This window comes from Pseudopipra pipra, chromosome 3 (genome assembly GCF_036250125.1).
Source record: "Pseudopipra pipra isolate bDixPip1 chromosome 3, bDixPip1.hap1, whole genome shotgun sequence".
Classification (NCBI taxonomy): domain Eukaryota; kingdom Metazoa; phylum Chordata; class Aves; order Passeriformes; family Pipridae; genus Pseudopipra; species Pseudopipra pipra.
This window is the reverse complement of record NC_087551.1, coordinates 14,649,717-14,721,805: the sequence shown is the minus strand read 5'-3', so window position 1 is coordinate 14,721,805 and position 72,089 is coordinate 14,649,717. Positions and strand designations below refer to the sequence as shown.

At 39.2% G+C, this 72,089-nt stretch overlaps 1 long non-coding RNA gene across 1 annotated transcript; it reads left to right on the top strand.

Annotated features, from left to right (window-relative positions):
* The first annotated feature begins 35,536 nt into the window (after positions 1–35,536).
* Positions 35,537–38,917, top strand: LOC135412481 (uncharacterized). The gene is made up of 3 exons (XR_010429674.1): positions 35,537–35,645; positions 37,999–38,101; positions 38,699–38,917. It is a non-coding gene; the product is annotated as an uncharacterized LOC135412481 (long non-coding RNA).
* The last annotated feature ends 33,172 nt before the right edge of the window (positions 38,918–72,089 follow it).

The window sequence follows — 72,089 nt, the reverse complement described above, 5'->3', positions numbered from 1 at the left end:
CAGCTGTCATCTCTTTTTTTTTATATTATCCTTAAAACTTTTCTAATGGTAAGTACACATGCAGTGAGGAATAATAGCCCTTTGTGTAACAAGCGATACACACGCTTTGTCCAATTCATTTTTACAGTGTTTTTCTCCATTTCTGAGGTTATTATCACCGAAGAGATTGAAAGGTGAGCCATCATACCACATCTTATATGTAGCAGCGAAATGTTTCCTCTTTTTCTCTCCCTCCCTCCCCCCCACCTTTTTTTATTTTTCAAACAAAAAATGTGCAGGATGTTAATGGCTACCAAAGTATTAATATTTCTAAAGAAACTCAGTCTAATTCCATCCTAACTGGCTGCTCTGCTCTCAGGTCTGCGTGACCCTTTCAGGCTTCAACCAGCCCCCAAAACAGCACTCATTGCCTGCCATGGATTTCTGCTAATGCCACAGGTTAATTAACACAGGGAAGGAGTCAGACCCTGCATAAACAAGAAATAAGACAGTGTCTGCCATTCATTTTTGATGGCAGGTTGAGTGCTGTGGGTCTAAGACAAGCAAAAAGCCTGCAGACTGAGACAGCTGGAAGGATTGGAAAGAGAGGCTCATTTTGACACAACACAATTGATGTGCAGAGTGTTCATCCTCAATAATTTCTACTTGGTTAAATTAGGAGCAGGCAGGGACAGACTGTATATGGCAGGGAAGAGGGATCCTTGAGATCTTAGTTTCAGGATTTATCTCTGACTTACTATGAAATCCCAGCTGACACCAGAACTCTCACTGTGATGCGTTTTCCTGGAAGTGCCCAACCTGGGGTGTTATAGTAAAAGTAATTAAAAAAAACAAAAAAAAAAAAACAAAAAAAAACCAAAAACACAACAACAACAACAAACCAAAAAACAAACCATTGAGAAGCTGTTTTTAGTTCCAACATTCTCCAGAGTGAACCCCCAGTGTTCAGGATGGGAAATGCTTGAGGCTAACTGAACACAGACTCAATCCCCATACAAAGACTGTGAAAAACAACATTGAATTCAAAATGTGTCACAGATATCAACTCTAAATTCAGGGAGTGCCTGATCCATGCATAGTGCTTGTCTCATTTGTTATTACTTTTTTCTCCTTTTTTTCCTCAAACTTCTTTTATAATGCCTTATTGATGAAAAACACTAACAAAATCATGAGCAAACAACTGCCTCAGGTATATGATCCTGGCTTAACTCTCAGGATCTGTCTCCTTTTCTACAACCTACTCTGGCAGCAAAGGTTGGCACCTATCTTCTTCTGCCTGAATGTCCTTCCTCCCTGGGAAAATACAATCTGCTTCCTGGCAGAAATGTTATTTCAAATTCAGCAAGTAGTGTTTAAAGCAAAGGTCACCATTAGTTCTGGATGTGCTAATGTATTGTACTTATAATAGTTCTATGTCAACATTATATTTCAGAAGATGAGGCCATTATACTTATTCCACCTAGGATTCTTAGGAGGCATTTAAAGCATTTTTTCATTAACCTGTAGTAGCCTCTATGCATTTTAACAAAATGCTCAAAATATTTCATCTTGGAGTTTTCAAAACAGGAGGTTTTATGGTTTTACCTTCAGCCTATTATTTGAAATTCAAAATTTTGAGTCTCATCAGTATATTTGTTTCAGTGACTGAAAGAAATTAAAAATGTAAGTCCCAGCACATGCTGTTGTAAGAAAAATCAAAGGTTAGATAAGATTTGGGCAGCCAGAGCTACAAATGACTAAAGAGTGGTAGGTAACATAGCTCCAGTCTGTGGCATGTGACTGTATGCTGGAGCTTGAACAACAGAAATCTCTCTGCAGTGCACAAAGGAAAGTAACTACTTGTCATATATTAAGGTTAGGGTAATGTAGGATATGTGTGTATACTCACTTGCAGTTGACAGTCACATTACACAATTTATCAGCTGGGAATTTTTGTAGTAATTTTAAAACAGTGAAGTAGTTTATAAGGTATTCCTTTTACTCAATATGTTCTCATCAGAAAAGTAGATAACAGAATAACTTGCAACAGAAATCTAGTCTAGGATTTCAAAGCCCTGGAGACCCTGATTAGACCATTGCTCTGTCTGTAGATAATCTCTTACTAAACTAAATGTACGGTGCTTTGTCCACATAAAAATAGCACTAAGACTGTATCTGGAAAAAGCAAGACTCTGAGCTCCCTGATGTGCATAAAAGAAAAAATAATAATAATAAAACTTATTTAAGTAACAAAAGAATGAGATAGAGATGAAAAATGTGAATGCTAAAGCAGTCTAAAAATTTATTGGCACAAAATTTTTACTCTAGTTGTAGATACCCTGAGTAGATTGCACTCTCTGGCCAGATGACTAATTACATGCTTCTCACTCTGAAGTCTTTGGGCCAAATGCAGCTCTCAGTTACCCAAATATAAATCTCAAGTAAATCTATTGATGTTACCGTAGAGTTATGCCAGGTTCACTGAGAGCAGAATATGATGCCTTGTTTACAAAATTAAGCTCTGAAAGGTACTTCTGTGCGTGCGTTTTGATTTGCCAATAAAATAATTTTATGGAGCTAAATTTATGCAAATACTTAGAATTTAAATCCAAAGGAGACCTTTATTCTTGTATTCATTAAAGATTATGCACCATTTTACAAGAAGGTACTCAAAAATACAATATGGAATACAATTAAGAGGAATAAATTCACAGAGGTTTCATATTTTACCAAGTATTTTTGCCCTGCATGTGTATAACCGACTACTCCCCTAGGAGAAAAGAATATATATGTGCCCCAGTCATTGTATTTGTCTGCCTTACAAATATCAATAAATTTCTTCTCACAATAGCTGAGGGAAGAAGAGAGGCGGCATTACTGCTCTAACTCTAATCAAGAACAGAGTCAGGAGAAATCATGAGACTGGCCAAAGACCAGACTGGGAGTGTGACGCATAGACAGGGAGAGAAAAGCAGGTCTCCTGCACTAGTCCTTTAGTAGCACTCGATCCCTTCATGGGGGGATTGGGAAAATATGTTTGTGCTAACTCCCACATCAATACACAAAAAAATGAAGTCAGAGGAACTGTTGTCTTAAGCATGTAGGGATTTGTTTACATTTTTAGGTACACCATACTTGAGTGTATGGGGCTTCTTGTAGTTTATTTCAAATCATTAAAGGCAGAACAATTTATAAAGGACTGCTGCTCATTTTTCCCTGCATGGAAAAACTCAGCACTGCAGGTGAGGTATTTGGGAAGTGCATTCCAGAATATAAAAATCACATCAGTCTTTCAATATGAGGATCACCTGCAGGCTTTCACGCAATTTTTATGCTTACAACAACTCTGTTTAAAAGAAAACTTAAGAGATGTCTGGCAATGAAGGAATTAATTTTTAAACTAGGCATTTGGAAAAAGCAGTGAAGGAAGAAACACCATTTGTTTTTCTCAAAGAAACAAGACACCAATTCCACAATGAATATATCTATAAATTATCATTTATTACCTTTAAAGAAAAGTTTTTCTAACCTGCTTTGGCAACCCTATAGTAATTCTCCTGCTGACTGCATAATCAGGTTCTTACTAATGGAAGGAACTAGCCAGTTATCAAGAAGCCTGCTTTGCTAAAGTGTTTGGATAATAAAGGTATAACACAGACTACGTGTATTTGCTGGTGGTGTCAACACTCATGCTACTGAGCTCTGAAGAATCTCTGCTTGGTTTAAATTAAAGAGTCTGCTGGAGTCTGGCATAGTGGATGAGTCTACTGATGCACACACAGCTCTTACAGCTTCAACGATACTGGCCAGTGCAAGGAGACAATTGCCAAGATCATTTCAAACCAGCCAGCAGAGAGCCACTGCTACATGAACTAGAGCAAGCCTCAAAAGAAGCACTACTAGCCAAATTGATTTTGATAGGGCAGAGAATACAGTAACAGTTTAGGCTGACTGCAGGCAGTGAGCAAGCCATAAATTCACCAGCAGCACCATGCAGAGATCAGTAAGTGAAACAGCAGTACCCAGAGTGTGGCTTGTCGGGACAGACAACTTTTCACTGCACCATCAAAGGCACAACCGTGCTCCCCTATCAGATGAAAGCTGGACCCATCATTTGAAAAGATATCCATTTTTCTGAGACATTTGTCAACCTTCCTTCAAAAACACTGAGAGAGGCTAAAAAACCCCACAGATTTGAATGCTGCTGCCCGTGGTGTAGTCTGTCACTATCTCCTCACACTCAGCTTTCAACTAGCTTTACAGATTGACATTTGTGCACCTGAGGGATGTGTGAGCTGACACTGTGTACTTTTTCAGGTGGTTCCATGTCCTCCTGGTTTAATAACAAAAACATTGCCAAGCTGCACTGTCCACAGAGCCCATCAATGTAGATCACTAAAGTAATTCTTTAATTTTATGTACCAAACAGCCATATGACTGGGTGTCTGCTACACTGAACAGTATTTTTTGTTCATTTAAAGGATGAACTTTCATAGGGAAATGCATAATGTGATCAGAATTTTTCTAATACAATGAACAGCAGTCAGAGTGGAAGCTGCTCTTCATATACTGAATAACAAACACATCCTTCCGTACCTCCTCGCAATGTTTCCCCAATTCCCACTCAACATCTTTCCTCACAACACCATTCTGCACTGAATACTCCTAAGTGGAACACACGTAAGGGAAGCCAGTATTTTGTGTTTGCTTGAGAAAAGATGAACTCATGAGCTATGGATATAAAAGAAAGAATGAGCAGATGCCTACTTAAACTGAAAGACATATGGAAAACAATCACACTCAGAGCAGTGGATCCCTGATCTCTCCATTTCAACAATGAAAATCATCCCCACTATGTATTTGTGCAATGATACAACAAGCAGTGCTTCTATAATGGTAGGCTGTCAGCATTCCAGGGAAATTCTTCAGCAAGACTTTTTACATCAGGATTGGAAAGGGAAAATCTGTAAGAATGACAAGACAAAACCAACCCAACCCCCCCAAAAGAAAAACTATGTCCTAGGGAACTACTGTTTTACTTCAGAAGGGAGTATAAACCCTTTCTAATTCTGAACATGACTGAATTTTTCATTTTCAAATTATTATGCAAGAAGTAATTAAGTCATCTTTACAGAATGCTTTTGAAGAAAAATGATATAAATAGTTTCTCAATCCTGCTTCTCAGATGAAGAATCACACAGTGTATTCAGGCAAAGGAAGGTTTTCAGGCTTCAGTTCAGTGCTTCTCCCTCAGCACAGTGCTGTCTTTACTGAGAATTGATCAGCTGAAAACAAATGCAATTCAATACCCTTGATATTTATAAAATACAAAAGGTGAAAACCTCTGATCCTCAGACTGTGAAACTTGCTTCGTGCAGACACCTCAGAGCAGAAGATACTTTCGCCACGTCACTGCACCGTGAAACAACCTGACGTATTTGTGGAAAACAGTTTATATGGATATCAGGCTCCCAGGTGCTTCATAGTATTTTTATAACTTACATCATCACCAAGCTGTAACATGGCAAATTTGCTTCATTGGATTTCAGTGGCTGCCCCTGCTCAGCTTCCTGTGCTGTTGTATTAGGAGTCAGCTAGATGGTGCTCATGGGGTGGCAGCCGATGTGCAAAGTTAGCACTGGGATTTCGCTCCGGGCCTCTTCCCCCACCTCCGGCATCCCACACAATCTAAGCACGTTGTCACAAATGAAAAACCAGGACCCGGAGGAAAGGGATGAAGGAGGGAGGTGAAAGTAAACTGCATCTCAGATGCTGTATGAGCACAGCTACTTACACAACTGCGCTGGCTTTCGAGGGCTGGGATGCAAGTATGAAACGGGCTGGTTTTGTGCATATGAGCCAGCTCATTTGCTCCTACCTGGCAGCCTGAAAAGAGCACAGTTCTGACAATTTAGGAAGAAACCGTGTTGTTGGAGAGACGTGACAATTTGGAAGTTGTTTTTGCTCTGACAAATAGCAATCCTAGCTGTAAGATTCATCGTGGTCAGATGTAGCGTGTCTTTACGGATGTTTGAAGTTAGAATTAATTAGTAGCTTTTAGCAGTCTGTGAAGTTGCCTAGTTTTGTTGGATTAATTGCATTGCAGATAGTACTGTGTAAAGACACACTGTGCTAACTCTCAGTAAATATGAAAAACTCAAAGTGCACAGGGATGGTTTGGTGTGGACATACTGTTCAGAGAACCATTGAGTGGCAGAATACTTATAAATTGTTAAATCTGAAGATCCCACTTGGTCCCTTGGGCTGCAAGTTTGTATGAAAATTTCATTTCAAAATGACAAGCCTATATATGCACAGGAATAGTTTTCTAAATAAAACCCTAGATCATTTCTTATTCATCTTATGTCTAAAATGCCCAGAGGTATAGCTCCATAAAAATTTAAAACTTTAAACAAAAGATCCTTTTGAGTTGCAGGAAGTCAAAACATTCTGAAAGCAACAGTTTATATTATTTATTGTGATGTTTACTTAGCAAGAGAAGCTGATGAATTAATTCTCAGTGGAAGTGCTGAATTACTTTAGGAACAGAAGCCTAATTAATTAAGGATCATTTCCTATTGATTTCACTGTCCAGACTCAGCATACCTGCTATACTCCTATACAAGGTACACATCATAAATAATAATATACTTAGATCGGTTACTGCTGTCCTGATGACCTGTAATTCTCACTGGGGAAACACTCCTAAGACTTTGATGTGAACACAATAAAAGCCAGAAAGTCTCTTGAAAGAAAGAGAACAGGAAAACCACAGAAGAGGCACTGTACACACTCCAGATGAAAGACAATAGCCAAATGGAGAGACAGGTTTAAAAAGTAGACAAAAGTGGAAATAAATACATTTGTATAGGAAATATCAATAGGAAAATGCCAAATTTAATGCCTAAAGCTGGGAAGTTCTTAATTTATAAAGCACAAAACCTAAGTACATTTGGAACATACACTATGGCTAGACTTCAAGCCCAGATTCACCTCACAACTCTGTTATGAGCACAGAAATCAAGCCCTGGAAATTTCCTCCCTATGATCAGCTTGGCTGCATGGCCAAGAAGAATCAAGGCATAGTTTTTCTCTCTAGGTATGTGTCCTGGTTCCAGCCAGGACAGGGTTAACTTTTGCAGCAGCCAGGAAGGGTGGGGACAGGATCCTGGGGTTATTCCCACCTCATGCCATGTGCAGGGGGGATGGAGAGTGCTGGCATTTGTCCTGTTTTCCAGGGTGTGAGATCTGGTAGCACCATGTTCTGCGTGGGGAAGCAATCGTGTGTCAATCATTCACCTGCCATACACTCTGATATTAGTATTGTTGTTATTACTCTTCATTTTCTTATCTCACTGCTGTCCAGTAAATTATTCTTATCTCAACCCATATTGTCACCTTTTTGTGCTTGTAATTCTCCTCTCCATCCTACCACAGGTGAAGGTGGGGGGAAGGGAGGATGTGAACGAGCAGCACATGGTCTGGGGTGTTTCACTGGGAACACTAAATTTGGGAATATCATTCCTAAACCACAAGAGTGTGCTTATCCATCCTGGAGACCAGATGGAGACCCATGTGGCCCCACTATCAACAGCCTTTCCACACAAAGCCTGTTCTCCAGGCTCTTACAAGAACATAACAAAACTTAGGATCAAGCTTTGGCTCAGCTCACAGGCAAGTTTCACCACACGATTACTGCAGAAAGACAGATGTGTTCGACTCAGTCTGGAAAATTTAGCAACTATTACATGAATTGCCAGAATGCTCTATGAAGAAATTTGGAAAGTTCAGCATTCCTTTAGTACAACTGTGTATATTTGTAGACAGTGTACACAAAATGGTGTTGTCTGAGAGATAATTACAGAAGCAAGTTGTCTGACTACAGTTTTCAGATTTACCTTTACTGAGTCCAGCACCTGGAGGTATGCTCCTTCTGATGCCTCTTACAGCTAAGCTTCGTCTCAGTCTGCTGCATCTCTCTAATTCCTGACTGCTTTCTGCCCCAAAGCCCACACAGCAGCATCAAGCCTGTGACCTAACTTTTGTGTTTATACCAAGTCACTAAAAAGACCACTGGGCCATAAGATTCAATTTTTGCTAAATGTTGCCAGGCTAACTACTAATTACTGTCTTGTGCAGCAGCTTCTCTTTCAGCTCCCACTGCTTGCACTGCCTTACATCTTATTTTCACTTAGCCTAAAGAAATTATAGAAAGCACACCCATGAAGTTCAGCCATATTCACACCTCATGGTGTCCACCAATATTTCACAGAACAGTAACAACATAGAAAATAAAATACTCATCTTTACTAGGACTGTAAGATTGAGAAGGTGATTTGAACTGAGGCCTGACGGTTATGAAAAATAATGCATAAAGATACAAACTTTTAAAAGATCTCTAAGTACCTTTATTATCTAAAGAAGGTGAAATCCAATCCTGTAGTTATGCCAAGGAGAAAAGGAATCTGGGAGCAGTGCTTGGTATGTCTGGAGCCAGCAGGCATCCAGGGCAGGAGGAGTGCAGAATGGCTAAAACCAGTTCACTGACTCACCAGGCAAGCATCCTCCAAGGCCTGAGGTCAGGCTCCTCAAGAAGCAGCAGATGAATTAGCAAAGCTCCTAGATCTTCACAGCTGGGTGTCACTACTCCCAGGCAGGGCTGCAGGGAGTGGGTCTGGCAGAAACAATCTTTGAAAGCCTGTAGAAAGGTGAAAAAGAAGGGGAGAAAAAGGAAGCTATTGGAACCTTGACTTCTACCCATTAAGCTCAGTCTCTTTAAGCTTAGACTCAGCAGGAGGATGAGTTAACTACAGAAAATGGCCTTTACATTCCTTCTCCTGGTTACATTCCAGGTTTGCTTAGACAGGGAGCCATGAGGATAGATTTGACTGAGTGAGGCCATTCTTCGGCCTCAGGAACAAAAGGACTCAAGGAAGTGATCAAATCCAATTAAAATAAAGAGCATTTTAAATGCTCACCAATTACTTAAAATTAGACATTATGTAAAAATAATTATTCCAGATTTGAGAGCACTGAAAGAATGAGAGGTTAATGACTGCACTGGAGCAGGGCCTGCTATAAGTGGATGCAAAGAAAAACATTCTTCACTGTGAAGCTGGTCCACCACTGAAGCAAATGCCCTCAGAGGTTGGAGAATCTCTGTCCTTGGAGACTTTTGAAAAGCTTAACCTTTACTACAATGTGAGTCTCATAAGTCAAAATAAAAACTCAAATTGAAGTGGAAATAATTTATGGAAGAAGGCTGTAGATGTGTCCTGTCTCTGCTGCCACCAACTTATTTGTCCCCTATTCTTCCCTGCTTTTTTTTACCATACTTAAGGGTGCCATGGGTGCATCAATGCAACTGCAAATGCAGATACTTCTCAATCCAGTTACCTGAATTAAATGTTTTGCATGTTTTAGCCTATTTTTGGGCTTCCATGTATGCTGAAAGGGTAACACAAAGCTGGGCAAAGTACATTTCTAGTGCCCTGGTTAAGAGAGTGTAGGGTACCTGACCTCTGGGGCATAAACACAGTTCTAGGACCAACTAGATTCAGGGAGACAGACTGTTGCAGTTTTGGGGTTTTTTTGCTATTGCTCTTTCCTAGCAATAAATAAAAATCTCGAAAGGTATCATTTTGGATAGACACAGCAGGAGCTCACTTCGCTGAAAGCAAGACTGGAACATTACCCACTGACATGCAATTATTTAACTCACTCCCTTCTTCAGTCTTTGCAAGCAAAAACATCATGGGCATAAAGTCCAGGTCAGGAATGCAAGTAAAAGTGGGAGAAGGAAAAAAAAAGATAAAGTTAGCTTCTGCACAGTGTAAACTCATAGTGATAATTATTTTTATTATTATTATCTTATTAACTGTGTTAATAAATAACTTAAATACAATAATCACAACAGTCTATAAATTCAATGCATAAATAGCAGTTACTTAAGGTTGCTTAATCATTCATTTTACTCAGTTTCAGTATAACTTCCAAAAGAAATAAATAACAAAAGACCGTGAAAAAAACCCAAACCCCAGAACACCACTATGTGTGCTGTGAACTCCTGTTCCTGTGGAGTCTTTAATGTTTTGGAACATGCTATACAGCAGACACAGTAATTTAAGAGGTTTTCCAAAGTTTTGCTTTGTTTTACATGTGTTCCTGTCCAACTGAATTTTTGTCAAAACAAGTCTCAAGTTTTTGTGATGAAAAATGCTCTTGGTAGCAAACAAGGACAATGTGACTGCAGAGAAGTTGGCATGTGCAGGATATACCACACCCAGGACACATCCAGGCTGCTGGGCATTCATGCCTTCTGAGACTGGGGACTGAAATGGTGGTTTCAAACCCTGGGCATAGGAAACCCCTCTGCAAACTCCAGCTGCACTTAATCAATCTATGGACAAACCCAGCAAATTCACTCCAGAGCGTGCTCACCTCAGACCTCATTTGTGACACCACCAACTGCACAAATGCCCTCAGCCTCAATATTTCTTTTTCTTTTCAAAATTGTACAATTGTCCATGTCCTGGAAAATAAGGTAAGGACACAAATAAGGAAAGTCTGATGTGTTTTTTTCTTAAATACTCACCACGACCACCCCCTTAACCTCACAGCAAATCACAATACAGTCAGAGTTTGCCATTTCGATGAAAAAAGATGCAAATTTTCAATGATTTGAAATTGTTTCAACTTTTCCAACAGTACCTTCTAAGTGCAAAGTAAGTGTACAGTATCACATAATTTATGTGATGGTGTACGATATCCTGCAGTGCTCATTTGGAAGAAGCATAGATTACTACCCAAAGACAAGGTGAAATAAATAAGAAACGAAAGGAAAATTAATAATAGTGTGAGGTGTTGGTTCTCTTACTTCTTAGAGTTCAATTTAGGCGCAGTGGTTATTGATTTAATTTCACAGCACAGGCCCAAATTGATAAAAGATAGTACAGGATAATATACACATAACAAGGGAAATAATGGAAAAATAAAAAAGTAGTTTTCTTAAACTAATTTTATTTTGTTACTATATTGTTGCTCACATTGATCCTGTTTACTTATTAACAAATAGTAGAGCAAATTTTTGTAAGATGGAGGAAAAGAAAAATTTGGAAATTTTTACACTGTGGATGATTGAAAAGTTTCTTTTGAAACTTCACAAGAAACTATTGAACTAACTCTTTCTCTTACAAGTTTTTACTTTCTGTGGAAGAGAGTGGATTTTATTCTAAACTGAAAAAATATAAAGGTGGGAAGATGAAAAAAGATTAGGCAAAAAAAACGCAAAAAGGATTTTTGAAACATAAGTTATTGCAACACCTTATAAAAGTTGTATTTCAGATAGTTCCTATTTCTTTTCCATCTATGCCCATCCACTGAGCTTCCCAGCTGGCCATTATATCCCATCGCACATGGAGCCTGTGGTAGCTCCCTGGGCTGCAAGAACTCCAGTCAGAGTCCTGTGACTCAGGGGAAAATAATAAGCCACACATCAGAACTATCACACTTTAAAGTATTATGGAAAACTTTCAAGGCTTGAATTTTGCTTAAATCTACTTCATTTTTTCCTTAAATAAAGAGACCAATTGCAAAAAGAAGCATTTTCTAACCATAGCAGGCCTACTGAGCCTGAGTCAGTCCTGGTCATTTTTTTTCTACTTCTTGGGTAGTGTAGAGCCCTGCACCAACAAGTGGGGAGATAGGATCCACACCTGGAAAAGACACAAAAATTCACAAACTGAAAACCTGCCACAGACTAGTCCCCCATTCAGTCTGTTATGGATCAGCAGTTTCCTAGTGTTTACCTGTCTGCTCAGCAGCAACTTCCACATACGATTCCAGGAGGAAGATGAACCACTGAGGTAGGTGAAGCATTATGGCAGCAGGATTGCCTTCCTGGTACCTACTCAGACACTTGGGCTTTGGCTTGGATCCTAAGGTTTTACATCAACATCAATTCCCAGGTTTTGAAAGACATGCTCTTTCAAGAACATGTGCAAAAAAAGACATTTTAAAAATTCACTGCCATGCCTCAATGTAGAATATTTTACAAGGTAACAAGTTTAATTTAGGGTATGTTCCATGTTTTACAGCTTTTATTTAAATTGTCCATAAACCCTCTCCCTAGAAAAGAAGGACCAATGGTATTTTCTACAAACCATTTAAAGCATGATTTGACAACTGTCAAAACTCTGGACTCAGTGTAAACACTGCCATATATTTGGAATTTTTTCCATTCAAATTCAGTACTACAACATGAACTTGCCTCAAATAACAACAACACGGAGCAGCTCCCCCAGGGTGTAGATAATACACGTAATCACCACAGTCTCTGCCTATTCAAGTTAACACTTCTTAACAACAGATGTAATCTTCAGTGAGACCAAGCTTTACAAATTGCTGCTAATATGAATCACGCTTAACTTGTCCAAGTATCTCTTCTAAAGAGCTTATGTTTTCCCTAGAGGTATTTAAATTAGGAATCCTTAACCGCTAATTGAATATGAACTTGGATAACTGAGCAGGTCATCTCTGTGTCTGAAATAGAGGATAAAGTGTCCAGGCTAAGTGAGGCGAACATTTCTGATTTACGTTGCATAAAAGGTTCATGATGCAGTAGAGTTTTGAGGGACAGTGTTTCAACAGGTCTTAGGGTGAGGAGTGTCCGGTGATGCTTTCAGACCTCCCCCAACAGCTCAAGGTGACTGCCACATAATGAGTTCAGTCACTGCATACATTTTCATTGCTCCAGCATGTGACAAATTAGGAAGGACTTCAGTTCAAGAGTGTTTTTTAAATGCACTAAGTATATGCTACATTCAAACATCATTAAGACAGGAAAACAATCTGACAAAAGACAGGAATTTGCACAAGCTTTCAGAACAGAGAAAAGCAGGCTTATTGTTTTTAGTTCACCAGATCATTGTCATGTGTCAGTGCAGGTATTGGATTTGGTCTAATATTTTAGAAGTCTTGCAAAGCAACAGGCCTTTTCATCTTCTAAGGATTTTGCAGACAGTTCAAAATTGTACTTCAGTGGTTTTATATAATGATAATGGTTCAAAAAGTCATTTTGCGCTGTTAATTGCATTCTATTTTGGTGTAGTAAATTTAGAAATATACATATTTAACCTGACAAAATGCTGTCAGAAAACTACTTAATCAGCCTTTGAACGTACATTGAAACAAGGGCTCTGAGTACACTTATCCAGTTGGTTATGAATATTGTCGTAATGGTTCAAATACAGGGTGGGGTATATGGGGCAGCAAGGAAGAGAAATCATACAAACCATCACTAATCCCATAAATGCAGAAAAAGGAAAGATAACAAGCACAATATTAACATAAAACTTATAATGTTCTACTTTTGTGTTTGTGTTAAATGATAGCTTTGCTACAAAAGGCAAGTTTCTCTTCTTTGAATGCAGAGATAACTGTGAATGCACACTGGGGAATACTGAGGGTACACTTCCAGCTAGAGATAGACTTTCAGCACAGTATTCATCCAGTTTCCATCCAATTCAAACTAAAACTCAGCCTCTTCCTCCCATCACCACCAGTTTTTCCTTAATAGAGAAACTTGATTTTTTTTTCAATACATTTCAGTTTTATCTTTCTGTAACACAGTATGTGATGTACACTTACATGGTAATTGTAGAATTTCTGGATATCTTTTTAGGTTCCACCTTGTCTTGTAGCAAGACACGACAGTCAAGAGTAGTAAATATGGGATTTGCCCATGTATTTAAGACAAGGGGAAGACTGCACACAAGCTATACATGTGGTCGTTTCACAAACCCTTACCAAAAGATGACCTTCTGGCACCTGTGATGGAAAAGGGCAGGTTTGGCAGAGGGACAATTACCAGGATTCAAAGATACAGAAGGGAGAGAAATAGACAAGCAGTGCTTGGTTTTTCAACTCCAGCACCTCAACAGCAGCCAGAGCAGAGACTCTCGCAAAGATAAGCTCTTGCAGGTGGAAATGGGGCACCTTTTACTAAGGGCTTGAATGCCCTCTGACAGTGGTTTTCCAAGGTGCACTCTGTTCAACCAGCTTTATTACAAGATGGGCAAAAAGGATTCGCCTTGCAAGAGGTAAAGTAAAAAGAAAAACATAAAAATAGATCTGTTCCCAGAAGGACTATCTTTGCTTTTAAAGCTTTGTTCTCTTTTGAGATTTCGTAAAGCAAAACCTAAAAAATGCAAATACTTCCAGTATTGCTTCCTCCAAGGGATAGTGTTTAGGCAACAGAACGTTTGTCGCAATGCCCTGGCTTTTCAGGACTGCCCCTGCCTCAGGATCTCACTCTGCTGGTCCTTTATACCTCCTGGCTCAGTCAGCAATTGGAACTGGGCAGCGCAGGGAGAAAATGGCTTTGGGAAACTGAAGAAAGCCTAAAAGAGGGATCAAGTGAAAGCTGTGAGCTCCCAGTGCCACATGCCTTCGGTTCGGTGCGGGACTCTCCTAAGGCCTACACCCAACCAGGCCATGAGGGACCGGACAGACAGCTACAGGGAACAAGTCAGGATTTCTGTCTTGCAGACAAGAGGCAAAATGAAAATATGTTTTATAAACCCATAGAATACCAGGTTGGAAGAAACCTCAAGGAATGACAAGATGGCCCAGCACCCTGTCCAGCCACTTACATGTTCAATATTGAGGAACCCACCACTTTCCTGGAGAGATTATTCCAACAGCTGATAGTTCTCATTGTGAAAAGTTTTCCTCACACTTCCAATCAGAATCTGCTCAGGAGTAACTTGTACCCATTACCCCTTATCTTTTCCATGTGACTCCCTGTAAAAAGGTAGCCTCCCCTTTCTCTGTAGCCACAATGTAAATACTGGAACATGTTGATACTGGAACATTCGGCTTCTATGAACTTCTCTATCAAAAAAGTCAGCCTCTTGTTAGAAGGTCTCTTTGTGTTGCAGAATTCAGTGTGAAATACACAAATTCAAGAATAGACATATGCATAACACATGTACCCATCCCCAGAGGAAGACAGTCATGAAGGGCAGCACACATGCAACAGCTTGGCAAAAGTGGAAGAACAGAAAGGGAAAAAACTTATAAAAATTTATTTCCACAATTTCCTCACAGGAGTCACTTTCTTGTATCTCCCCAGTGGCTAGTTGAAAAAGCCAGACTACCTCTTTTTCCCTGATACAGAAAATACAGAGTCTCATGATGCAGATTTTCCTCACCTTCACAGAAGACTTTTTTCTTCATAGACTTATCATTTAACCAGGAGATGATGAGACACTGTGGCAACATTTTTTTTTTAAATCCAGATGTATCTGTAACAAAAAAATATTTTGTATTACTGATTTCCTCCTCATTAACAGTTAAAAATCATGAAGTTTCCAGAAACTGGGGAAATCTGCAACCTTCATGTCACCTGTAACAACAGAGCATAATCCTTCCACGTTTGATAACTTTGCAGACACGGAGAACTGTAGCAATTTCACTGAGCAAAAAATTTTCTGACTCTGCATAACCCACAGTCATACATATTCTGGAATGCTTTTTCCAGTCACTCTATTAATAAATTATTTACTACAGGCATGACTGTTAATTCTGCATAATACTAAGGTTGCCCAACACTTTCCATTTTGGATGTGTTTTCAGCTGCCAATGGCTTTGCCAAACCTGTGTTCTGTGCCACTGTCTGCCTCAAGTTAATTAGCTCTGAAGAACATATAATAAAAATACAATAAAAATACAACACCCCATGCACCTAGATCTGCCCAGATCAGAAGAAATTGTAAATGATGAATTGAAAAAATTTCAGTTATCCATGTCATGCTTTGATGAGGGGATCTGAAATACAGCAGGAGGTAGTTTTTGTGTTAAAAATGCACTCATTGCTATTGTTGCAAAACTCTGTACCACATCAACCACCTGAAAAGATTTTGTATATTTTTCCTTACCCTCCCTATCAACATGCTTATTCTTAGGAAAAGCTACTTACAGTTTATCACCTCAAGTCCCAGAGGTGGGATATTGCATCTTAGCCTGTGGGCATGAAATTGGCAGGGGAGATTTTATCTTGAGCTCTTCTGTTCAGATTTCTGCTGGACTGGGGCAGTGGAGAGGAGGACAACAGGAAGAACTCAATATCAGCTGTGACAAAACAGATGGGTAGGGGCTGACATTGAGGACACAGGAAAAAATTTGGGAAGTAGAACCTTTCAACTGTCAACTGGGAAGAGAGAGGAACTAGGAGAGTGGAGGAGAGGTGTGACAAGTTGTTCAGTGGACATCAAGAGACAGATTGGGAAAGAAATGGAAAACGGGAAAAAGCATAGCTGGAAGCAAATGACTGATGGATAAATTGAAACGAGGAAGGGGATAGAGCCCAGGAGAGAGTGCTCTGTTGGTAGGATTGAGAACAAAGGCATCGGCACATTTGAAGTATGTTTTGCATGGGCCTCCACAGCAAAGAGATCCTCTAGTGAGCAGCGTGCAAGTTGTGAACTGAGAGACAGAAGTAGAAAAAACCCCAGGATTTAATTGTGCATTGCAATTGTACCACAGCTGTTAGTGACCCTGATAAGGTGGCACAGCCAGGAGGCTGGAGTCTATGTGAAATGCACACAGCTTCTTGGTGGTAGCTGCTTCCAGGCCCTAGTGTTTGATCTCGGGGACAGAAGCTTGCTTCTGCCATCCAGCTCTCCTACATCTTCCCTCTCTGCCCAGACGCTTATCTTAGATGGATTCCTGTGGAAATCACTTGCATTTTGGAAGCTTTTATGTTGCTCAGATGCTGGAGGTGGATTATAAAGAGGGAAGGACTGGTTAAAGTGTTTTGAGGTGTGGGAAGAAGGAAGTTGCTAAGAGAAAAGACTAATTTGGGCTCCTAAATGTCTCATTACTTGCTCATGCATATTCCTAGTCCAAGGTTGCAAAAGAAATCACTGCATATCCAGCCCTGACAGCAACTTAAAACCTGGATTCTACATTATTTCTTTCTTTCTCAGTGAGGAGGCAGGAGACCTTAGGCTGTGACTTCAGTTATGCATGCACATGTTGGGAAAGATTCTTCTACATGTGCTCACATTTCTGGTTATGGATGCACAGGAATAAACTGGTTCTTCTTATGTTCTTTATTCTCTCAGGACAAATGAGCACAGCTAAAAACTGTCAGAGCCTTGAGTGCAATCATTTAGTATTTAGACAGCATATCTAAAAGAATATGATAAATAGGGAAAGAGAAAAGATATAGCTTGCTCCAAAGAAATAACATTCTTCCTTTTCTTCCCACCCCCCCATCAGTCATCCACTTCATGGAGCAAGTGAGTAAAAAATCATGATCCAGAGGGCCACGGCTGGCTAAGAGAGGCTCCCAGGTCCACTGCAGGCACGCTATGGTTCGAACCATAGCTCTTGCTCAGCGCTGACAGCTGAAACCTCATCTTTGTAATCTGTGTCCTGGTTGTGGAGTTCTCTGCTCTAATTATTCTGCATGTGTCTTTCCTTGCAGCCTGGAACAGGCTTCCTAAGGGCTGAGACCACTGGAATGGGGAAGATTTATGGAGTCAGTCAACGCTGGTTGCATTCTGCAGAATTTTGAATAAGAAATAAAAGACTTTGAATCTTAGGAGGGATGTTTCCCTCTGCATCCAGTGTTACTCGCTTCCCGGTGCACTGAGGTTGAAGGATTAAGTAACTTTTCCCAAATATAGAATGTATCACACCCAATCACACACACACGCTGCTGCCTTCTTTAAGTGAAGCATCTGAAGAGGAAAATGAGATTACAAATTTAGGAGTATAATGAGATCAAGTTAAATTCATACCATTTACCCGCCTAGGCACAATCTATGTCATTAGAAAAGATTAATTTTTTTGTTGCAATTTCTAATCTTATTACACCTTTTGTCACAAGAATGATTTATCAGAATTTCAATACTTAATGCTATACATTTTGTATATTCACTTGACTTCTCCAGTATTTTATATTTTCATTAGCTGGTATCCACTCACTCATTCTATACCACTCAGCACAGCTATAAATAGAGAGATCAACTAACCAAATCACACAATATTGAAAAGGTCAAAGTAGTATATTACATTATTATAACTTAGAGAACACTAATCACAAAGTGTTGAAACTTTGACTCCTTATTTATGTGACAACAAAAGTAAAAAAAATAGAAGGCACTGTAAAATTATCACATTATTACTAGACATCCCTAGGAAACTGAGCAATTGCAAACCCCTCAACATTATTATCTTTACAGCGTAACATAAATTCATGTTGTTCTTTAGGTTCTGCATCTCTTATGCTAAGTTTCTTCATCTCTCACCAGAAAAACACTGGTCTGTTCACTAGTTCTTTTGATGTTTTTAAATATAATAATTAAGAAGCTCTTAAGGAATACTTAGAAGCAATTTTTTTAATCACAGCCCTCTTTTAGCTAACTTGTAAAGAAATTTAGACAGGAAACAAAAATTTGTGAAAATCAAGCTAAGAATTATTATTACGGACTCCTTCTCTCCACCAAGAGAATAAGAGAATTATGGCTTTACTCTCACAGTCTATGGAAAGAACCTGTTTGAGCTCAGTGGCTGTGCCACCACACCTAGTAATGCAAAAGTACTTTTAGAGTGACTGTGAGCACAGCTTATTCTGCAATACATCCACCATCCTGTTACCCCTAAAGACATCCATGTCCACGCGGCAAAATGTATGAGTCCTGCCAACTGTATCCCCCCTCTTTCCCCACAGCCTATGATTCCTAAGGGATCAGGTACATAGTACAGAAACACCTGAAAATCAGCAGTTACCTTCCCAGGCCCAGGTTCAGTCAGGTGCCTGCTGTGCTCCTTGCATCACTGCCCCTGTAACCAGTGCTGTTTGATGCTGAAAAATTCTCTGACTTACATGGAAGTTAGACTCTGTGCTAAGCCATCTCCAGACATGCAATTTTACCCAAAGAACACGAGTACAGCTGGAAGCTTTAAGACTAGAAGAGCTGTCCCAGAGATAGCAGTCATGGCCCAGACCAGACAATACTCACAGCTCTGAAGATTCACAGAGTAAAAGCGTATCTTTTTAAAATTGGGGGAAAAAAAAAAAAGGAATGAACCATGATAAAGGGACAAAGAGAGAGGATATCAGGTGGGCTTTTTGAGATAACTACAGGAGAACTGAGCTTAGTACTTAGCCCATAGCGCACTCTCAATATGTTCGAGGCCACCCTGAACCTCTGGGCAAGTTTAGGTGTCCACAATCCAACATGATATAGAAGACGTACTGGAAACTGCCCTGTTTTCTCCCAGTATAGACAGGAGGCAATACAGAGCAATCTGTATCTAGCCAACATATGTTGGATTAGATCCTGGCATTATAGAGTACTGTAGGTTTAAGGAATCAATAATAATTCCATTAAAGGGGACTTAATTCATGGAATTGTAATTAACTTAACAGATAACTGAGAAGTAAGCTCAGCTGATATTAAAACAACAGCAATCAGTGACCTAATTTCTATTTTATGAGTCTCACTGTCTTTCATGAGAGAATGCACAATTCCCAGTGAGTAAGGGAGGATGCCATGATAACTCTTTGAGGACTATTCGTGATTTCCAGTTTGAAATGCCACAGTGGCAATAGCGCACTACAAGATTTCCTGATGCTGAGTTGGAGCTGATTTGACATCTCCCTCTTTCTCCCACCGAGTCCCTGTTAAGAGATCAGAGAGACTGGAGTACAGCAAAGCTGCAGTGTCTGCAGGCAGTACAGCTGAATAGCCACATTTACCTGCTGATGCTAGTTAGGTGCTTATATGGCAAAACGAGCCTGCAGCTTCTATTTTTCATACACAAGTCTTGAAAGTTGGGTTTGTCTTATTGTAGTTTTTTTCTTGAGAGGGGATGCTTTAGGGGCCTTTTGGTGGGGTTGTTTTTGGTGGGTTGTTTTTTAGTTTGATGCCATTTGTGTTTTTTTTTTTGTTTTTTTTTTTTTTTTGTTTGTTTGTTTGTTTGTTTTTTAAGAAAAGTACTTGGTAAGACTTTGCTTAAAGCCTTGTCTACATAAAAATAGAATCCAAGTAGAAGTGATGAAGCCTCCTCCCCTGACAGTCACACCTCCAATACAGATGCTATTATTCCAGTAGCAAGGTTGTGCACACTGCTAAACAGTTTACTGAGGAAGTAATTATACTCTACCTGTGTTACACAATTTTCAGATTAGCTAGAAAATTAAGGTTATACTCTTACAACTGACTACATGTATATAGGTAAGATGAGCAAGTGATTTGCCAGGAAGGAGACTTAAAATAACCCCCAAGAAAACAAAACCCACCAAAAATAAAAAAATAACGCCAGGCTTTGTCTTTGTCAGCAAAGGTTACTCAGGAGAGAGCAAGTGAGGGAAAAGTGAAGTAGCTCATCTCCTGGCTGATCTGTGCCTCCTGCAGACTCCTACCCTAAGCTGGTGCCTTGGCACTGTTCTGGCAAGGCTCTGGGCTCTCTGGCAGAGCAGGTGGCTGTGGGCGGTGTGCTCCACTGTCCTCCTACTCCCAACAGATTTGCTGGGGCTGGGGGCGTAGAAAGTGAGCTCCACCTGAACAAACTGAGCCCCTCCACTTTTGGGATGATGGCTGGAGGGATGGAAAGAACACCTTATGGAATTTTTGATTTGAATTCTGTAACATATGGAAATTGGTCTGCAAGAAAAATGAGAAATATTTAGAAACAGTTGGAAAGGCTGTCATTGAAATTTATCCTGGCTATGTCTAAACATGGAAAAGGACAACAGAAACCAACATTAACTTAAGAAAAATGTAAAGAGGACTGACTATGCAACAAGCAGAAGGGTTATTTCTTTTTAAGTATAAACAATCTGGTGAGGAGGAAGAAAGGCAGAACTATAAAAATAAGACAAGGCAAGTAAAAAATAATGAGGGTAAAAAATAATAATATTCTGCATCAGTTTGCAGAGATTTTTTTTCTTATACAGCAGTCTCCAAATATATCTTTAAGGGAGAAACCAGACAAAATACTTCTGTTCCAAACTGTCACAGTGGAAAATGGTTTAAAAGGAAGGGGTACTGGGGGAAGGGGATAACCTTCAGCTATGGACAAGTTTTTTAGACACCTTTAAACACACCTTCCTTGGGAGACTAATCTTTCTAGACTCCTTACACAGTCAGTGGAAAGAGACACCAGCCTCCATAGGACAATTCAATACCCCTAAATGCAGGTGGCAGGGACACTTCTTTTACAGTAATGATAAAGACTATAGCAAATCACAAAGCATGGATCCTTTTCTACAAGCTTTGACTGTTTGGAGACCTGAACTGAATTACAGATGGAACAAACATTGCTGCCTTCAGAAGAAGCTAATAAAATGTGTGTGAAGACACAGAACCCTTGTTTGACCCTTCTTTCATTTTTCTGTCCATTAAGTGCAGCTTTGGACATTAAAACCCTGGCTTTCCACTTGTTCTCTTTGTTTTGTTTTGTTGGGTTTTTTTCTTCCCTTCAGCTCTGTAATCTTTTTTTTCACTTCAGTGCCATGGGTAGTCACAGGCAAAGGAAGCTTCCAGGCTGCAAGCCTGCAGAAGTGCAGAGCATCCCCTGCTTAATCCAGATTTCTTTTCCCACTGAGGTTTTTTACTGATGGAGAGGTCCTAGCCACAGGAAGCAATCTTTTATCCAGAAAAATAACACTTGCTACACAGTGTCCCTTGTGCAGCATCTCTAGTTTGAAGGCAGAAATTTTGTTACCATGAAACTTGTTAAAAAAATTATTACAAATACAGTGGAAAAACTGGTGTTGCAGCAGCCCAACAAAACTTTTGAAATACTCAGATTTGCAATGACTGTAATCAAAGGTAAGGACTGAAGTAGAGAATGCAATTACTTCTAATATGAACACCATAGAATTTACCACTTTTCATAAATGCCAAATAGGCAAGACTATCTAAATTTTCAAATGAGTTGGGCAATTGGCTGAGTGGATTGACAGAAAAAATAATATAAGATGTTGAACTTATAGCTTACGTAGTATAGAAACACCATGAAAGATAATGCTGTGATTGCTGTATGCTGAATCTAACAGTATAAAATCAATGCAAAGCCTGAGTTTCTTTTCCACAACTTTGGAGAGTCAGAGTACCTAAATTGCCCAATATTTCTTTAAGAAAGAAAGTTCATTTGAAAATAATGTACCTATATAAATTCTTCTGTTTTCCTTTCTTCCTACACTATATCTGAGAACACCAACTTTTTCCTTCATTTGTTTCACTTTTCCTTGTAGGTCTTCCTTGTAGGTCTCCAACAGAGCTGCAGTTTGGCTTAGGAAACCAACCCATTGCATTAACTTATTCTAAGCCTATTATCTAATAACTTTTCATTGTGCAACTACTTAGAAAGAACTAAAAAGAAAAAATCAGTATTTTTATGGTCATATTTGCAGAAGTGTATAAGTAATCCTTTACTTAACATACATCTATGATTTTCAGCTAATAATATATTTTCTGCAAAAATAAATTGAAGAATTTGAATTAATGACATATTGACTTGCTGATAATATTTGTCAAGGCTTAGGAATTCCTGGGGGAAAATAAAAAAAAAAAGCAGAAATATTGATTGAATAATGCATGCTTTGTAGTGTATTACATCAATTTCTCAAATCTCCCTGATTCATAATAATCAAGTACACCCAATGCTGAAGAAATGTGGTATTGCCTGGCTTTCATTGCACACATGCTGAAGTGCCATCCTAAGTTAAGGTATTCCATGACATACAAGAAAAAAATACACCTGACATATCAGGAAGACACCAAATTTGGACTGGCAATGGAGTACATCTGTATAGCAGGACATGAGCAAAACTATGTCATGCTAGAGCTGACAGAAGAGAAAACTGAAAAGATATGGAACCTACTTAAAATACAAATGAAATGCTTCATGGCTGAGGGAAAAGCAACCAATGGTAACTAGTACAATTTTTCAACCTGTTCATACAGGGAACATTTAAATAATTTCATGGTGTTTCCCTCCCATCCTTCTCATCACTTCCTTCCTCCATTTGCTCGCTTTGTCACATCACACCTTTTATTTGTTAAGGTCAGTTGTGAGATATCTTCCTACATGCATGAATAACACCACACTGAATACTGTGCACTAAAAGATGAATAATGTCTTTCCTACAAATATCTCAACCAGCTAGCACCAGGAAAGCAAGGGAGAGCTCTTCTACTTTGCAAGTAAAGGTTCCTGGCAAGGTGACATATTTTTCTGTTTCTTCAGGTAAAATGTACTTGTTATTTATATTAAATCCATCTGACACAACATCCGACATGCCCAATAGGACCTTCCAGTTAAAACACATCAAAAACACATTAACATGTCTTTCCATACTATGACATGCTTATAGAGCAAAAAAGCTATTAGGACCAGGCTGTCAGGCACACACAATAATGAATTGCTGGGTCAGCATGAGCATGCAGTGCACCACAATCCATAAAAAATATCATTAACATATAGCAATGCAAGTAGACATGAAAAAAAGAAGATCAACATTTAACTGCAGTTTTCAGCCCTTCCCATATTTTTTTGCCTTTTCAGCAAATATGTTCTTTGGACCTAGCAACAGCAAGCTAGGCTAAAAAAAAAAAATCTACCTGTGAATTAGTGGCCCATTTTTTTCGAGTGCTGAAAGGGATACAGAACCATCTACAGGAGCAGACATATTCAATGCAGAAGCAAAACCTGGTTTTGCCTGAAAAACTAAGTAGTTGCCAAAGTTAGCTTCTCATCTACTTGAGCACATATGTAGAAGGTTATAGTGCATGACTGGTATAGATATTAAAGGAAATATAGAATTATTTAATGTCTTTAATATTCAGAAGCAAGAATAAAAATGTTTTAAAAAGTCTGTACCTACCTACTCCACTCAAACAAATCTTTCATTTATTTTGTGTTATTTGGCCTTTATTCCAGCAAGAATAATGCTCAGGGAAGGAGAATGACACCGTTCATGTAGAAGGAGGAAAATGAAAAGCACTGTTAGGAGCTTGGTAGCTACAGATATATTTCCTTTTAATTTCCTTTTAATGACATATCAGATCCACTGGTCATACACGCTTATCTCAGTAGTTATGGCTATATTTTCCCCTTGACTTTGCTATCAAAGTGTTTCTTAGCCACATTTATATGTCCCTCAAAAATATACACAGAGAAGTGAAAGGTCTTTTTGATTGGATGAGAAGCTCCTTTGCAAGTTATTTTCTCCATTTGTCTAAAAACTATATAAAAATTGGCTCTGCATGTTCTTGAATCTCTTTCATACTTGTTTTGCTGAATTCCTGTTACTTCATGTTTAACTGCACATCTAGCTGTTGTCACTTGCACACCTTCCACACTGCAGAGTGCTGCAGGACATATTGTGCTTGCTGACATGCTTTTTGTGAAGGAAATTCTTACAATCAGCTCTCCAACATATGAGGCTACATTTGACCACAGGGCATAGAACGAGAGAACTGCTCTTATGACAAAGGAAATCAAAACAGTTCCTTCATACAGTTCTGTGAAGAAAGAAGGGGAGGGGGAAAGAAGCACCAGACCCTACATCTCTAAGAACATAATGAAAAGAAAAATAAATTCTTTTTAAAGGCCTGAGGTTAAAAAGCACCGAGTTCCAAAATTTCAGAGGCCAGTGGAAGTTGAAATTATTTGGCATCTATTTGGACTGGTCCTATTGCTTCAGTACACTGTTCAAATTAGCATTGCTCTCTTACTATTGTCAGCATATATTTTCTAGAACCCAGAAGAAATTAGTGCTAATTGCAACAGTAGTATTTTGCGGATAGCAGTAGTAACCACTACTAACTGCTAAATACAAATTAGAGACAAACTTCAGAGTCTGTTTAGCACACCATTTCCACATGCAGCTTGATTAAGACAGAAAATTACTCAGTCTGTTGCAACACACTTCGCAAGAAGTGTGTAGAAGTGAAGACAGTAACAAGTAAATAGATGATTCAGCAAAAAGAAGAATTTAAACATACGATGCTGAGGCAAGAGTTCAGATTTCGAGCTCACACTCTGGCTCTGCTGATCAACCAGGTTTTGTCTTAAGGGGAACATCGCTGAAGCCACCAGCCATATCACCCGCAAAGAAAAAGTCAGGGTTACAATTCCAAATCAAGCCCCAGTCCAAAATATTTTGTGTGTTTCAAAGTAGGCTGGGGCTCATTTACAGTGAATTTTAGTAGGGACAGAACACCTGCTGCCTTGGCAGCAAACACTAACAATACATACTACAAAAATAGTAGTGGTTCACAAATAACTTAGTAATACTTAATTAAAGTATTTATATAAAAGAAAATAACATCTCTGTGCTTTGTAAAGTATGAAAGCACTTAAAGAAATCCCTCTTTCAGAAGACATGGGTGATCTATTAGCAGAGGCTTTTTTTATGGTTTCGTCCAGCAGTCACAATGCAAGTCATATCCAACCACCTAATTCCAAAATTCTATTAGGAACCTTCCCTCTAAGCTTTTTGGAAATGTACCCAGGACTCTCCATTCACAATTTAAGAGGCTTTTTTCAGGCACTGTCATAGTCTTCAATGTGTAGGATTTACATATCCAGTCATAACAATATCCTATTGTCTTGTGTGTCCACTCTGAAAACTTCTTCTGGAAGTTCCACATTTGTCAAATCATCAGCAAGCTTTATGTGAGGTTCACAAAGAAAACAGTAATCAATCCAGGAACAAGAGTGTGCATGCAATATTTCTCATTGTATGACAGTGTTTTACCAGTTCATTTTCAAAAAACTACCAAAAAAAAAAATAGTCTGAAGACTAAAGTCAGGAAGATGCTACTCCATTTGGGCAACAGAAATACTAGAGAAAGAGCCTTGCATGTTACACATGGTGTCACTGTGTGCAATCACAGGGAATTCACAGCGGGAGAAAAGGTAGTGGCAATTATTTTTTTAAATACTCTTTCCATCTAGGTTAGAGGAAAATGCAGATTTAAAGCAGCTCCTGCACCCATAAGAACAGGGAGGGAGTATCTCTACAAACTCCCCAACCTGTGCTGTTGTGGGCAAGCTGTGGCCACAGCAAGAGTCTTTGGAAGAGTGAAGGGGGATTAATTATTGTTGCACACAGCTGTAATAATGCAAATGTATTAAATCTCCGTGTGAACCTTTCCCATCCATTGTTTGGAACACGTTTGTATGCACAGAACCTCTCTAATCTCTAAGTGTTTTAATAAAGATGCCTCTTCATGAAAATAACAAGATGTTCACTTTTCTGAGTGGAGGACAGTTAATAAAATCAAGGAGCTGGACCTCTGAGTTGGTGCCTAGTTAACAAATGAATAAAAGATTTTGTGCTGCTCTAGGGCAACTGAGAAGAATCTCTGTCGTCACAGAGCAATTGCAACTGGTGGGAAAGCAGCCTATGCTGAAAAAGCACCATCCATTGACTGAGCCATTTCAGGTTTGGGCAGACAACTGAACAGTGGTGAGAAGGCACAAAAAAATTCAAGATGCTCCTATTTCTAGTGTTACTACCACTATTAATGCTATGTTTTAAAGCTTTCCCTATTTGTACACTTTCTGTGCTTTTGACAGGCTCCTTCAGCTGAGCTACAACACTGCTGAAAAGTCCTCCTCACATCCCAGCCCCAACCTGTGCCTGCCATGGCAGCTCTCAGTTCTCCTTTACTGCTGACTACAGAATTATTCTCCCAATATTGCTACTCCTCACAGATGTCTTTGTTTAACTTGAATATTCCTTAGCATCTGTCAGCATTTTCCTCTAAATTCCTACTAAATGCACTTTACTTCTCTAAGCCTCATCAGCTATTGCTCTAAATGCATCCCTTCAAGAGAAAAAAAAAATCTCCACCTGTCTTTAATATGCGTATCAATAAAAGTAGGATTAGAAATCTTCACTCCTAGACTCTACCTCCACTTACTCAGGCACAAAATGGCTATAATATTTACTATGATATCTCAAAGAATAGTTAAAAAGCTTAGTGCTATTAATTCAATGCTAGTTATTCAGTCTTGCTACAGGGAATATATAAACATCTGCATGCCAGGTCGATATATATTTCTGAGATTTATAGTTTATGGTTTGTAGTCATTAGTATAACGTAATTTGCAAGGTTAATACCCCAGTCCTATGGAGCAGAAAGTAGTATCTCTATTATAGTCAAGATTATATTCTTATTTTCTAGCTATTCCTTCTAAGTAAGTCTGTAACATTTATTTTCTCCTATAGGGCAGTATTATTTTTAATAAATATATACTGCCAGTAAACTTTAATTTATTTAGAAGCCCATTGTTTTAAAGAACTTCACTGGAAGAAAATTAATCCCTTTTTTATATAATACGTAGTACAGAATCTTTTTCTTACAACTGCTTTAGCAATGTTTCTCCCTTAGGTCTGTATATTATAGAAATATTTTCAAAGGAAAGCAAAAAAAAAAATAAAACAAAGCAAAGAATCAGTAACCTGCAGAAGTACACAGAATGCTTTCGTAACATAAAGCCAAGAAATACTATTTCTAAAATTATAGACTTAAAGTTGTTCCTTAAAAAAAAATTATAACTAACTTCCAAGTTTGATTATGTAGTCTATGTTTATTGTCACATTACCAAGTGAGACTCTCTGCTGTCTCTCCAAAGGAAAGAGGGTTGCATTTAGCTGTGCTAATCTTCTGTAGGAATTATTCAGCTCTGTACATGGCGTGACTGTCAGCCATTTCCAGCACTAATTGGACTCAAGTATGGTACGACCTAATTTTTCAGCATATACCACAGAGTTTTGAGACTCCTAAACGCTTCAGCCTTTTGAGAGTTTTGTTGTTTTCTATTAGTTACAACTTTGCTGTATCCAACTGCCAGCAGAGGGAGAAAATGCAGTATGAAGCACAGAACGTAATACAACACACCATCCCTCATCCGCACTACTGAAATAAATATGATGCGGTTTCAACCATTTCTTTTCTAGGACAGGGTACACTCATTCTAAGTTCCCCAGTATAAAAGTAATCTGATTAATTCTGGGTTTTTTTCCTCTCCCTCCCGTCTTTTTTTTTTGCCTTCTCCCCTTTTTCTTTTCATTCCATGCAGGCAGAATCTTTATGAGATGTATAAATAGTCGAAGAATTATGCAGAGGGCTTTATTATGAAACTAGAAATCATTTCATAGACATTAATGGGAAAGTCTGTCATTTGGCGAGCTCCACATTTCTAGAAGCCATTTCCTGTTCTCAAGGTCCCTTAATGCAGTGAACCAGGGCAAGATGGGAATTGCTTTACCTCTCCTATGCTTCAAAGACATGTGTACACAAGATGGGCAGCCAAGGGGCTGCAATTTTTTTAAATACTAGAGGTTAGTCTTCTATATAGACTGGCTTTTGTTTTAGTTAAGAATTACCTAAGCTCATTGGCACACAAGCACTTATTTTCACCAGATGTGAAAATAACTTCCCCCTACGGCTGCCCTCCCCACATATGGGCAAGCGCATACAGACACAAGGCTATATAATACACTATTTAAATAAAGTGCTTTCTTATTCCTTCCTTAGGCGTAAAACCTGTTAGCTGTAACAGAGACAAAAGGCAGACAGCTCTTGCTGCTGCCTCATTGCCTCCTAGCTTCTGGCACTGAGAAGCTTGACTGGCTACATCAGGTGCTCAGTCCTCATTACATGGATCCTCATGCTGAAGGTGAGGACACAATTGTGACTGACAATTCACATGCTCTCTGCTCAGGGTCCCCATTCCCACCTACCACCTGGAGCGTGCACCACCTGCTTTAAATAAGGTGCTGGGGATGCACTGGTACAGCCAAAGGGTAGAGGTCCCAGGCATAAATCACTTTCTTATTGCTCTCATATTCCTAAAGTCTGCCCTTTAGGTCACTCTGCTCTTTCCAGCTGTAGTGTGTTACACACACAGATGATCATGGACCTAATAGCAAGTGATGGCAGTGCTAAATCATTTGACACTTCTAGCTGACTACAGGTGTCCATGAATCATATGGTGTTTGGAGGATTTCTGTTCCATGGCTAGATTAAAGCAAGCTATAAGGGGTGATTGACGACCAAAAAACATTAGATGCTCACTGTATCAACACCCTCATCAATAACAACCTCATTAGAAAAGGGATAAACCCCAAGTGAGATCTTTGCTCTACTACCAGTCAGAGGTGCTTGGCTCTGAGACTCCTGTAAAAAGACCTCAGTTTCTGTTCCTGCTAGATTGGATTCTTTAAAACAGAAATTGGGACAAACCCCTTTCTTCCTACTTATGTCTCGCTGGGTTAGAAGGGACATCAGAAACTTAAAGGACAGCAGTTTAAGAGGGCAAAGGTGGTCTTGAACGGGGTCTCAAAGAGGGAACAAGAGGCAGAGGTTCAAATAATAATAATATAGCAGAGGGGAGAAAAGCTCTACAGTACACAGAGACATAGGGGAGTCCAAGACTTAAAATTTGTATAATGTGAGGGATAATATAATAAATAAAGCTTGCTGCCATCAAAGGCCATTGGAATGGTGCAGACACCACCTTCACAGGGACACTGACAGAGGAAAAGGTTATCCATAACATCAGAGGAGGGCTGTTCCTGAGGAGTAGCAACTGCAGCAACAAACTGAACACTCAGTCAAGGGAAAATGGGCCATAATAGATTTAGGATGGAACAAGAGTCTTGCTGACAAGGCCGCGGAGGAGAGACGCCAGCTGGCTCACGTCCTGTTAAATGAGAAGTGGTTATGAAAAATGTCCTGAAGTGTCTGTCCTGTCTAGCCTGGCAGAGCTGAACGCCACAAGGCTTGGGGCTATTCTGCACCTCCTCCACAAAGTGCTAGAACTGAAAAGACAACTAAAGCACAGTCTTCTGAGCAAGGTCTGTTTTGGGGTGTGGTTTGTGTGTTGTAGGACACTTGCAGTCAGTTGCCTTCCCTGCACAGAGCTAAGGATATAGGCTATATGTGACACCAGGACTTAACAGTCAAAATATCTTCATCCATGGGGTATATGGTAATCCATTTGGGATGAACCTCAGCAGTATATTTAGGCCAACAGTTAGACTAATACAAATCTGAGCTTATGCAAACCTATACAGAATCACAAGGTGATATGTGAACAATACAGAGGATCAATAATAGTTCAATCAGCATATATGTGTATTGCCTCTTCCAAAAAAGCTGTGAAAAGAAAAATTGCTGCCTGTCTTTCGAGCAGGGATGCAGGAGCTTCACTGTTTTAAAAGTACATTAATCTGACAATTGGAACTCAACACACAGCAGTAGGCAATAAACTTCAAGGACCAGGCTGGTGCTGCTAGGAAAATGGTGCAGCTGGCTAAGCAATTTTATCTGCATGTAAATTCTGCTGATTTAACCACAGCTTTCTCTAGGGATTTCTATAGAATCTAGATTTTTCTTATGTCAGAAGAACTTACCTGCATTTGATATCCAGATTACTTAAAAAACTTTTTGCTTCCTGGTTGTTCCTGCAATGTGTACACAGCTTCTGCACTTCAAACACTTGATATGCAGGCAAGTCTGGTGAATATTTTATCTCCTAAAAGGGTTATTCTTTCCAGAAACTTAATCCCAGCACCAAAGCTAGTACCTAACCAGTAGGTTTGTACTGTACCATTGTGTATGATCACTCATAACAACTTTGGTATCCATAACAGCTGTGGTACCCATAAAGACAGGCAGTCTATAAAGGAGTGGCTTGGATTTATCAGTGTGTACTCCATAGTCACACTTGTACAACTCACTGGTCATGGCACCAGTGAACCTCACACCACTGCATACTATCCAGTTACAGAACATAAGAAAGTTTTATACTGCCACAATGATAGAGTTTTTAGGCATGATTGTTCACTGACAGCTACTGGGCATGCTCTGGTCTCCAAACTGCTCCCAAATCAAAGCTGGCAGGCAGCTCACAGGCTCAGAGAGCAGGCAGTGCTAGCAGGTAGACTTGGAGATTTGTGTTTTACAAAACCAGGCCCATGGACTTCAACAAAACCATTGCAGCACAGCAAAGGAAAAATCAGGCCCATAATGTGCTACGAATGGCTTGTGCAGGACTGCAGGTGTATTTAATTCAGCATGGGAAGGACTATTTACCCAGCCTATTTACTGTTCCTTTTTTATAAGGCAGTGGCTTGTTTTCTCTCAAAAAGTCCTGTTTCTTACTCTCATTTGTAACTTGCCAGTGGTAAGTAAAGCACAGCAAATACACAGAAAGCAAAGGCCTATCAGAGTAGTTCATTTTTGACTTAGACTGCTAGTGGCTTTGCAGGCATAGAGAAATGGGTTCCAAGTGGTAAGTCATTTGGTATATTTAGAAAGTACTGATACACTTAGAGAAGTATGCAGTCAGTGAATAAAAATGTTATATATTGGAACCAGCACAGTTCATAGCATTCACATGCTGCAGAGAAGACGGTAGTCAGTGCTGTCAGGCACTGAATGTTATCCATTCTCATCACTGGGAAGAAAGCACAGTGTAATTAAAAGATTGATCTCTTGGAAACAATGCTTAATAAAAAGAAAAAACTTTAAAGTAATTCCACATTTTCAAATATCATTCTCTACCTAATTTTTTACAATTTGTTTGTAGCCAGCTACAAATATCAAAAATCAAGCTCAACTCCATGGACTTGATTCTGTTTCCATTCAGTCCAGTACAAGTCCAGAGTAAATAAACCAAAGTTAATTTAGAAACAAAGCAACAAATCTATGAATTAATTAGACCTGGTCTACAGAAGGGTTAAAGAAAAAAAAAATCCAGTTTCAATTTGCTGGTTCAGCCAAGTCAAGGCAAGAACAGTATTGGCAGAAACAGTACATAGAAGTCATTAAACTTAAAGTTCTGTGTGGAAATTTATTTTTTTTAAGGAGTCCTGACAGAGTACTTGAATTTGTTGTTTTAGGGGGAACACGGTTATGATCCTATAACACTCGCTGTTTGGGGATTTTAGTTTTTTCAATACCATGTTAGATATCATATGCTGCAGACCAAATTCTCAACTAATTTAAGTGGATGTAACACCTTTAACTCCAATGCAACTTCATTAGTTCGTGGTACTGCTCAGCACTGACATTTTCATGAAATGTGTTAGTACTAGCCAATGCAATTTAACAACACAAGCACAGCAGTGCTTGGTGTGGGCTGAACTAGATACATTTGTTAATGCTAAGACCTGAAAAGACCATTATGTTGTATAGTCTGATCTGCTGAAAAGCACAGCCCATTCACTGACCCAAAAACTCTCATTAAAATAGATTAGAGTTTGGTCCTGGACATGCACCAGAAATACCATCATTCTTAGGAAGGTAAGAATTATGAAACAAGAATGGACTGAGCTGCACCCATCCATAGCCATCCACATTTGGGGTTCTGGCCTCTTTCCAGCTCTGATTACCTCTCTCTAGTTGTGCATTTAAGAAGAGAAAAAAAAAATAAAAATTAAAAAATTTAAAACCACACTGTAGAAAATCGACTGAAGTACAAGATACGGTAACTAGCAGAACACAAAACCAAAACACACACAAAACCAAAACACACAAAACCGAAACACACAAAACCAAAGCAGAAAATTTTTTCTTCCTCAATAATCTACACAGTCAGTACAGACTAAAATTCTTTGTGGAATGAATTTGAAAGACTTTTTGTGTCCACTCATCAGGTAAACTATTTCAGCATTTAATTATCCTGTTCCTGTGAAGTGCCTTCTTTGTTCCTTCTCCTTCCTTGTGCCTAGAAAGCTCCCTCTTAGGCTGAAATTGAATTAGTTCACCTTCCAGCTACTGAACTGTGATATACCTTGTAACAGTTGCTGTCATAGCACTTTCCATGTTTTAGGACTGATTTTCAGCCATGAAGTCCCCTTCTGATGTTGTCATTGAAGAGACTTGTGCATGCAAATGGTTCAAAAATCTGTTATAAACTACCAAAGGCTCAATTCCAGTTTCACTGCATCATATTACACAAGCTTCTTAAAAGGCTAACAAATAGTTAAGTCTCTGCACATGCTAAATGAGAATGTACGGAACATTTCCTTTTATCATTGTTGAATCTGTCCATTGATTTCACTCCAGAAGTTTCACATCCTCTTTCAATCTCTCTTGGACATTATTCGCTCTATTACCAGTCCTCTTTTCTGAGAAAGTCTGCAAATCACAAGACAATATCACTGTCTAGCATGTCAATAGAAACACTAAAGAGCATCAGGCTCCAGTTTTCAGGGGAAGATACTAGCAACCATGTCTCTTGCACTCCTGTGCCTTTCTCTGTGTTATCTGTAGACAAGGTAGATATTAATTTAACTAACATGTTTGACACCTCACATAAGGCAAATTTGCTTAGTTTTAAATCAGAACATAATTTTAGTGTTAAATCAGAATAAACTCCAGGATCATATACCAAAAAAGCTTCTAATATCTACAGAAACCCTACCTACCCCCTGTCCCTCCACCCCTCTTCCCCCCAAAAAAGAACAGCCTCCCATCACCATTAGTGTTTCTATTAAATAATACCTGTCTAAAATATAATTCCTGAACATTTGTAAATCCTAGCTTATGGTATTGGCTGAAGTTTATGAAGGAACCATGAAGGAAAGAAGGGAGCAAACAGCAATTTGTCTGCATGGATAGCTATGATCATCCTCACCACTACTGCAGGGATCAGCTCCCCTTTCCCCACTGAACTGAACCATCTCTCCCTCAGTCATATGGGGTAGGTTCATCCCCTAGGTGTGCTCTGGTAGCAAGTCACACCTGGCTACTGCTGCCCCAGTTAGATCTCTTTTTATGTTTTTAGCACTCACATCTATCAGTCACCCAATTGCCCTTCAGTATTTCCCTGATTTCACCGGTCTCCCACAAGGGATTGGCGCACAGTTCACATGCTTATGGGCACCGGGAGTCACTTTCAGAGACTTCACACCAGATGCAAACAGACATTTTCACATCATCCAAGCCAAGTTCTTCAAAATGGTGAATAATAACCGTTTGCTCCACTCTTCACCAGAAGCGTATGATTTATAGCTAGAAAAATAGAATGATATGGTCTAAAAGTTTCTCTCTTCTGCTGGAAGATTGACAGTTCTCTCTGATGGTAGCTTTGGATGTAGAAAGCTCTCAGGAAAGCAGAAGCATTAAAAATAAATGCAAGATGCTTCATGCACGTTATAACATACTGAACCTTCAGAATAAATTATTTATACCAAAGGTTGGATGTGCCATAATAGCATCCACCCAGCAGCTAAAAAATGTATAGGAAATAGGAAAGCAAACCACAGAGACTAGCAGAGAGAAGACTGCCAGCTACGGCTGCAAGCCTTGTAGGAAAAATAACATAATGCTTAACTAAAAGTATTCAGAAAGAGAAAAGGGTTATCAATTCATCTGGATTTTGTTTTTTTTTCTGATAGTCTACGACAAGAACACAAGACTTTTGAGTATTAGAAATCTGGTATATTTGTTTATGCTATGCATCTATATTTCTATGCAAATAAAAAGAGCTCTAGTTGCCAAGCCTGCACTTTTTAAAAAGAGGTACAATTTGAGATTTACCATGCAATAACAATATACAAACTCTTTTAATCAATTATCTCAGTTCTTACATTGCTTTTAGCATTATATTAACTAGCACATTCCAGCAGTAATCCAAGATTAGCCTTGGTAGTTGCAACCTTGCTGCAATCAAATCACGTCTTCCAGGATGAGGTTACATGATAGAGAAAAATCCATTGTATAAGGCAGCAGATAGAGCACAAAGTACACACTCCTCAGCTCAGCACAGCACTGTATTTTATCTCCATCTCCTTGCTGTTAACATATGAGATAGAAGTGTTGGAACAAAAATCCATATGCTGATCTGGGGATGCACATCTTCTCCCACTATGGCATAGAAGCAGAAGATGGGAGCTAGTGAGGTAAAATACTAAGAGGAACTTATCCAAGTCACTTTAGTTAATTCTTACTTCCACATTCTTTAATCTCTCTTTTACACCACTGGCAATCAGCTCTCTCCACACCAAGCATTTTGAATTAAGAGTTCAAAAAGATGGTGCAAAGTAATCACTGTATCATATGATTTTCAAAGTTACCTTTATATTCTGAGAGCTCCCTCCACCACCAGAGAACAGTTAGGTCAGAACACAAACACACACACCCTGACAAGGAAAACCTTTCAGTGGGAAGCTGTTCCTGTAAGAAGGCAGTCAGAATATTACACTAGCAGTATATGGTATTTTTGTGAAACATTTTCACCTGATGCCATATTGACAGTGTCAGAGGTTGGGGGTTCATGTTAATATAGTTCTCTCTTCCTTCATGGGGGCTTCTTAAGCAGGGGAAGCCTACTAACCATGCACAGTAGCATGTAACAAATTTGAGAGTGCAATATTCAAGACTGTAAAGCCCCTCCATAAAGCAAGGCAACATATTACATATCACAACCAAAGTTTTACTCACAAAGAGGCTTACCAAATCCTAAAATTCCATAACCTCTTTGCTTCAGAGATCATCACAATGAGGCTGCAGAGGACACACACTGCACCACCCTGACAGTGGTCCATGCTGCATCTTAGGAACGTCATATTTCCTATGATGACCAACTGCACTGCTCCACAGCTGTATGTGACACAGGTATGATAAGCACAGCCATCCTTACAGTTGTGTTTCAGTCATAAACTACTGTACAGAAGGGAATTGTCCATGCACCATCTCCAGGGCCCTCTATAGGCCATACAACACACTTGGTGAAAGCCCCTGAACTCAGTAATACACAGTTTATTGTCCAAGACTGTCATCTAAATATAACAGAGCAAAAACTAATCATTTTTACTGCTGTCACGAGGCTGAGCGTGGGAGAATAGGATGAAGCTGAGGGGAATGCTGACTTTCAATAAAGAACCTGAGACAATATTTCAGAGTGTTTTTCAGAATGTGCAACAGAGAGGCTGCTCTTGAACTGTGGGTTGCTTTGTAGGCTTCAAAGGCACAAGTGTCTACTTCGAACTTTTTTATAGACTACCTTGGAAATGCACATGTTCCCCAGACAATGGGGCAGTACCCCTCATTTCAATATTTTGTGAAAATACAAAACTAAGCAAACACTGTCCTTTCCCTCTGTATCTAGCAACTGCTAGTAGTTTCAGCTGAAATCTGAAGCACATTTAACAAAGCACGAAGCATAGAAACAGATTTATAAAGATAATTCTACAGCAAACAAACTGTTCAAACTTACTCTACACTTCTCAGCAAATATATTTATATACAAAAGTTGGGAGGGGAATTTTAAATTTGTCATTGGAAAGAAAATCCCTTCATGCTATCCTTAGATGCAATTCTCTTATTAGCCCACTGCGAGTTCTGAGTAATTCCACTGACATCAAAACTACAATGGGTTAAAAATATTGAAAAATGTCAGGACAATTTTATCCAATATCAAAACCAGAATAAAAGGATGGATAATGAACAAATTGAGGCAGAGCTTTAGCTGGTATAAAGCAAATTACAGATTTCAGTGTGGCAAGGTTAATTTACACCCACTGTGGATGTTGGTCCATGGTCAGCAACTCCTGTTTTCTCACACTTACATTAACAAACCTGTTAGGAACATGGGAACAAATGCAAAAGTAGGTGTAATGATTAATTTGATGAAACTCTGAATTCATTTACTCATTTAAAGCAATATAGTATACCCTATAAATGGACATTTAAGTTTTTTAAAAAGCCATTAAAATCACAGTAACTACTGAGCAAATTAAAGGCTCTGGTAATTATTCATCATTTCATTACAATTAAAAACTAATTGAAAGCCTAAGTAAATAACATCAGGAGTTTTATTCATGATAGCCGGGAAAAGAAATGTTGAACAGCTAATGTTAGAAAGAGACTCTTGTCCTTTCACTAATGGAGAGGATTACACTACACAATAATTTTTACCATCACCAGCATTTATGCTGCAGCACTAAACACAAAAATCAAAATGATCAGTTGCGGCAAAGAAATCGGAGCAACGGCATTAATAAAACCACCAAGGCCAGCCATCTTGTGCACCACAGGGAAATCCAGTTCTGCACAGTTGGTGTTTTGAGGCACATATGTGACACAATTAGTATAGCAAAATAAGTTTCTCCTTGCTGAAGCATTTACTGCAAATTGAGTCATTAATCTCATTTATAAAACAGGCACGATGGCTAGCATACCGCAATTGGCTGAGGTGATTTCTTCTCATTAGTGTGTGAATAGTTCAGTCGTGTTCACTTAGAATGTGGGTCATTTTAACTAAATATAAATACTTCAGCCCTGAGATCCTGCAAGAACTGTTACTGTATTTATATGAGCAATTTGGAGTTCTAGTGATGCTGTGTGCTAGCACCTGCCTGCACTACACTACAGCCACGGCAGCAGGCATATTGTAGTCATCACTTTAAAGATGAGTCAAAGCTCAGAGGGATTCAGGACTAAGTCCATTGTAAGGCTTCATCTTCTAAAAGAAGACACAAGTACGCTGAGGCTTCTAAATTCAAAGAGTGATTCAAAAAATCCTTGTTGAACTGCTGCCAAAATCTAAACTACCAACGCTCCCAAGATGTCCACCTACTCAACTGTTTGCAGTGTTTGTACCTGCCTGAAACTCCTTGTTCTGAGTACCTGAAACTGCATGTCCTGAGTTCTTTAGCTTATGCTTCCTGCCTCTCCTGACCATATTTCAGAGAATAGGTCTTTTTTCTGCAGAAGTTCTCTATGGTGTTATATCCAGCCTCTTGCCACATATGCAGTCTTGTACAAGTTTTGCAGGGTCAAGGCCAGTCCCTGACAAGTAAAGGACTTCTTTCAGTCCTGAAGAAATGGCCTCCACTTTCTGACAGCAAATACAACCCAGTCTCCATATGTGTGGGCAGGTTTCAGTCTTCTGCCTGGATAGGTAATCTAACCCAGCTCTAAAGACACTCCTTTCCCCTCCTTCATTAGGAACTTCCTTATTTTGCAGACCACATATTGCAGGAATGGAGAGTTCCTAAACCTATAACTTCAAGTCATGAAGGAGATGGCAAATCCCTTGGCTGACTTCTAGCAAAATTCCCTTTTCCCTGGTAAGGGCTTCTCAACATAAAGAAAAGCAGTGTAAAAAATCACCTATATTCCTTGTAGGTCTTTCCTCACAGATTTAATTTTAAAGCCTTCCTCCTCTGCATATATAACCACTTGGATGACTCATGCCACATTTACTTCAATTATATCACCTAATGTAATAAAGTGCCACTCATTGTAACAGATATAGAGAACAGCCCATCAGATCAGCACTAAGAAAATCAACAGCTCATACAGGGAGGAGGGGAAAGAGTACACCCCCAGCACAGGCTGTTTTGATTGCTTTTAATTTAAAACACACCCTCATGCCACCTCTTAGAAGTTTCAGTCCCCATCCAAGAGCTGCCACATCAGCAGAGTCACTCCAGGCTAAGGCGTGGATTCGGTAAAATATAGGACCCCTTTCACTTCAAGAATGCAACAAACTCCAACATGTCATGGCTTCTTTGAGATTCAATAGCCCTTTACTTCCAAAGGGAATCTGCATCATTTAAATAGAGTAATCAAGTACCCAGCAGGAGAGAGATCAAAGTCAGGCCTTCATGTCATCAAAGATAACTCTCTTTTTTTTTTTTTCTGTTTGGGTTTTTTTGCTTCAGAAAAACTTTTCAAGCCAACCCCAAAATCAGCTGGCTGATAGGATCATCAGGCTCCAAAACTTCACGTTTCAACCAAACCACCAGGTTTGCAGAGAGGCCTAAAAACCTCCTGCAAAGAAAAGCACAAGGAGGTCTTTCCTGAACGAGCTGCACTTAGTGTAACAGCTCCACGAAATTAAGTTACTTATTTACCCAGCTAAAAAGGCAGAGGTAAATCCAGACTGTGTAAGCCTCTTGTCTGCTTCCTGTGAATATGCATACAGATGTATAAAAATTGATATATAGAACTTCTGATGCCTTGTCCTAGATTGATTTGTTAGTATTTATAAATGAAAATAAATGTTTAGGGCATTTTTTCACATCAAAGACTTGTGCTCTGCTCGAAAATGGCTCTTCTCTGAAACAAGGGCTCACAGTAGCAGCTGTAAGTGAGGGAACCTGCTTCTCATATGAAGCTCTTTTGGATAAATTGCAATAGTTTGAGGCACAGATGGTCAGATGCAAAGTGCTTTCTACATTCCATCTTAATGGGGTCCTCTGCCTGTGTGAAGCCTCTAGACATTTCTTTGTTTAGTTAATCATAGTACACAATTAATCAAATAGTGAATGTTTGTTCTGAGAGTTTAAAAACTTTAACATTTTGAATACTATTATTACAAATTTTCATCTGTCACTGAACTTTGTTGATTGCACTAAAATTGAAAATGCTGCTACTTTTCTCGCTACTTCCACCCTAAGACGAGGTCAAAAAGGTGATGAATCTCAGAGAAAAGGATCATATCTCACTTACATTTGGAGATCAGTAAGACCCAGAAGATTTGGCTGAAGTCTGAATTTGGGACTTCTGAAAATAGTCCTACAACATTATGGGCAATTGTGGTATCTGAGAGTGGGATTATATTTCCTTACAATGGTCTTATTTTTTTTGACTGAAAGCAGGGCTTTCTCATCTACTCTTTCACCTGGCAATACTTCACTCTGTTTTGGCAATCCTCCTGCAATCTTGGGGAAAGCGGGGGCTAACAACCTTAATCCACTGCTGAATATACTGGCAAGAATTAAGGTGCAGCACCCATTGGAGACCATGAATATTTAGAATTGTAGTCCACTGTGGAAAGTGTTTTCAGCTTGCGCTTGCATTGCATTTCTAGGCAACATACATTTTTTTGTTGCTCAGAGTAAATACAGGGACTCCAAACTATTAACAATCAGAACACTTGCTGTTGTTTGTGAAATATTATCTGACCTACTTCACTGCAGTTTTAATTAGGTATTACTCCCATGCTGTTCTAGTCCCTGTGGGGATTCTACATTTGGCACTGATATAAGTGTTCCTACAGTATGGTAATTCACCAGGAAAGAGGCTGTTCAGAAATACGTCATTCAAGGTGGAGGAGCACAACAGTGGGCTATAGTCTTACCTCATCCATGCCAGCCTCCCTGTTTCCATATCAAGAATTAACAGCACAGGACTGCAGGTGTCCAAAAAGGAAAACATCTAGAACAGTCCTGAATTGCCCCTGACTACAGCCTAACCCCAAGAAAAACCCTGCCATATCAAAAGTACTAAAAGCCTGGGACTGTGCCCAGGGATTCATTACCTGAAAACTTAGGTGTACTGTATTGACAATCCACAAGTCATTTTAACTGTTTAATTTCCCAAAATAGGTCTCTCTGCTTCATACCTCAATAACTGAGATCATTCAGAATGAGCTATTTTTAGTTTAAAAGAAGTTTGTTGAGGAACAGCAGGGCAGAGCTCTTAGATTATTTTTTCTTTTACCCATCAGTAGAACCATGATAGCACAGTTATTTTGTTGTTTCACTATGGCAGTTCAGTTGTATGCTGCTAACTGCAAAAATGTATTCCCTAGGTAGTTTTACAGATTTCTTTTTATTTTTTCCTTTTGGCAAGATAACTCTGTATGCAAAACTTCACTGCTCTATGCCCAAAAATAAGGAGCAATATATTGAAGCAAGAATATGATTCCATGACACATGAAACAGATAGTTTTACACACATCAAAGTAATTTCAAAAGCAATTAAGGATGAAACACGAATCAGGGGAGCCTGTGCTCCCATTGAAGTGTCCCAGGGGAGAACTAACCCCTTAACTGCCACTCTCCTCTAATTACCCATAATACAACTGTATAGGATGCAAAGAAATTGATAGCTATGGTTGCCTGCTGGCATTTGGAAACAAAAGAGTAAGTTAAAAGCTTCCACAGCAGTGAGGTTTTGAACTTCAGAAACATAAAGCATATTTTTGTTAGCTTGTTTCCTTTTTCTGGTCAAAGGGACAGTTTTGGGGCAGTCTTAAGCTGTGCCTTGGATCATGGACCTCACTGACCAATAGCTGAAACTCTTTTCCCCTCTGTTTATGAATTTTAAAAATTATTAAAATCAGACTAAATCTGCCTTTCCTATTGCTAATGCAGATTAAAGTGGCCACAGACAAATCCACTTACAAACTGATGGCACAGTCTGACCTTTCATCCCAGCCGTGGACAGGGACAACTTTCACTGGAACAGGTTGCTCAGAGCTCCATCCAGCTTGACCTTGAACACTTCCAGGGATGGGGTATCCACAACTTCTCTGGACAACTTGTGCCAGTGCCTTACCACCCTCAGAGTAAAGGATTTTTTCCTAATATATAATCTAAACCTGTCCTCTTTGAATTTGAATCCATTCTCCCTTGTCCTGTCACTACAAGCCCTTGTCAGAAGTCCCTCTCTATGTTTCTTGTAGGCTCACTTCATGTACTTGGAAAGCCACAATTAGGTCTTTTTCATTAAAGAAATTGAGGTTCTCAATTAAAGGTGAGTGGTTGAACTTCCAATGCTTCCAAAATCAGGCTTGGATTAGAGGAAACATCATTTGAAGTTGGGAGGCTTTACACCTCCTCTTCTCTTGTTGCAAAAGGGGATACATCAAGATTTGGTAGAATTTCCTTTCTACCTTTTACACAAGACACTAAGCAACAGAAAATGATGGTCTGGGGAAAGAATAAATAATCTGCAAAATAGCAGACAAAATGAGCAGACAAAAATTTTTTACTTAGTAGCCAGATGATTACACACAGTTATGGGTAATAGGAAGGAGTTTATCTAACAATCCCTTTAAAAACACCTCAGATCTATAAGGGAAAAAGTTTTCCTCACGTCATCATCCACACTCTGCATATGTGGTACCTCAAACATGTACATCCCTTACCAACCCCACCTCAGGCCCATTCCACCTCTCTTGCCAACGAGTATGTTTTTCCCTCTCATTCCATTACTGTATGTGCACCTCAAGCAAGGCTAGACTACCTCTGTGTTGATTACCCGGGCAAAACTGGATCTGAACTCCTGTACAGAGAATTGTAGCATTTCTTGCACAAAGGTATGGTCTGTTGGAAGACCAGTCCTTTTTAATAGTCTGTCTTCAGACCAGCTGGACTTAAGAGGAATGGAAGAAGTGAAAAAGAGAGAGGTTGCAGTGTCACAGCAAGCACATGCGCATCCAAGCCAGGACAGCTTGCATGACGTTCACTCACCCCTCACACTGCAGTCCATTCAGCTGTAGGGCAGCTCAACCTGATCTCCACAGCACTTTGGGGAGGGAAAACCAGTAGAGAGCAATTCCAGCTTGCTTTCAGTGCCACCCAAGCAGAGCAGGTACAGACAGTCTAGCAGAATGCAGCCCACTCTGACAGCAGATGAGATATGGATATTACTGTTCAAGTGCAGTGCTGGCTCTAAGGAAATGAAAAAAAAAAAAGTCATTTTAACCTGGGAAACAGGGACAGAGCACTCCTAACTGTGTAAGCTGGACAGCTATAATAATGAGTTACCCTGGTTTGGGACATACCTGTAATACTTTCGTTCACTCATTAGGCTTTGATTTGTCACAGCAGTGTTGTGACAGCTCTGCTTGTGCTGTAACACTTCACAAAGGTTGGGTTACTTTATGAAGCAGTCTTTCTCACATTATCTATAAACACCCAGTTAAACCACAACAGACTTCATGAAGGTGACATAAAATTAGTAAATTTTGAAGCCTTTGCAGGAGGATTTAGTCACATAACTTTGCAATGACATTTATAGGACTCATGTGGCAGGAATCTTACTGAGTTACATGAAACATAGCACAGTAACACCATGCTTCCCCAACAGCAGTCCCACACTTCCCTATTACGCTCCAGAAGAGGGTTTTGGGCAGCATAATTTTGTCATGACCCAGGAGACTTACAGGTCTTTCATCTGCCTGAAAGATGGGCTCCTTTGAAATCAGTAGAAACCCAATATTCTTCTCCCAGATTCCACTGAAGGTTTCTGGGCTGAGCCCAAATACATAGATGTGGGACAGCACTGCTTCTAAAAGTTTTGGTAGGGCAGGATGCTCCACCAGGGTTATGGATCCACTTTAGAGGCCTCAGAGATGTCACCAGCTCTGTCATTACTTTTCCCCATTCCTTTTAGTATCTTCACAAAGTAGGACTGACCACTGGAACTGCACAGATGAGACTGGAGGCAAAAAAAAGTGGAATCAAGGAACAATTTTTAGTAAGCAAATAAGGTGATGATGTTGTATTTGTACCATAGCTCTGTTCTATATATCTATATACAAAAAGCTTTACAGTGAACCTCAGTTCTATCTGAAAGATGTGGAATTTTCTGTCATAAACATACAAGCTTCAGTGGAAAATACTCATTCAGTAAAACTCCCTTTTTTACTGTGTCCTTAATTTTTTTTTTTTTAATACCAATCAGAGACACCAAGAGGTGAAGTACTGACTTGTGGAAAGTGATTTCAATGAATATATTGCCTTCTCAAATCATGAGAGCTGGCTTAAGTCCAATTAATACAGGGTTTGAATGGGTGAGGCAGATCTCTCAGAATTAAAGTTGTCTCAGCTTGATTCTGTTTCAAAAGGTTGGTACTCATCTACTGCATATGCAAATAATCTAAGCATTAAGTTGTGTAGCTGTCAAGTCACTTTAGAAAGGGTTAAATTTAATCTCTGTGACTCCTGATAATCCTGACTTCTTAAACATAATGACAACAGTGCTTCTCTTATCTACCTATAACACACCATGCCATAGCAGTCAGTCTTACACTGATGGAAGTGATTGAGTATAACAAATATGAGTCATGAAACAGGAGTGGGAAAAAAATTGAAATACTATGCTTTCTGTGCTTTTTTTTTCATATCTAAGATTAAAAAATCACCTTATACAAATTTAATCATTGTCTGTTATTTCTGAGATATAAAATATGAGCCATGTCTTGGAGGAAACAGAGGAGAAAGAAAGCAGAGATTCTTAAAGAAATGCCACCCACTAAAGACACCAGAAAATTTACTGTGAATTTTCTTCTAGATCCTAATCTGCATGCAGGGCAATAACAGGCCCTGTTTCCATGGTTCATGAAAGTCATTTTATATTCTCTGTGTTTGGTGAGTTATAATTTTTGAATGAATATGCAACACACCCTAACGCTAGGGCTGACTCCTTCTACTACGAGTATATTTATCCTTACATTTCAATTTTATTGGCATTTCTGATGTCATTGTTGCACGTACTGGAATTCTGACCCAGCTGAACATGTAATAAAAGACAGTCATGCAACATTTTGGTCAGGCTTTGAAAAAAAACTCCATGAAAACATGCCTTCAGGGAGCCAGCAGCAAGCTACTGAGAGCATACCGTGCTTGTAAAGGTGGGCTAAGTACTGAGCAAGGCCTAAGCAGGGACACTCTCGTATGGTCAGAAAAAAATATGTCTGTAATGAGAGAAAGATTATTATGTTTTGCTTTTGTGGAAATATGTTTAGTGAATCACACAAGAGGGCAGTTAATTTCATATCTATATCTGTTGTGCCTTAAGTTATAAATTTCTAGGCAACATTCAGAGAAGAGAGTCATTTATAAATTGACTCATTTCTGTTCCTATTCTGTATTAATGCTTACACTACTTTTCAAGCTACAAACAAATAACCAAAGATGAGAGTCAAGAAACAGAATCTGGGTTGCAGCTGTAAGGGGTGGGTAGAGTAAGCAGCTGCATGTCTTCATACAGTGGAACTGTCCATGTGAGCAGACTTACTCATTTGCATTAACATTTCAGAAGAAAGCTCTTGGGGCATATTATACATTTTGCCTTATGGATATACACAAGATTATTTTATCTTTCATTCTGTCCAAACCACACTGAAATCAATGTATGCCTTGCTTTGACTTCACTGAGGTTGGAATCAAACTCACAACTGTAATTATGAAGGGCAAGGAATGATCATAATGATTTGTGATCTTATTGGTGTCTTATAAACTAAAATGTTCATCTACCGTGTTCATAGCCCATTTCCTTTTGCTTTGTGTAGATTGGAATTGATTCACACACACATCAGTAGAAAATGAGTTTGATGCTCCTTTTTTTTTTTCCCAGTAAATTTGTCCAGAGCAAACAGCTATTTCCTTACCAGAGGCCACCAGCATCTGCCATCAGCATTTGTGCCAGGTCGGGACACTGAAGTGATCATGATGCCTTTTTTACAACTGTCACTAACAGTTGCCTAGAACTTGAGGGCACGTCTTCATGGGGAATTCCATAATGTTACAGCATATGCTACCTGGCACCACACAGAGAACTGGGTGAGAAGAGGGATGGTCACATTCACAATCTTGCCAGCTGCTCAATCTTACACATAGCAGTAACTTGAAGTGATGCTAACCACCGAAGGTGCTGAGTGCTCTGCCAAGCTTTTTGTAGTTCTGGTTAATACTTTTATTACATTTTCAAATACAGGAAGTCCCTAAAGTTCCCTTTCATCTGGTTCCTTGCCACCATCTTGTTGATGCTGCTCCTAACAAGTGCCCCTAACTAATAGGAACAATTACAAATATGCCAAGAGTTAATTAGCCTAACACAAGGACAGGTTTTTTGGCAAGTTTCCCAGGTCCTTGACTGACATCTTGGCATGAGCTCATCACAAGTGCTTCTCTGGTTTGTGACTATGTATGCATATTGCAACCTGGGCAAGGGAAGGAGAAAGAGATGTCCCCCCAGGTGCTATGAGGAATAGTGACAGACAACCAAAAACTAGGTTTCATACCTCTACCATACCTCGACCATTCTATATATGAGATTTAATTATGAATTAGTGCATGAACACAAGACACAAAGCTACCAGTGTGGCTGTGGAGAACATGGTGAACACCTCAGAGATGCTTGGGTGTTCCTTGCAATATTTCTTAAATTGTGAGGGCCATGTGTATAGAAATACAATCTTGTTCAGAATCACTGAGGTGTGGAAATACATGAATGTTACCTTGCTAAGAAGCAGCGTTCTAAACATTTTTGCGTGTTGACATGGATCCATCTCTATTCTGTTCATGCACATATTTTAATATTACCTATCCACAACCATTTAAATACAGAGAATAGCCTTAAAAGATGTAGCCTGTTTCTGGATTTTTGGATATTGTTTTAATATGTCTGCATATATGTCCTTTCACTGCATGTATCCAAGAAAGAAAATCAGATCTCTTCTTTATTTCTAAATGACAGAGATTAGAGAGTTTGCATTCAGAAAACTCTTTGATGGTATACGGTATTCCAATGGATTAAATGGCAGATTCTGACCTCATTATAGGCAAAAGAATGATTTCTACCAGTTTTAATGTCTTTGCAAAGCTCTTCAGACTTGCTTTATAATATTATAACAAATGTAGTAGCAACTAAGTAAAAAACATAATCTTTGAGAACAGAAAGGGATGGCCCCAGTTTCCCTAGGTACTTTCTCTAATAGAACAAGCTGACAAAATAAGGAAAACATTAGTCACGATGCCTGGTGTCAGAGAACTCAGTGACATCACTGTTTAAAAAGCAAACAAACTAGTAGAGAAAAAATACCAGCATTCCCAGAGAATCCATGATCAGTTATTTTATTGTATAATTTTTATGGCCTTTCTCTATAAACACTGTAAAAAAAGGATTTGGGAAATGTAATGGCTGTGAACAGTTGTTCCTTTATTGAGAAAAATAATGGACTGCAAATGCCCCTTCCAGCCTTAAGAGAAAGTTTTACAGTACATGCTTAGGAGGAATGGGTTTCTTTTCCCATATACAAATAAAAAGACTCAGGATTGAGCTATGAGTCCTAGTACAGGTTCTGTCTTTAGCCATACTGGGACCTGCATTATGAGTAAGTACTGGAGTAAACCTGAATCGTTGTTTTATTCGGTTACGATGCCAAGTCTCCCTCCAAACACATAAGTGTCTAGATTGGTGCTCCAATGTGGCTAATTATAAAAAAAAAATAAACTTACTCTCTGGGAGGTAGCTATTTTTATAGCTCATATATATCCATGTAGTGCAGCATGAAGATTTGAAGGAAATGAGTAAGGACTTTGAAGCTGTTTCTCCATCATTTTTCCCACATATTCAAACACCTTCTGATTCTGCATTTGCATTTCCCTCAGTGTCATTTCCAAGTCCACCATGTCATTCTGTTAGCTGAGCCAGAAGCATTTCCAGGTTCAGTTTACTCACAATTTTGTTGTGACTTTATCTCCCAAAAATGTGTATTCCTGGTTTTTGAAGACTGAGTGCCTAAAGGAGAATAAAAAAACAGTGCATGATGATGTGATGGCAGTGATGGCAGAGGATGAGGAGTCGCTGAACTCCATGTTCCACAGTTCTTTACTCTGTAATCTGTTTCATGATGGTTGGTGCTATTGGTACCAATAGTCAACACTACTACCAACCCTTTCCTAGCCTCAGTGTCCCACATCTTAATTTTCTAAACAAATTATGCCTACCAGAGATCCTGTGCTGTTCTGTGAACCACATACACAAAAAAGCCAAGCACATCGTAGGAACCGGTGACAAAATAATTACTTTCACATCTCAGTTTAAAACCTCCCTTAATTATACTTTGTAATGTAACACAATCTACACACTTTTTGATTACATTTTGAAAGTAAGCCATGGCCCTATGCTGTCCAAGGATTTATGTGGGATTCAGGGAAACAAATAAGTATGATTCAAGCTCTTTACACTCTTTGCACTTGTTTTGAATATATTCGCTGTTATGGCCTAAATATATTAGTGGGCATCAGCCCACTCCAGTTGAGGAGATGGTAAGAAGTGTTGTGTTGATGCAGGTCATTTTACTGTGAATGAACTAACCCTCTTATCCATCATTTGTGCACCTTAAAGATTAGTCCTAAGCTTATCTGAATTTGCAATAAGCATTCCCACTTCCTTTTCTCCATGGCAGCATGCATCATGGCAGTATCCTAATTTCTGTTGTATTAAAATATTTATTTCTAAAGGTTGACAACTCCATTACTAGACAAAATATCAAGCAAAGCTGAATTTCTTTCAAGCTCTTTTCAGAGCTCAAAATTTAGGAATTGCTGATCCATGGGTTTAATCCCTCAGGTACTGAATGCTCCAGTTCTAGTCAAGAAAATCACAGAAGGCTACGGGGTTAGGACAAAAGATGTTTTTTTTCCAGTCTTCACTAAAAATTACCTGCATACTTGAAGCTGAACATCTGCCTGAGTGCTCTGTTGGATTGAAACCAAAATGTTTAGCACTTCATCAGGCTGGGTTCTGACAGTCTCAAGGCCAATGATTTTTATAGCAGACAGCCAAGCTATCAAAGGATTAAACAATACAGAAAGAATGCTGAAAATACAAACTTAGTGCCTTGCTTCCTCAAGGAGATGACAATGTGTACCCTTATCACAAATTAAAAATAAAAAAAAAGGTTGTAACCATAGCAGCTGTGAAAGTCAGGCACTCTGGGTACAGGATTTATTATGCCTCTACTTCATCACAGGCTGCATTCATTTACAAAGAAGTCCTTAACATCAAGAACAAAAGAAACAAAATTTCTGTGAATGCTCTGAGTGTGCTGACTGCCTAATGCTTTGAGTGCCACTTCAGAAGCTGAGCTGACAGGAAATAATAATATAATTAGGCAACAATGACCTTCAGCTTGGGCACTTCCCGGCAGTTAACCCAGTCTTTAACCTGGTGGCTCCACTGCTCTTGGAAAGTGCCCCATCCTGAGGCTTTCATGGCTATGACAACCACAGGAGTTCTTAAAACAAATAAATTACCATTTTTATGCGTTGAAAAGTTAAAAACTGAACTGCACATTGCCATGGAGACAGTGCACTATTTAGAACACAGAGATTTTCCAAGTAGAGAGGGTCCAGTTTAATATCCAACAGGAAAGAATGCTTCAGTCTTAATGGTTTTTATAAGTTTATAATCATTGTACTTTGCCTGTAGGATGCATGGAGATGTTAATTGATTCTCTGAAGTCATTTGTGCATTCTGGAGACAAATCGTATCATATTGGAACTGTGTATTCTGCTCTGGTCTGCTCCAGTTTTCACACCACGTGCTTTCTATGATATCTCAGTGTGTTACCAAAGCCATCAGAAAGGACAATTTAAGGCATTGCTTGAACATCAGTCAATGTAAATACTGTAATGTAAATAACTGCTTTGACTTCGCATGCTCTATATAATGCACTGGGTGCCCCAAATTACTGGTGTCCCAACATGGCTTAAATTCTCTTTTTTTAATATATTTTTGGGGAATAGAAATGTTCCACAAGTTTGCGGGTAGATACAACTGGAGTTACACTATCTGAATGTCAGATATTTGTAAAAATAGCATGTCCCAAAGCATTAATGCATTTTACAAAGAAATCTTATTGACTGAAAAAGTCACTGACACTTTCAAATTCCTTAATACTTTATTTTAAATGTTTTTGTCATCTTGACAAGGACTAGAAAACAACATATGAATGAGCTTTTGTTGTAAATATTGATTCTAAAGAAACCTGTCAGATAGAGACTCTGCAGGTAATAAATGCATGAGAACTGAAATAATGTGTGGGTTTAGCTTGCAATTATCACATACAAATGGTTTGGCCAGTGCTTCAGTTTTGTATTACTGGATATACACTCTGCTTGGCAGAACTTTTTTGAGTTGGTTTGTTGCTGTTTTTTTTTTTAAAATAACTTTTTAAAATACACGGTGACTTGTGAGGTAGTTTACAAATGATTCAGTGAGACAGAGCATGATTCAGCCATTGTCAGGATGCCTCAAAGTGACATGTGCTTTCTTGGAGGACACTTGCAGAAAAGTCAAAATACAGTTACCATGCATTCCTGCTGAATATCTAAACATGGCTCTGAAAGGGGGAAGGGATGTAGGATATGAACATTCTGATTTATATACAAGTTGTAGAGGAAAGCATACATAAGGTCACATGCAGAAACTTATTGCAAACAGTGCAATATAGGCTATACCAATAGAAAATGGATCAGTATTCATTTTATCAAAAATATAGTAGACTAGAGATGAGATGCTTGGATTTCATTTGCTGCTCTGCCAAAATTCTTACAAGGCCTTCTAGATCCTTTTCTGTAATGCCTAATCTTTCTCAACCCCACAAGTGTCTGATTTATTTAAATAAACTCATGAACTAGGTATGGGCCTCTTATTTTTTTTTTCCCTTTAAGTGTGAAACAATAAGGTGCTATACAATAACATATGACAATGGTCAGCTCTCAGGTGAATTTATTATATAGTGCATGCAAAGGCATTACCTATTAGCTACTTATTGATATTCTCTTAAAAATTTCTATATAAAATAAGCTATAAAATTAGCACTGCATTGCCCTGGATATGAACAAAGAGTATTTTTTCAGCTGTGCTATAAACCGTTAAAAATATCTATCAAAACTAATATGATAAATCATTATCAGCAATGAGTCAAATTGAAAAAATCAGAAATTGCCCTCAAAGTGTATTGAGCAACTTCTCTATTTGAGAGTGTTGGGCTCAGCTCAAGAGCACCTTGGGCTAGGGTTGTCCTCTGACTGAGGAGAAAGATCTCTTTTCAGAAGGCACTAACACTTGGGAACTGGTAGCACACGTGTATCTCAGATTGGAAATGAGAGAAGACAAGTGGGGAGATGATCCAAAGCCACTCTCTCCCCACACGGGTAACTCTGTCATGCTCGAAGGATCTGACTCTGAGCACTTAAGGTTATGCCTGTGCAGCAGGTGGCTTTATTTGCTCTGTACTTCACAAAAAGCTAAGACCTTTTAGCCACAGTTCATACAGCACGAGCCTGAGCTAATAAACTCTTTTCCTACAGTAGCAGATTAATATGTTGAGTTGGAGCACCAGCAGAATGAGCTCATGTCTGCCCACGAAAGCCCTTTTAAGTATATCTAATATTGGTATCCGAACACAAGCACAATCACAATTAGCAATACCAATTCTTTATTAGCAGAGGTTGCCTGTCCAGACTATGAAAAATCATCACATAACTGCCAGAGAAATATGAAGCTCAGGTTGAACACAGCCCCAGAACAAGATACCTTGCTTGGGACTCTGCCAACTTTTGTTTTATCAGCATTTAGAGCTGTTGTCTTTGTCGAAAGGAAACAAACACCACTGAAACAGAAAAGAGATAAAATGAGAACAGTGATAAGGACTTCCCTAATTACTCATATTCTAAACTTTAACTCTGATGGTGCATTTCAGACTCACCTTAGGGCAAGTAACTGATGAGACTTGAAAGTATCTCAAAAGAAGCAGGAGCGATTCTGCAAATCTTTCAGAAAGATGCTGTCATTTACCTGCCCTTTACATTATCTTCATTTGCTTCCATCACATCAGTAAGCAATTGCTCTCTTTCTCACACACAAGCGATCTCTGTCCTTGCAGAGCAGGAGAGCGTGCAAGACCACAATGGAAAGATCACAGTTATCTTCTTATATTTTAGTAGAGGAAAAGGATTTTCCAAACACGTCAGCTCTCCAGAAACAATGGTACACGGCATTCAATAGTTATTCTTGAACTCAAGAGAACTACGAGTCCATGCTCTGGGAATGGCACCTGATTATTCTAAATGGAATCTAGCAACAAGTTCATTTGTGGTAAGGCTGCTGCCAAGAACAGACACCTTTCTTTTCCCCTCATCTGAAAGGGAAGGTGATGACAAAGCAAGTCAAGGGGAAATCACCAGTATAAAGATTACTGTTTCATCAACAAGATATGAACAAAATCCCTCCCCAGACATTATGGTGGAAACAGCGGTAGCAACACGTTGACTGAGGAATGGGAAAGATTTGGCACCAGCAGAGATTGTGAGAGCTTTTTGCCAACTGTAAAACATTCTCTGGTCCAACCTGCCCTCATGTTTGACTCACAAAGTGCTGCTGCCACTGCTTTGGCTTAAAGCTTTTTCTCCATCTGTCTGAACAGAAGATGAAAGCTCTGAAACAGTGTCTTAAGGAAACGTATTCTAGTTATAATCGCATGTTTTTCCATCTTGAATGTTTACAGGATCATATATACCTTCCTAGACAGGTCATAGATTCCATTAAGAGAAAAAGACACTTCAGTTTACCTGAAGCTTGCTCTTGAAATTTGCTAAAAGATAAAATGTTTTATTTTTTCACTATCAAACTTTCACAGTACAGAGAGTATCAATGATTGCAACCTGGGCCTTGTATCTGTTTCAGAATTTTACAGTAATCATTAAGACTTTGGCTATATAGTTCACTGCAGAAGGAAACAAGACAAATGTTACTGATCTATTTTTTTCCTGACTGAAGCTTTGAAAAATCAGCAACTGTAAAGCCAAACGTTGTTTTCATTCATTTCACTTAAGACATGGTTCAGCAAATTTTGAGCCTAATTTTGTGTGTCTAAGTAGATTGACTGATCTTAATAGGGCTACTCAGGTATATAAACTAGACACATAAATATTTGCAGAATCAGGGCATAAATATCTCTCAAACTGACAAGAGTATAAATGCTATCAATTTTAGTGGCAGGCTCTTGTAGTTTGAGAATGATATTCCCCAATTTAGTGTTCCCCCTGAAACATTCCAAATCATATGCCTCTCACTCACATCCCTCTCCCTCTCCCCCTGCAGAGGGATTGAGTGGAGAATTGGAGGCACAAAGGGTGAAGACCACTGGTTGAAATAACAACAATTTACTGGAAACAGCAATGAGATAAGGAACAGTATCAATACAGGAACAATATCAAGAACAGAGGGAATCAGCACTCCCTCTGCATGAAGGGGCCCCTTCCCCCTTCTCAGAAAATGATTGTGAGGTGATATAAAAAATCCTCCAGGTTGTGGCCATGTCCCCTCCTGGCTACTACAAAAATTAAGCCTGTCCTGTCAGAACCAGGACATGCTCTCAGGTTATACTAAACTGGAAGGACAACTCATCCCACCAGATTCAACATCTGGCTCCTGGGTAAGTGTCCAAGGTAAAATATAGAAGACAAAACTCTCTGCAATACACAGTAAAATCTTCACTAGGAGGCTGAGAAAGTTGATTTTTTTTCCCCTCTATTTTAGCTTGCCTTTGGAAGCATCTTCCTTTTCTTCTTCTCCAGAGGCAGGAATCATCTGTGCTACAGATTTGTGCAGATTTGACCTTCCACTCCATCATTCCACCATTTTCTTCTTTATATTATAAAATTGCTAGTGATACCCATTATTGCAAGACCCTTGCCACTGCTAATAAACAGCAGGATGCCACTCTGCATGTAGTTGCCTAAGGACACTTGAAGTGACACCAGCTGTATCTCCCACGGTATTGGGGACACACAATAATCCAGAAGCAGGATGAAATTTAGCCCCCCCACATATCAATGTTTTTTTAGAGTCATCAAATCTCCATGTCTCAGCAACAATAAAACTAAATCATATTCCTGGTGTACAGATGGTTGGTCAATGGTGACAACTGAATTTCAATGTATTCAGGCAAAAGGAAGTCCGGTTTCAAAACTGCTTTTCAGACTTCAGCTCTTAAGTAATGAAAACAGGAAGAAAAGAGGGAAAAGGACTGGAAGATGAAGAGATTTTAGGAAGAGGTACCTGAGTTTGCATTCATTTATGACTGGTCCCATCTGTCACGTCATACGGTGACATGAAGCACAAACTGATTTCTAAAAAAGAGGATCTGTCTGCTGGTAGTATATGATCCATTTGGGACTTTTCAGAAAAAAAAACACGTTGAAATGCCAGAATTCAGAGGATCAAGGGTTCCTTTTCTATTATTTCAATGAAACTCACTAAATTACACGAAAAATACTGTATTTGCATTCTGGCATTTTCAGCTTTTTAAAGGTATGTGTAATCAATAAAAAACTCATTGCCCAAGAAGTGATAATTTCCTAATTCTTGGTTAAATCAGTTACCACTCTTTTAAAACTTGTGATCCAGATCAACTCTTTCCTGTGTCAGATTTGCAACTCAGATCAACTCTTTCACATGATCAGTTGAGGCAAAAAGCACAGGATAGAGAAACATCAGGTTCCCTCAGTGAATCCTTAAAACTGTTTAGTTCTATTATCTTCTTTCTAATGTTTTATCCACTGTTTCTGATAGCTTGGGAGACCACAGAAGGAAAATTCTCACTTCAGAGAATACGTGAAATAAATGTTGAAGCTAATGGGGTGATTCTTGCCCATCGAAAAAAAAAAAAAGAAAAGAAGCATCTTAGTATACGTCCTTAGGCCAAGTAAATGATGTTTAGTGTTAGTTCTTAATCTTCAGCAGTGAAAATCTATTATATGTACCCCAGGGCTAAAATGAATCAATCAGGCATGTAAAATATTGTTGACAGTGACAAACTCAACCTGCAAAGAATCAAGAAACAGATTCTCTTCCTTTTAAGATTTTCACATTATGTCCTAAAAAGTGCAAATGATTTCCAAGTCTAGAGAGTATGCTGTGGGTCTGTAAACCCACCCCAAATAATCCTACCTCCCACTCACTGAGTTGGCTGGTTTAAAAAGGAACCCATTTCCTAAGGCTCATCATACATGCTCAGAGAGCTCCACTGACTGCACACTGCAGCTTTCCTCTAATTGCACCTCCTGCTCCCAGGCCTAATTCACTTGTCTTTTTTCCTCAAGAAGAAAAAGCTTGGCAGCCCCAAAGGTTAACACAGCATTTTAGAAAATCTTTTACTTATTAACAGATGACTCCTACTAGTTTATGGGAAATATTAGATAATATGACCACTAATGTTCAGGCTTTAGATGTCAATACTTCCAGAAGCCTGATAGAAAAATCTCACCACCTTGCTTGACCTCTTCAGTTTTTCATCCTGTAACATCCTGGTGTGATATCACAGCGAGTAAATTTTTCTCTTTGTGCTTGGCAAGCCTCCAGATGGTTTTTAAGTCACTTGTTCAGGCAAAAGAAGAATGGTACATTTGGGATGAAATTATCCTGGAGGGCATTGTTGCAATTAGAGAGATGAACGGCCTTCGGCTTTAATTAGAACATTAGGTACACTTTTCATATGCTTATTCAGAGGAATCCAGCTCAGTCAGCAAGGCAATGTAGTGCTACTAAGTCAATACCTGTGGAACTTCAAACACTGCTTCTAGAGAAGGGGTCTTTTCAACTCCATATTTACTTAAAAACAAAACACAGCTTAGTAGGAAGACAACATCCCAATTGTCATAAATATTCCTGCCTCATTCCTTTCAGCATGTTAGAGCTGCTTTTAAATTCACAATAGAATAGTATTCTAGAGAATGCTGCACAGGCATGAAAAGCGAGATTAGGACATTTATAGTACAGTTATAAGTATACCAATGCCAGATAACATGCAATTACATATCTCAAATCTCATTCTAATAGTGAAATTGTTTTTGTGCTACTTGAACAGAACAGATATCTCTTCTTTAAACACTGTTACTTTCCTGTGCTTTTCAAGCTTCATGAGATAACATTTTGTGTTACATATCTACAGCTTCACAAACACAAAAATAATGAAAGAACTGTATTAAGGTCATAAAGACAAACTCTCTTAGGGGAGGAAAGGAAAAAAAATAAGGTTGCCCCAGTTCAGATTCCCTTTTCTATGTGAATTATGATATACCCTTTGATGTTACAAGCGTATTTTTCCACAGTATTTTTCCTGCCTCCTTTTGTGCATAGAATGGACTGTGCTCACTAGACAAGCAGCAGTTCAATATTTTGGTTTCTGCTTGTTGTTCAATGTATTGCCCTAGGCCTTATTTAACTGCACATTTACAAATGTGGTTCTGAAGACAGAATTATTAATTTCCTCCTGGGTGTTTCTGTGGTGCTCATCATTAGTGTATGTGAGTGCTTCACAAACATTATGCTATTTATCTTCCCAACATTTTTCAGAGGCGAGGAGACAGAACCATCCCTGGTCTACAACTTTCAGTTCACAGCTTTCAGACTTTATTCTCCTCTTCTTCCTCCACCACCCCTACACTTCTGTCCTTTTCCCTCTTTTCATGTTGTCACCATATGCCTGCTTCTTCAGCAAATTCCAATTCTCATTCCTGTGGTGGGGTCATATTTCTGGTATTGGTGCCCAGCAGGGACTTTTCTTAGAAAGAGGAAATATAATTCTTCCTTTTTGTTGCTAGCACTGACATTACATGTAACTACTAGACAGGTTGTTTCAGTCCTGTATTAAACCATGCCCTATCCAAGCAGAAACTTTGGAAAACTTAGCGGTCAAAATTATGAACCTTGTTGAACTTCAGCAAACCAGATATTTTCAGAGGCTTATAGTTCTTTTTTAATTAGACATTATAAGAGCATTCCTACCAGAAATTCCATGTTCCACTAAAATTTCAGTCTCACTCTGAAAGTGTAAGTAGTAGAATCTTTTGATGACTCATTCATTATTTTTTTTTTAATAAAAGGAAAACTCTTTTGTCATATTTCAGTTGTAAAACAACAAAACATTCTTGTTAAAACTTATATATATAAATAAAATTTGGGTGGTCCTGTTATAGAAGACCCTGGCCCCAAACTAATTCTTTGAAGAGCTATAACACCCTACTTTCAGTTTCTTGTTGCAGGAAGTGCTTGAAAACTTTGATTATAAAAACTGTTATCAGCCCTAGCTCTAATACATGAATGTACACATATAAACTTCATGTGTCTGTGTGTCCATTCTCATAACAAGGGAAAAAAAGGAAAGAACCTAATAAATGGACTCGTACACTCACAGAAACATGAGCGTATGCATACAAATGCCTTTAAGCCTTCATTTGGTTAAACAAAAACACCCAGGGGAATTCTGTAAGGGAAAATATATAAAGCAGAAAACCCCCTAATTTTCCAGGCAATTTATTGCATCCTCTCTCAAATCCATATTCCAAACATTGAGTCCTTTCACAGCTCTTGAAAAAAACGAGCTAGCTCTTGTTAGTGGTGGACAAACTCAGCACTACAGTAGAGCTGAATTTTTAAATGCATGCATTACTAAGAGGGTTAGCTGCTGGTATTCTCATGGTAATTACAATATGCATCTTAAAATCTGTCTGTACCCTCTGTGTCCACTGTTATTGTGCCCCTAAATCCCCCACCCCATCTATTAATAATAATAGGCTAACAATATTTAACAATTATATAACATTTAACTTTGTATCAGTATTGTGAAAGACCCAGGTGGTGGTGATCATATGTAGGGAGCTGCAGGACACTGTCACTAACATGCAGGGCAACACAGCATAGAGCCTGTAGCCAAGTGGTTTGTTTGTTTGTTTATTTGTTTGGAGGGTTGGGTTTTGGTTTTTTTGTTGTTTTGGTCTTTTTTACACAGATGAGATCAAACACAGTGTCAGACTCCCGCAGGACCCTCAGGCTTCTGACATTATTATCTTTCTATACAGCAGGATACTTACTTGGATAACAGCCGTACCTATTGGACATTTCTTCTATCCAGCCCCTGCATCCCAAGTGGTCCTACGGCCTGGAGCTGTCTCTGCTTGGCCACCTTGGAGAAATTTAGGAGAATTACTGTAGGAACAAAGCACAACAAAGCAAAAGAATAAAAAACCCAACCAATCAATCAAAAAACCACAAAAACCTAACCAACCAAACCCACCACAAAACCCAAAAATACCCAACCAAACAAAAAAAAACCAAACCCAAAACAAAACAAAAACACCCACAAACAAACCAACCAAAACCAAACCAAAAAAACCCCCAAAACAAACTAGTATCTTGATAACTGTAAAGATCTCCGTCTAACAGAAATGGGATATTTTGATGCTAATAAGCTTGAAACCCCTCAGAACCAAAGTCAGATTAAAATTACTTCAAAAGCAAGTATTAATTTACAAAAGTACAAAGCATACAAAGACGTGTGTACTTTGTCTGGAAAAAAAATAGATCTCTTATGTTTTCAACTTTTCAGGTTACTAGACATTCTCAGACTTTTAGCAGAGGTTCCAGCTCTCTGAGCTACATTCCCTAGATCAAGAAAAGACTCTTGGTCTAGGGAAATAGACTGGGTTTTGCCCTTCTAGAAGGGAGCTTCCTTGAGGATTCATTGAGTTTCTGAGTTTTGGTTTCATTTCCCTGTCCTTCTTCATAGTATTATTTTTTATCAGACTATTAACTACTCTTACCTCTTTGGAAACATCCATATGTCTGACAGGTTGCACACAGCCATCTTTTGTGCTTGAGTGAGCCAATTGTTAACTTCTTGAGCAGTAAAACATCCTTCTGACCAAGGAGACACTATGTATCTCTTAACATGAAGTATTTCAATGTACTAAAAATGCATAAAACTTATCAACAGATTATTACATATATAAAAATGCATTAAAATATAGATGGATAAAATACATGTGGCACAGTACTGGCCATGTGACTGAAATTAGATTACAAAAAAAACCAAAACAGCCCCAGTGGAGTAGATGGGTTCCTAATGAGTTTGGAGACGTAAGGGCCCACAGCTGCCTGACGCCATGCAGAAGGCTGAACAGGAGGTGGAAATACTGTGTGCAGAAGCTGCAAGCCAGGACCTGAATAAGTGAGTTGGGATGAGCATTTCTATCCCTGGGTGCTGGTCCAAACTGAGCCAAAGAGGCTGGACCCCTGAGTGGCAAGAGTGTGTCATGTACAAGGGTCTTTGAACAGAAATCATACTATGAAAATTGTTATCCACTTTCCAGGCCCAACTCACTTGGTAAATATATTTCAGACTATGTCACTAAATGAGGCAATCATTTCTTTGTGTCCACTTTACCCCTAATTCTACCATGGCAATATGCCAAGCCTTATCCACCTTTCATACCCGAACAGAGTATGGCTTCTTTGCACATAACTTTTCTAAAAAACTGTTTTTCAAAAGCCAAGGATATATTGCCTAACCACTGATTAACTTAGGCTAAACTACATCCCTGCAACCTTAGACTTGAACAATACCAAGATACATCAGAGTGCCCACTAATAGACTTCTAAGTGCACTATTCTGAAGGCTGAAAATTACACAGCACAGCAACACGCTTGGCTTACAAGGGATTTCTGTAGGAGTTAGATGCCAAAAATTTATTGCTTTTGACCCCTCAAACAGTTTAGCACAGGGTCTCAGCACTCCTAAGTATAGTTTTGCAAAAGGGAGAGAGTGCTGAGGTGCTGGTAGTGCAGGTATTCCAGCAGCTGGAGGACATTACCCAAATGTATTCCCAAGGACACTGCAGCTGTACTCCTTCACTTTGCCTTGACCTTTTCCTGTGGACAAAGGATAAACCACAGGAGTTTCTCCCATGGCACAGGTATTGATCTAACTCCTCTCTATATGAAAAAAAAAAGTTGGAAGTAGTTCCTTCCATTACTCCCATCAGAACTACTGTCAATCAATGAGAACTTTATGTTTCTCACCCATATGTCCAGCAGAGGGAATTTTACTATGTGATGTACTCTTCTCTAGCAGGAATCAGGCCCTCTATCAACCCCACAAATACCTTTGAGGCTAGTACAGCACACTTGTTGCTGTATCCACAAATTGGCCAGAAGCAAATAACAGAAAATATTTTTTTCTGCAGACTTCTTCAATACAAGCAACACGCTGTAGTATTTTATTGATTTTATTGTTGGTTTCTGTGGAAACAGATGTGAAGTTAATTAAGATCAAGGGTTAGAGCTGATAAAAATTGGTATTTTCAATGCAGTTCATCTATCATGCACATTCAAATTAGTTTCCCCAACAAAATATCTATTGTAGAGAAATGGTAACAGCTGAATCATTTAAGAGAAGTAAATTAAACTTGTTAGAATGAACTTAGAGCTGCTAAAATTGTTTTTTGTTTATCCTGCTCAAAAAGTTTTCCTTTGATAAAAAAAATAAAAATGATTTTTAAATTTTGGATTTAATCACCAAAAGATCTTTGTGATCAAAAGCAATTCTCATTACAATCTGCTTGCCAATGTTCATTTCCATTAATTCATTTTCCCAAGGAATGTGTTTTGCACTGCTGCTAAAACATTTGTTTAGGTAAAAGGAACCACTTCTTTGCCTCAGATGTTATTAGTGTGAACTCACTCTACTGCAGGTAGCAAATGAGCTGACTGCCCTCAGACGTTCCTTGTGAGGTGGTGTGCACGTGCCAAACCTTCAGGTAACTTCAGCTCTTAGCAGAAGACAAATGTGTCCTCACTTTTTACAACTAGTATCATGAAGAGACAATTCCCAAGTCCAGATTACGGTAACAGTCTGCCTGTGTTTTGACAAAGTTGTCCGAAAACCACAATTAAAATGCTCGTGGTTCGGAGTTTCCCTGGTGGCTCCACATCCAAATACCAGTGCATTTAACCACTTGTATGTGACTCAACAGATTCTTAGTGCCTTGTGTTTGGAAAGATGAGCCTTCTTTACAACTCCATCAAAAAGCAGAGGGGGAAATGAACTCCTTGACCTTCCCACTCTATGCTAGCTACACCTTAATCATCTTGTCAGCTCACAGTGTGCCATATTTTCTGAAATGGAATGGGAAAACAAAATGGAAAATCTTGGATAACACAGTACATTACCCTTGAATCATGTTTTCACATTTCAGCTTCACGGGGAAGATCCTTTCCAAATAAGCTTGCAATCAATAAAATGAATTAAATTACTGTGATATTCCTAACCCTTCAAAATGGCATCAAAGCCACAGGAGAGACTGGTTTGTATCAGATACAGTAGGAGATGTAAGCTAAGATCTGAATTCAGTGTTTCTTTGCATTTCCCCAGAATGGCTTTAGAAATGTACCAGCCTCAGCTGAATCTCCCAAAGGGCTGCAGTAGCACATGTACCACTGGGAAGAGATGCTTCGTCTCAAAGCTGGTTTACTCAGTCCCTTTCTTCTCCCCAGTGTCACCTCTCAGTTCCACCTGTGCATCTGTTCATCTGAGTACTCTGTGAACCAGGAAGATGAACTGACATTCAAAACACAAGCAGTCACTTCAGGTTGGCTTTGACATGAAGGTTCAGTTCCAGAAGCAAGCACAGGAAAGTCTAACACAGGAAGACGAGGAGGAGAGAAAATGCTAATCCATCTTGTTTGTCAGTCTGTGTATTTCTAACCACTGTCTGTTTATATTATGGGCATCACTATATAGTGCCAGCTATATAGTGCCAGCTATACCGTTTGTTGCATCTACAAATCCTACTAAAAAGTTAAATATGACAGAACAGTTGCTCCTTATTTCCACTGAAATTGGTTCACCTCTGGTATTTTTACTAGATAGGATTTACCAGATGCTGACATGCCACACAGCTGTTCATAACAAGCGCGACACGTACTCACGGTGTAAGCTGTAACTTACCCAGCAGAAACTCCAGAGGGAACACAAGTAGCCAGAATGTAATTACCTAAGCTGGAATTTAGCCAGGACAATGGGGTTAAATTTCCTATTTGTTTGGATTAATTTAATTGCTAAATATATTGTTCCAGTAGTTGCTGTAGAAATAACGTTTTTGTATTAGCCAGCAGGTTAAATAGCACTTTTATTGCAGTGCTTACCGGCTTCTGTTCCTGCCAGTCACTTCTGCTTTTTATTTGACTTCCAACTCTTTTACATTATCCTTGTCAGCCTTGGAGCTGCATCTCCTAAGGATACGTACAAAAAGCCATGATAGTAGGAAAAAAAATGGGCAAGAAAACCAGTAATAATTCATCAGGCACATACTACTTCAGTCAAAGAAAGTTGGCAATGAATGTGAAAATATCTTTGTACTGGCTATATTCTTTTCCTTAAAAATATCATGGGAAATGGTCACAAATACTTCAGCAGTCGAAAAAAATTAGCTTTTATTACAGCCTAAAAAAGTAAATATCACAGAGTACAAACACAATGTACCCAGAGACATACACTGGCTCTCCTCTCTATTGCATTTTAACATTGCTACTACTACTTCAGAGAGGCCTAACCCTGACAAACTCCAAATCCTAAGGGATCCCTTCACCCCATCCTGCCCATGCATGGTATGGTACATAATGCTACAACAGCAGTATAGGCTCTACTCAAAGTAGCCTCAGATATTCACAGAATCACAGAATATGCTGAGTTGGAAGGGAACCACAAGGATCACTGGGTCCAACTCCTGTTCCCAACAAGGTTTTCCCTTCTGCATGTACTGTACATTCTCCTCAAAATTACTTTGGAAAATAGAGCAGTACAGAGTCTGTACAGGGTCTCCATACTTTAAAAAAATAAAAGAAAAGAATAAGAGCAACAGTTGCTTCTTTCCTCTCCCTTTTGATTCATAGGCCTGTACCATGTTTGGACAAGCTAAGCACAAGACCAGGGTCTGTTTTAAGAGGAGGCCCAGACCTAAGAAACACCACTCAGCAGTGCCTGCAGTACTGGATGGCAACAACAAAGGCAGAAAAGGCTCCACTTGCTCTTATATAAAATATGAATACAGTTGTGTAACTAAAACCTTATTCAAAGCCACTCCCTTCTTGCTTTCTTAGTTTCTCCTCAGTGATGTGCTATCTGGAAAGGCTTTGTTCACTTCTGTGAGATATAATAACCATATCAAGCCTCATTAATGCATGTGACTATGAATGAAGCCAAGACAATCCTGTGGTAAGGTTTTGATAGAGAAAAACCTGTCATATCTAGAGGTACATTTTGTAGTGTACTTAAAGAAAACACCAAAAATATTTTTACTTCAACATCTCTACCATCACATATTTTGTGGAGGAGACATATCGACATTAAAAAAAAATCCACACAAGTTGTTGTTGGAATTTTAAGAGAATTTAAAAACTATATTGAAGCTCTTTCATATTTCTTACTGCCTGCAAAAGCAGGTGTGTAATTACCACCTATGGAGAGCTCAGACAGAATCATAGAAAACCATTAAAACTGACACAAACCCCCTCTTTTATACATAAAGATATCAGAAATGTGAAGCTTTAAGTCCTTCCAGGGCTTAAAGGAAATTCTGTCTCACTGAGAAACTAGATCTCAGCCTGGAAAGCACATGCTTTTGGTTGTGAGGAATCCCATAACTCCCCAGCTGAGAGTTTATCTTGAGCTGCAGAAGCAGTAAAAGCCACTGCGATAGGGCTAATTCCTGTGCAACTCTGGCATAGGTGGGTGATATGCACACTGAGCAGCTCCCCTTATGCTGGACAAAAGCAACAATAGGACAGAAAAACTGTCAGAAGAGGAGAGTGCTGGAATAATGGGTTTAATATGCAATGGAAGAAGGCTCAAAAATCAGAAGCGCCCAGTAAGATAAGCATCCTCCAAAGAAGTGTTTCTCTAGAATCTCTAACACAAAGATCCTGAGATTTACAGAAACAGAGGACAATTCTTGAGAATCATTCCCCTGGCACATCATCATGCTGTATAATCCTTTTCATAAATTTCCATATATTGTGCCTTAAAAGTAGGTAAGTTTGGGGAAATAACAGACTGGTAGAAAATCTCGCTTCTCTAAATATTACAAACTTCTAATATCTATTCTAAACTTACCTGTGGTTGTAATATCCAGCTAAGTTTCTTTACATATCTTGCATGCAGTAGAATGAAAAGGAAAGAGAAACAAAGATTTTGGAGACTTTCAACTGCCTATGGCTCTTCTGAAGTAGAGATCAAGAGCATCTGCTAATTAACTCATGTTATAAATGTTATAAATACAGCTTTATAAGATGTCATGAAAACAGATAGTCAGAGAGCAGCAGGAGCAGGCTGCTTCACGAGAGGAGACAAGTGGGGAACCAAAGAGACCCCAGGACAGAACAGTGCCCACATCAGTCTGGGTACCATCCCATAGCACCCAGCCTGGCAACTGGTTCCCACATTGTCCCAACAATGTGTTGTAGAGCCATGGCTGGGCTCCCCTGGGGACTGGGCTCAGATGGGGTTCCTGGTCCATGGACAGTGGGTGTGTGGATGGGGGTACCTGCTGGGCAAAACAAATGAGACCTATGAGTACCCTCAGGGCACTGGTGCAAAGCCATCTGACCCTCGCCTAATAGAGGGGATGGTAGATGGTTTCTCCGGTAGAAACCAGGCCCACTTCTGGAACATACACTGCTAGAGGTGCCACCTTTGAACATAACACAGTGAGCAAAGTGTCCTCATCAATCTGTGGACCCCAGAAGCTCCAATAGAGTGTGTGACTCCTGGAGGTCAGGCCTCATGTATTCTTGTCACTCCAAAGATGGGGACTTTCACAAAAGAACAAGTAATTAACAGAATCACAGAATGGCTAAGGTTTGAAGGGACCACTGGAAATCATCTAGTCCAACCTCTCTGCTCAAGCAGTGTCCCCTAGAGCAGGTAACTCAGGGTTGTGTCCAGATGGATTTTGAACATCTCCAGAGAAGGAGACTCCACAGCCTCTCTGGGCAACCTGTTCCAGTGCTCAGTCACTCTCACAGTAAAAAAGTTCTTAAAGTTCTTACTCATGTTCATGTTCTTCCCAAGTATCTCGAATGACCAGTCTGTATGCACAGTGTCTATGACACTGCCTTTCTCTAATAAGTGGTACAATTCCTGACTGTTTTGCCTAAGCAACACTTCTCTGTCTGTACCTTCCACTTCATACTGCTGATAAAACTTGATAAAGTAGATTAGACAGTCACCTTCTCACACCTCCAGCACTGGACTAAAAGTCCCACAACATAAGAAAAAATTCTTTTGCAATTTTTTTTTCCCTCCTAGGTTGACCCAGATACAATTGCGGTGTCACAGTTTAGGTGTTGGCCACAATGACCTGCTATCTGAGATGCTTCACTTTTATGATAATACTAGAATGAAAGAAGATGAGAATGGCTTAGGCAACAGGTGTTCATATTCTTTTGATGAGAGAATCTTTTGTTCCTTGTTCCAACTCTGTTCCTTTTTCAGTCTTTTTCCAATGACATGTCTAAGGGCATTCTCAAATAGAATTTCGAAGAAAAAAGCGTTTAACCATTCTTCACTAACCTTTCAGTTGTCATAGTATGTGGGGCATCATCACTTCAAATTTTAGAAGTTTGTTTGCTACAGAAAAGCTCAGGTTGACTACAGAATGATCATTTTATACCAAGCACTTTCACTACTTTATAGACATTTTATTTCAGAACTAAAAACTCTTTGCTACATGAAGTCAATTTAAAACGTTCAATGACATTAAATTTCAGGTCAATATATATTTGAAAAATATGATCTGAAGAGAACACTTTCTGATTGAGGATTGTGTGACATTTTAGAAAAGCATGGCTGTTCCAAAGCTTGAACTAAAATCAAACAAAACCCACACCCAACCACATGAAAAAAAAAAAGCTAAGATATAATGTCACATTTTACAATATAAAGCTTTCTTTCAACCAAACCTGTCTAAACAAACATGGTCGAGCAGTGTTGATATCATAGTCTTACTACATCAGGGAGAAACCCCTAAAGCCATGAAAAGCTCCTCCCTTGTTTACAGTCCTTGAGTACCATTTCCAGAGAAATGGAAATGACTCCTCATTTGGGAGACTTTCCTCATGCCACTGACCTCTCCAGGCTCTGCCTTTGACAGATGTTAGCATTGTCATTGTACTTTGTCTCTACCAGTTTCCTCTGATGACAGATAGACATTTGAAAAAATTTAAAAAAGAGAATTTTTTGAAATGTCTTTCATGACACCAAAGACAATTAACCTATGCTGCCATTACAAGTATTTCTCATCTCAAAGAATACAAAACAGGTGGTGTTCCACATGGAGTACGGGTCTAAAGCTGTGGAGCTGCCAGCTGGGCTGGCTCACGTGACTCTCAGAGGTGACTCAGAAGCACATCCTTGGTCTACCTCCATAGCTTGCTGGACTTGGGGCAGCTTCTTTAGCCATAACAGCTCTGGGGCCTGATGTTATTTATGTAACTACATGGTACTTTTGGGAAAATGAATGCCACCGACACATGCAGTGATGATCCAGAAGCATGTTCTGTCCACCTCACCATTAATACATTCCCTGAGTCTGTGCTTAGTGCATGAATATATTGAGCTCAACTAGGAGAAGCCTAACAAGAGGAAGGAGCCATAAACCCAAAGTTTTATCATCCTGAGTTTCTGTGTATTTGCAGGCCAGCTCTGTATCTAAGCCGCACGTGGTTGGTATTTAATTTCCTCAGGGATTCAAGCAGTAATTAAAATAAATTATAATTAATGACTGACCAAGCCCAGAACTCTTCGTGCACCTTAACAAAAACAGAAAATATCTGGTAATGTTGAAATAAACAAAGCAATTTGCTTATTCATCAAGTCCAGGAGCCAGCAACATAAAAGAATCAAATAAAATTACATCCAACCCCCATTCTTAGAAGATATTGATATGAGGTGTCTTGAGTTCTGCTAGGAAGAAAATCATGCAAGGTTTCTAGTAAGCTAATATCCCTGAGTTGGAGCTCATCTGTGTCCTCTGGCTGCCCACAGTCCCCACTGAGGAGATGTGATATACTTCCTTTAGCAGCATTTGTTGGGTCTCTGCAGGTGAGTACTTACAGGGCATAGCATTTTACAGTTCAGAGTGGGGTGAGGTTATCGCTCTGGATTTAACAAGGAATTTAACAAAGCTGGGAAAGCTGTACATGTACGACCGACAAAGCCACCTAAACTAAGCCTAGTGCAGCCAGTTTTGTTAGCTCTCCATCATCCATGGGAGGCCTGTTTTCCCCACAGTTCTCAAGACCACCGGGATTTCTAACCAGAGCTACCTCTCTCCAGCAAGCTTCTCACCTTCAAATTTGGCAGGTATGCTGACAGCACAGAGCCACATGTGCGTAGGCCACTTGCCCTCCCCGTGACAGAAAATTTCAGGGTGGGAGTTCTGGGTGTTTGGTCCTTTAAATACGGCTGGTTTCTAGAAACCAGAGCTGTATTTCCTCACACTTTTCTCAATTTATTCGTAGTAAGGCCCTTAAGCTTTAGATTAAGCACTTAAGCCTATAATAAAAGAGACACAAAGAAAACAGTAAACTGTTAATTTAGATAACAGTTAGAAAGAAAACCCCACAGATTGCTTGCCATTTTAATTCCTCCCCCTCATGTCCAAAGCTAAGTCTCTGCAGGTTTCTACATTCGAGAGTCCTCAATGCAATGCAAACACTACATAACATGGGCCCCCTACTGTAGCATATAAATCCCAGAAAGTGATGGAAAATAGAACGTGAGGACAAGTTTATTTTTTCTTCTTCACTATATAAAAACCTAACTGGATAACTCAGAGCTCTCAACACTAATGACTTTTGTGTTATAATTGCAGACTACAATGCAGCAACATAAAACAAAGCTTGGAGAAAGTCCATTTGCCACCAGATCTCCAAAAAGAAATTTAACTCACCCATCCAGAACCAGGGAGGCAACATGGCAAGCTGGATAACTCTAGGATCAAAGGATTTTCACCAACAGGAGCAAGGCTGTCCCCAGGGAATTTGAAACTTGCCTCTTTCCTGACAGAAGACATGCATCAAGGAAATTCCAGTGGGGCCGGGCTGTCACAGCACTATAAGCCTGATACTGAAGTGACATCTGTGGTTTCCTCATGCCTGTAGTTCTAGCATTTTCTGAAGAACTATCAAAACAAGGTACCCACTGTGTCACTGCTGATTATATCCACCCATACCAAAGTCCCTGCCTCTGGAAACAGCCAGTCCAGCAGTGCTTCAAATCCTGCCTGCCCTTTAGGTCACTGCTGTGGTGGCTGATGCAAACATGCTGTGTGGACACAGCTGGGGCCTTCTGCAGGGAGGAGCTGGGGTGCAGGTGCCTTGCTCAAGTTACTGGGAAACGACCTCCTCACGTTGGTGCAACCTGTGGGATATGCACTGCCAGGGCTGTGGTACCAAACAACTGGTTATGTGCTGAGGATGGATCTGTTCCATTTTGGGAACAGCACTCCTCCTGATCACTTGACACATGGCTGCAGGACAGTGAGCGAGATGGTGGGGTGTGCTGTGCTTCGGCAGGGATGCTTTGGCCGTGCTTCAAAGCAGGGACACCTGGTGAAGATGTGGATATGCATGACTAGTTTGTGTAGGTGGGCAGCCCTTGGGGACCCATCTGCAGGTATACTCCAAGAAGCCATCCATCCAAATGTTTACTACAGGCCATCTTCCAGGAAGACAATGTCCCTCCCACAGCTCACCCAGCAGCACCCCTGCTGCTGCACTTACTCCATTCCCAGTTGCCTTGCAAGCATGTGGCAAGATCACTTTTAATAAACCAGGCCCTCAGCATGATGTAGAAGAGGGCAGGACGGAGAGTCATTGCTGCTTCACAGAGACGAATTTCCCTGATTCACATTCTTTGTAAAGGTATGGCCCTGCATTTTTACATATACTACATTGTAATTTGACAGCTGCATTAAATCCTTTTGCTCTTAGAAAGAAGCAAAATGCACGTGATTTGCCTCCGCTATAGCACTGATTATTTAGTATAGGTATGGCATGGTCTTGTGTCTCTGCATTAAGCAGTATTAGTGTTCTCTCTGTCATCTTATGGAAGTCTTTTCCATACCTCTAATTGTTTTTAGCTCTCCAGACACCTCTGTTTCTGCTGTATGCTTCAGATAAGAAAAAAAAAAAAACAAACCACAGTGATAATCTGCATTTATATACTATACAGAGAAGCTATATGCAGCAGAAGGAAAAAAGCTCATAGGGAAGGACTACTGTAACATCACCTACTTAAAGCAATGCCATACATAGCCAGTGAAAGCTTATAAAATAATGAGACTTGTAGCAACGACTCCAAGTGGGTATTATACACTAAATAGAGAGGTGTCACAGCAGCATGACCAAGAAAAAGATGTAGTAGTTATTTCAGAAACACTCCTGAAGCATTCAATCTGATATGCTGCTACATTAACAAAGGAGGCAAACAGGATGCTAGAACGTCTTGCTAGAGGCATGCAATGTACATCAAAAGGCTGATGGTTAAATTACTAAACAAAGCATTCCATGTGGGCCAAAAATAGACATTTCTCCGTACTTGCTCTAAGTTGTAGATAGCAAGTAATTACCTGCAAGTTTCTACCTTTTTTTCCTTCCTATAATGCTATTCTTTTTCTTCTCCATAACAATATCTGTCCAGTGAACACATTATTCATAGCAATGCCTGTCTGCATTCATAGTAACTTCAAGCCAACAATGTTGGACAATATTGGGTTTATTTCTAAGCTGTTCATTGGATGAAAAGACAGAATGAATGAAGCAGGGGCCTGTTTTTTTCTCCCTTTTGAATTTCTCAATTAGGCAGGTCACTGATGCACTTTAAGTTAATAACCACAAACCTTTCCATATTAGGATGTAGCTGAGAGTCTCTTCTGTATTGCTGCAAACATTCTCTCCAAAAATGCCTTGGAAACCAGCCCAGTTTGTTCCTCTGCTGAGAAAGAAATATGTATTGCTTTGTTCAAGAGAGCAGTAAATAAAGTAAAGGGGTGGATGAAAATAAACACCTCAAATTGAACTGAATATAAAGCAAAGTGAGATGGTGAAGATCACTTTTAAGTGCTGCCAGAGTTTGAGAAAATGAAGTCCATTTGAAGGGAGAATTTTCCTCTCAGTTGTATTGCTCTAGATCAAAAGCCCGTGTAACAGATTGCTGTGTATAGGACAGATGTAATTGGAAACAAAATGCAGCCTAAGTATTTGCAACCCTGAATGTTAACAGGACAAAAAAATTATCTAAAAATAAAAAAATAAAAAAAAAAAAAATCAGGCTACATCTAAAAGAAATCATCCTGTTTAAAACAAAAATGAAAACAAAACCATTTGAATTCTTATTTACATTTCCACGTCTGAGACTTTATTAAGTAAATCATATTTTCATAGCTTTCCCCACTAGTATGGAAAAGCAAGCAAACACACACAAGTATATATATTTGTAAGTTCAGAAAAATAATTTTGAAATAACTTGACTCCAAGAGCTAAAAATAGAAGGAAACCACCACTGTTGCTGGACTTACAGTAAAAAGCAGAAGTTTCCATCCCAGTAGTTCATTTGTTCCGAGTAGGCTTTGCTGAATATTCTTGTGTTGGATAAGTAGACGAGTTTTGCAATACTCCTTCAATGATCATACATCTGGTTTTTAGTATAGTACAAAGCAAAAATTGACAGTGGTGACTTAAACAGATCTGGCTTTAGTTTATTACACTTACTCTCCACCATGGTATCAATCCTTGTATTACACCATGAGAAGGGAAGTAAATACTGGCATGCAGAAAAGATGAGAAAAATATAAAAAATGTGACTAAAATTCCTTTGTAGAATGTGGCACATTAAATTCATATGACATTACCGGACTTTTACCTTCCTGTTTTTCATGGGAAGATTTTACTGAACTACCTGGAATGTTAAAAACTGTATGATAAACTGATTCCTACTAGGCAAGGAAAAAAAAGAACCTAGAACAAACAGCTGCCTTTTGAGGACTTAAAAATCCCTTTTTACACCTCCTCCTGACGTTCCCCAAGGAAGCATTTTGCCCACTCTGTTCCTTGCAGGCTTCTAAACCTGTCTAAGTAACTCACCTTTCTGTTTTGTATCTCTGAAGTGATAAGCTGATGAGTCATCAGATGGAAGAACAACAGCCATTTGGTGGATTTATGAAGCATGCTCAAAAATTATATGGCAACTAAGAAAAAAATAGAAAAAAATTATGTAGGTGTGTGCAAAGCAGCTTAACAGGCTCATGAAATATCCTTGAGAGTCAGTCCAGATAGTGGCCTACAGCTAACATAGAAAAAGACATTAGTGAAAGCAAGAAGAATGCTCAAAGTTTTGTGAAAATGAAAATATTAGGATGAATTTTAATTCCAGAAGTAAAATATCTGTACCATTATGGAGAAAAGACTAGATTATTTATAAATGCAGCAATATACTTCTTAAGTGCAAATTGGATAGGTATATTTAGCTTTCTGTAGAGATTCATGAAATTAGGTTCGAACAGAAGAAAACTGGCATGTGAGTGCTGTTATTTCTTATGATAAATGAACAGTGAAACAAGCAGATTTTTATAAGAGAAAGTACACCTCATACAGCATACTGATGAACAAGGCACTCAGCTATCCTGGGGGGAAAAAAAAATAAAAACCTTTCCTCTTTGTTTTATGATTTATCTTCATGGTTAAAAGAGCTAGAAACTGCATCTGTTCCCCAAGGTGAGGAGTCAAGAAGAGCACTTCTGTTCCCTCTGGACCCTGCAGTCTCCATTGTGATTGCTTTTGGAAAGGGCATAGAACCTGGTAACACTGCCTCTGTCACTGGAAAACAACTCATGCATTAAGGTGTGGTGGCTGGAATGGATTGAGAAAGCTGCTTTCACCCTCAGTCAACAGCCCTGTTTTGTCTCCACTAGAAGTGGTTTATCTGCACTGGAGGGATGTTTCTGTCTGAATTGCAGAGCAGGCTCAAAAACAGATCTGCGGGAGCAGAGATGTCACCAGGGTAGCTGACAGTCGAATTTGCCCCACTACGAGGTGATCATATTTTGGCAGTCACTAAAAACCTGAAAAATTGAGTGGTCCCTCCCTTTTCCTATCTCTGTGCTAAATTGTGCTGTCAACACACTGGTCAACAAGGCCTAAAGAAAATTCCCAGGCAAAACCAATTTCATTAAACTAGAGTTAAGCTTCTAAACAGCTGTTTATTGCTGAAAGGAAAAACCTTAAGACAATACCGGAGTTTTCTCAAAAAACATTAAAAAATCCTGGGAATTGAAAATTCAGATTACAGCAAAAAAGAAGAAAACCTATAACGCCACAACACAGCTATTTGCATAGAAATGTGTATTTAGAGTCACTCAAGAACCTTTATTTTGTCCTCTCGTGTGTGCTATCCACCTCTTTGCAGCATCTGTGTGTTGTGCAAATGAGACATGTTTTGATGGAAGTTTTCACTAAAACCTAAAGCAGTTCACAGGCTATAACCAGAGGAAACTTAAGCCCCCTCCCTTGGATTAGTTTATCCAAGGAGACAGGAAACTCTTGTGCATGTAAGATTGCAAGTGCACAGAAGCAGATTAATAGAGGTTAAGGCCAAAAAACTATAGCAAGCATGAAGTCTGCCCTCCT